This window comes from Pristiophorus japonicus, chromosome 1 (genome assembly GCF_044704955.1).
Source record: "Pristiophorus japonicus isolate sPriJap1 chromosome 1, sPriJap1.hap1, whole genome shotgun sequence".
Taxonomy (NCBI): Eukaryota; Metazoa; Chordata; class Chondrichthyes; family Pristiophoridae; genus Pristiophorus; species Pristiophorus japonicus.
The window spans coordinates 265,098,403-265,170,491 of record NC_091977.1 but is presented as its reverse complement, the minus strand read 5'-3'; positions in this window follow the sequence as shown (position 1 = coordinate 265,170,491).

Sequence of the window (72,089 nt, the reverse complement as noted above, 5' to 3'; positions counted from 1 at the left end):
GGCTAACATTTAAGGAACGAATGCATGAATTGCAACAGTTATACAATACTTTCTGGCGTAAAAACACAAAAGGAAAAGTGGCCCAACCATCGTATTAGTTCCAAAGAGGAGTCATACAAAGTTGCCAGAAAAAGTAGCAAGCCTGAGGATTGGGTGCAGTTTAGAATTCAGCACAAAAGGACCAAGAGTTTTATTAAGAGGGGAAAAATAGAGTATGAGACTAAACTTACAAGGAACATAAAAATCGATTGCAAAAGTTTCTAGAAGTATATAAAATGAAAAAGATTAGTGAAGACAAATGTAGGTCCTTTACAGGAGAATTTATAATCGCAGAACAATTAAATAAATACTTTAGTTCTGTCGTCACAGAAGAGGACACAAAAAACGTCCCAGAAATGCCAGGGAACCAAGGGTCTAGTGAGCAAGAGGAATTAAAGGAAATTATTATTAGTAAGAAAATAGTGTTGGAGAAACTAATGGGACTGAAAGCCGATAAATCCCCAAGGCCTGAAAATCTGCATCCTAGAGTACTAAAAGAGGTAGCCATGGAAATAATGATTGCATTGGTTGTCTTCTTCCAAAATTCTATAAATTATGGAACAGTTCCTGTAGATTGGATAGTGGCAAATGTAACCCCACTATTTAAAAAAGGAGGGAGAGAAAAAATGGGGAACTACAGACCGGTTAGCCTAACATCAGTAGTCGGGAAAATGCCAGAGTTTATTTGTATAGTATTAGGCAGTCCCTCGTATCGAGGATGACCTGCTTCCACACCAAAAAGGGATGAGTTTACAGATGTTTCAATGAGGGACCTGATATTCTAGGTCCCAAACTACATACTGAAGGGTGGAAGATGCCTGTGCATAGATTCTTTTAACGTGGGGTGACCCTTGCACACCAGCCACTACACGGGCTTGACAGAGCTAAGTCTTGATCCAGTGGCAAGGGTTAACCAAGACGACTGGAGACCAAGCTCTGCTGCACGGACCTAGTGCTCACGCATGCTCCTACTATCCATGGATCGCCATGTGGGCTGGACCATGCTGCCCCTGGGCCCTCGCCTCTCCTGGGCTCCTGCCTCTCCTGGGCCCCGATCACGATGCTCCTTGGCCCCGATCTCTCACTGCTCCTCCGCCCCGATCAAAAATGGAGCAGTCAGAAACAGGACATCAATTAGTCTCCTTTTATCTTGGCGACATCAAATATCAATATTGTTATGTGAAATATCAAAATATTAAACTCCAGCCTAGTTGAAGGGTTATTAACATCAACAGAAACAAACACCAACTAACAGAATGAATACAGTTCATTAGGATGTGAATATCAGCAGCAATAACAGCAGAATCCAAACCCTGCAGTCACTTGTGAAGTCGTTGGTGTGTCAGCAGGTTAGATGACTGAGTGAATCCCTTCCCACACTCCGAGCAGGTTGTAAAATCCTTACTCTACAGTATGAAACCACACGAGGCACATTCTGGGGACAAGGTCATTCTGTGACCTTAACTCTTTATTCACAGGTCTCCAAAGACGATGACCCTGCATGGGACCTCCCTTTTCATACCTGTGTGATTAGGTAAGGAGTGTCTCCCACAAGTTCACCTCTTGTGGTGAAGGTGTGCATCTAGGTTGAGTGTATACAGTAATACAGTGGTGTTACATTGTGGTTACATACATGACACAGGTGAACGGTCTCTCCCCAGTGTGAACTTGCTGGTGTGTCAGCAGGTCGGATGAACAAGTAATTCCTCCCCACACTTTGAGCAGGTGAACGGCCTCTCCCCAGTGTGGACTCGTTGGTGTACCAGCAGGTTGGATGAGGTACTGAATCGCTTCCCACACTCCAAGCAGGTGAACGACCGCTCCCCAATGTGAACTCACTGGTATCTCAGCAGGGTGGAGAAATGAGTGAATCCCTTTCCATACTCAGAGCAGATGAACGGTCTCTCCCCGGTGACTGTGCCGATGAACTACCAGATCAGACGGGCAATTGAATCTCTTCCCACAGTTCCCACATTTCCACGGTTTTTCTGTGGTGAGGGTGTCCTGATGTCTCTCCAGGTTGGACAATCAGTTGAAGCCTCATCCACACACAGAACATGTGAACGGTTTCTCCCCGCTGTGAATGGTGCGATGTTTTTTAAAGGATGTGATAATGGGACACTTAGATAATATCAACGGGATTAGACAAAGTCAACATGGATTTATGAAAGGAAAATCGTGTTTGCCAAACCTACTGGAGTTTTTTTGAGGATGTAACTGATAGAATAGATAAGGGAGAACCAGTGAATGTAGTGTATTTGGATTTTCTGAAGGCCTTTGATAAAGTCCCACATGAGAGGTTAGTGTGCAAAATTAATGTCTACGTGGATATTGTGTACAGTTTTGTTCTCCTAATATGAGGAAGGACATTCTTGATATTGAGGGAGTGCAGCGAAGGTTCAGCAGACTGATACCAAGTATGGCAGGACTGACATATGAAGAAATACTGGATCGACTGTACTTATATTCACTGGAATTTAGAAGAATAAGAGGGGATCTCATAGAAACATATAAAATTCTGATGAGATTGGACAGGTTAGATGCAGGAAGGATGTTCCCGATGTTGGGGAAGTCCAGAATCAGGGGTCACAGTCTTAGGATAAGGGGTAAGCCATTTAGGACCGAGATGAGGAGAAACTTCTTCACTCAGAGAATTGTGAACCTGTGGAATCCTCTACCAGTTTGTTAGATATATTCAAAAGGGAGTTAGATGTGGCCCTTATGGCTAAAGAAATCAAGGGGTATGGAGAGAAAGCAGGAATGGGGTACTGAAGTGCATGATCAGCCATGATCATATTGAATGGTGGTGCAGGCTCGAAGGGCCAAATGGCCTACTCCTGCACCTATTTTCAATTTTTCTATGTTAAAGCAGATAGGATTGGCCGTAATATACTGGCATGGATTGAAAATTGGTTAACTGACATGAAACAGAGATTAGGAATAAACGGGTCTTTTTCGGGGTGGCGGGCAGTGACTCGTGGGGTACCACAGGGATCAGTGCTTGGGCCCCAGTTATTCACAATATATATAAATGATTTGGATGAGGGAACCAAATATAATATTTCTAAGTTTGCTGACAACACAAAACTAGGTGAGATTGTGAGTTGTGAGGAGGATGCAAAGACGCTGCAAGACGATTTAGATAGGTTGAGTGAGTGGGCAAACACATGGCAGATGCAGTATAACGTGAATAAATGTGAAGTTATCCACTTTGGTAGGAAAAACATAAAGACAATGTATTATTTAAATGGTGATAGCTTGGGAAGTGTCGATGTACAGAGAGACCTGGGAGTCCTTGTACACCAGTCATTGAAAGCAAACATGCAGGTGCAGCAAGCAGTTAGGAAGACAAATGGTATGTTGGCTTTCATTGCAAGAGGATTTGAGTACAGGAGCAAGGATGTCTCACTACAGTTATACAGGGCCTTGGTGAGACCACACCTGGAGTATTGTGTGCAGTTTTGGTCTCCTTATCTAAGAAAGGTTATACTTGCCATAGAGGGAGTGCAGCGAAGGTTCACCAGACTGATTCCTGGGATGGCAGGACTGTCCTAAGAGGAGAGATTGGGTCGACTAAGCCTGTATTCACTAGAGTTTAGAAGAATGAGAGGGGATCTCATTGAAACGTATAAAATGCTGACAGGGTTGAACAGACTGGATGCATGGAAGATGTTTCCCCTGGCTGGGAAGTCAAGAACAAGGGGTCACAGTCTCAGGATACGGGATAGGAAATTTAGGGCTGAGATGAGGAGAAATTTCTTCACTCAGAGAGTGGTGAACCTGTGGAATTCTCTACCACAGAAGACTGTGGAGGCCAAGTCACTGAATATATTTAAGAAGGAGATAGATAGATTTCTAGACATGGGGGTATGGGGAGAAAGCGGGAAGATGGTGTTGAGATAGAGGATCAGCTATAATCATATTGAATGGAGGTGCAGGCTTGAAGGGCTGAATGGCCAACTACTGCTCCTATTTTCTATGTCAATGTCGAAATAGAATTTAACCCGGAGAAGTGTGAGGTAATGCATCTGGGGAGAGCTAACAAGGAAAGGGAATACACATTAAATGGTAGGACACTGAGAAGTGCAGAGGAACAAAGAGACCTTGGAGTACATGTCCACAGATCACTGAAGGTAGCAGGCCAGGTAGATAAGGTGGTTAAGAAGGCATACAGGATGCTTGCCTTTATGAGGTTATGCTTGAACTGTATAAAACATTGGTTAGGCCACAGCTGGAGTACTGCATGCAGTTCTGGTCACCACAATACAGGAAGGACGTGATTGCACTGGAGAGGGTACAGAGGAGATTTACGAAGTTGTCGCCGTGAGTGGAGAATCTTAGCTATGAGGACAGATTAGATAGGCTGGGTTTGTTTTCCTTGGAATTAGGAGGCTGTGGGGAGACCTCATTGAGGTGAATAAAATTATGAGGGGCCAAGATATAGTGGATAAAAAGGGCCTATTTCCCTTAGCAGAGGAGTCAAAAACCGGGGGCATAAATTTAAAGTAATTGGTAAAAGTTTTAGAGGAAATTTATGGGGAAATTTCTGCACGCCTGAAAGGGTGGTCGATGCAGAAACCCTCAACATATTCTAAAAGTACTTGGATGTGCACCTGAAGTGCCGTAACCTGCAGGGTTATGGACCTAGAGCTGGAAAGTGAGATTAGGCTGGATAGCCTCTTGTTGGCCGGCATGGACACGATGGGCCGAAATGGCCTCCTTCCGTGCTGTAAACTTCTATGACTCTATGATCTGAATGACATGATCAGTGAAGCTGGCCAGCTGCATAAGTGGCCGAGCATCACTGAGGGTGATACCTGTCATATACCTTACATTATTATATATAACTGTATCCTAACATGCTATACATGACTGTAATAAGATATGACCTGTAACCACCAGCATACCTTACCACCAGAGGTGCACTTGCAAGAGACAGGTATATAAGGCCAGGTCTCAGGCAAGTGCAGCATTCCAGAGCTGTGAAATAAAGGTGCAGGTCCAGAGTGACCTTGACTTCACTACATGCCTCGTGTGAATCTGTACTGAGAGGACAGGACTTTACAATACCCGCATTTATGCAATCAAATGATGATCCCAGATTAAAGCAACAGACCGCAGAATTAACCTAATCTTTGCTTCCGAGATCGATCTAATTAATTTACTTTCACTTTACTATGATGAATGGACCTTCCAATTGTCCTATAAAGGAATGCATATGGCTTGAATGGTAACATAAAAGGTATTAATTAACAAACCAAATTTATATATGCTAATGACCCTGATTAGGAACTTATAGTAATATATTTTCCCTTCCAGCATCATGAATGTGGCCACCACATTAATTAATTTAATTGGTTTCTGATTTTTCCTTTTTATCATTTGTCCATGCAAATTTGACTTATTAGCATAATTTAGCAATATATTTTTCTCATTTGCAGGAAAACTACAAACTCCAAGTTTCATACAGAAGAAACTTGCCTTTTTTGGAGCGTTTGTGTGCTAATATAAGAGTGTCAGCTGTGACTCAGTGGGTAGCATCTCACCTCTGAGTCAGAGGTTGTGGGTTCAATTCCCAATGCCAGAGACTTGAGCCCCCCAAAAATCTAGGCTGACACTCCAGTGTGTGCTCCGTGGTATTAACCATCACACTGTGGAAATCGAGAACGTTCGCACAACTTTGGACCAGATTGGACATGTAAGCTGGTGGGAGTCATTGTTCGGATGGAGCCCAACGGCAACAGGCGTGATGAACACAATGATACTCCCTATCCTTATGCTGGTGCTGTTTCAGCTGATCGTGCTGGTCATTTTGATTTGCTACGGATGTCGTGTTCGAAAACCAGGACTACAACTAGACAATGCTGTTGAATGAGCTCGAGCGACCATGCAAATGTTGTTACCCAGATAAGACCTGCAGAGAGGTGAGAAGAAGAAGTGGGGGAATGTGGGAGCAAGGTCCCGCATTTCAGAACTCTCTGCTTCAGCACGCGGTCTGAAATTTGGATTAAAAAAAATTGAAGTTTGGAACTAAATGATGTTAAGTATTTGAGTACCTTGTACGGTGGGAAGAATAGTAATTCATGACTAAACAATGTTAAGATTTGATGACATCTGTATGTTAATTATTTGTATGTATCATCGATACTATCTTTGCATACCGATCTCCTGGTTTGTGTACAGTAATTCACATCTCCTAATGTTAATTATCTGAGTGTACCATTTGTTACTATGCGAGGAAACGATCGTAATCATTAGCAGTTCAGAATAGTAATTCAGAAAGCAGTTAGCTGTGATTTCAGGACAATTCTACATCATCTGCATGTTAATTGTCTAAACATACTATGCAAAGAAATAAGAGTTCAAAGGCTTTTTCAGTATAAAGATGAGAGTTTGACATTAGACACCACACACTGGAATCTCGGAAGGTGTGTCATAAGCAGCCACGGAAATTGAAGCAAGCTGCCTTTGTGAAGTATCTCAGTAACTTTCATACTTGGTTTGTTCAGTATGAATGTTTAAATAAAAGACGCATTCCTGCCATTACTGCAACTGAGTGTGTGTGTAATTTGACGTTTAAAGCAACGAAGCGAAAAGAACAAGACAGCCGTTTACATCACAGTGCAGTGCTGAGGGAACATTGCTCTCTCAAGTGGACATAAAAGATCCCATGGCACTATTTCAAAGAAGAGCAGGGGAGTTATCCCTGGTGTCCTGGCCAATATTTATCCTTCGATCAACATAACCAAAAAATAGTTTATCTATTCATTTTCACATTGCTGTTTGTGGGAGCTTGTTGTGCACAAATTGGCTGCTGCATTTCCCACATTACAACAGTGACTGCACTTCAAAAATACTTCATTGACTGTAAAGCGCTTTGAGTCATCCAGTGGTTGTGAAAGGCGCTATATAAATCCAAGTCTTTCTTTTCTTTCTTTAATGTGAAAATATTTACGTTCACACCACTTTCTTTTCCCTTCCTAGGCATCTGTTGAGCTCTGATACAATAACAGGTAAAAGAAAACTCCTGTGGGCTTCCTCCAATGGCTCAGCGTTTATCCAGTTAGTAACAAACCAGAAGGTGCCGGGCTTGATGCTCAATCTGTGATGCGTTAACTCATGTCAGCCAGGGCAGCAGCAACAATTGGACTTTATGTCCTTGGATTGCAATCATAGAATGCTACAGCTTAGAAGGAGGCCGTTTGGCCCATCATGCCTGTGCCAGCTCTTTGGTAGAGCTATCCACTCCTCTGCTCTTTCCCCGAAGCCATAAGGGGCAGTGGGCCGGATAATTACTCTCGTATACTTACAGATCCCAAACTTGGTTTGCATTCCATGGGGAAGATTGACAGGCCGTGTACTTTTCAGACGGGATAGACAATAAGTCATCCCTGGCCATTCTCACATCAACCCAAGGGAAGCCCTGATGGAGGGGAGCAAGCAGTTTCCCAACCTGTAGTCCCAATAATTACTGGACTATTTTGATATAATTTTCACTCGTTCATTGAACTGAGAAGTGAAAATTAAATATGACACTCTAAAATTAATGAGATGTGCTTTGATGTTCTCTTGACTGAATTATACCTGCGGCCCACACTGCCTCAATGCATCATAGAATACTTTACCCAGAGAATAGTTGGAATACTGAAATTACGTGTGCGGTTTCTTTTTTTCAAATTCCACTTTTTACTATTCAGGGAAAGCACAGAGAGTCATTTTTACAGATGCTATGCCATAAAAATTAGCAAAAATTAATTATTAAGAAAAAAGAAAGAAAGACTTGCATTTCGATAGCACCTTTCACAACCGCCGGACGTCCCAAAGTATTTCTACAGCCAATGAAGTACTTTTTTGAAGTGTAGTCACTGTTGTACTAGTAAAGGCACAGCAAGCTCCCACAAACAGCAATGTGATAATGCCCAGATAATCTGTTTTTGTTATGTTGATTGAGAGATGAATATTGGCCAGGACACTGGGGATAACTCCCCTGCTCTTCTTCAAAATAGTGCCATGGGATCTTTTACGTCTACCTGAGGGAGCAGACAGTTTAATGGTTTAATGTCTCATCTGAAAGACAGTTCCTCTGATGTGATGCTATGAGGCATGATGTGCCTCTCAGCCATACAAAGCAGCAAGGTCTCAGGACTTATGTTTGTGAAAATCTCAGTCAAACAGGAGTTGTAGCTTCACAACTGGAAGTGGTAAAATCATCCATGATCACTACTCTCGATCAGTATACAATGATAGAGAGAACGTGGAGGTCAGGTGATGCTAGAATCAGACTCAGCTGCAATGCCTGTGAGAAAGCAGCCTACTGACTCTTGGGTCGGAATTCTCCTCCGCAATTACTCCTCAAATCGTGAGGAATCACAGGGGTGAATGAAGGAAAATATAGGCCATGAAGCCTACTGCAGCCGTACCCACCCAAACAGTCTCCGGCTAGATGTTCGGCACATCATCGCTCACTTATCGCCCATATAAGAGCTGAGATGCAGGCTATCGCCCATATTTGCTAAAAAGTGGAAACGAGTGCCCATTTATCGCCGGCCCAACTTTCGGCACACATGAATGTGCTGCATCGCCCAGCCTAAGTTTTTAAAAAAATGACATCATCTGCGTGCAAATGAATAGTGCTGAAAATGGAAACTTGCGCCCGATTATCGCCCAGATTATCGCCGACCGCAACTTTTGGCATTTCACCCACAAATGATCACTGGCTGAAACATTTGCTGAAAAAAAGCTGCAATCACCTGACCTTGAGTCGGCACTATTCGACACTACAAATGCCATTCTGAAACTCTGAGGATCTGTACTGAAAGGCTGCTTCATGTACTTGTGAGGAGAATCAATTTCTGAGTGATTTTAAGGGCCTTTTTGACTCTTGCCAATCATCTTAGAAAGAAGAAGAGTAAAAGTAGAGGGCAGAGAAACCCAAGGCAAAAAGCAAAAAGGGCCACATTACAGCAAAATTCTAAAGGGGCAAAGTGTGTTAGAAAGACAAGCCTGAAGGCTCTGTGCCTCAATGCGAGGAGTATTCGGAATAAGGTGGAAGAATTAACTGCGTAGATAGCAGTTAACGGGTATGATGTAATTGGCATCACGGAGACATGTCTCCAGGGTGACGAAGGCTGGGAATTCAACATCCAAGGGTATTCAACATTTAGGAAGGATAGACAAAAAGGAAAAGGAGACGGGGTGGCATTGCTGGTTAGAGAGGAAATTAATGTAATAGTAAGAAAGGACATTAGCTTAGATGATGTGCAATCAGTATGGGTGGAACTACTGAATACCAAGGGGCAGAAAACGCTAGTGGGTGTTGTGTACAGACCACCAAACAGTTGTAGTAAGGTTGGGGACAGCATCAAACAAGAATTTATGGATGCATGCAATAAAGGTACAGCAGTTATCATGGGTGACTTTAATTTACATATTGATTGGGCTAACCAAACTGGTAGCAATACGGTGGAGGAGCATTTCCTGGAGTGTATTAGGGATTGTTTTCTAGACCAATATGTCGAGGAACCAACTAGGGAGCTGGCCATCCTAGACTGGGTGATGTGTAATGAAAAAGGACTAATTAGCAATCTTGTTGTGCGCGGCCTCGTGGGGAAGAGTGACCATAATATGGTAGAATTCTTTATTAAGATGGAGAATGACACAGTTAATTCAGAAACTAGGGTCCTGAACTTAAGGAAAGGTAACTTCGATGGTTTGAGGCGTGAATTGGCTAGAATAGACTGGCAAAGGATACTTAAAGGGTTGGCAGTGGATAAACAATGGCAAACATTTAAAGATCACATGGATGAACTTCAGCAAATGTACATCGCTGTCTGCAGTAAAAATAAAATGGGGAAGATGGCTTAACCGAGGCTAACAAGGGAAATTAAGGATAGTGTTAAATCCAAGGAAGAGGCATATAAATTGGCCAGAAAAAGCAGCAAACCTGAGGACTGGGAGATATTTAGAATTCAACAGAGGAGGACAAAGGGTTTAATTAGGAAGGGAAAATAGAGTATGAGAGAAAGCTTGCAGGGAACTTAAAAACTGACTGCAAAAGCTTCTATAGATATGTGAAAAGAAAAAAATTAGTGAAGACAAACATAGGTCCCTTGCAGTCGGATTCAGGTGAATTTATAATGGGGAACAAAGAAATGGTAGACCAATTGAACAAGTACTTTAGTTCTGTCTTCACGAAGGAAGACACAAATAACCTTCCGGAAGTACTAGGGGACCGAGGGTCTAGTGAGAAGGAGGAACTGAAGGATATCCTCATTAGGCGGGAAATTGTGTTAGGGAAATTGATGGGATTGAAGGCCGATAAATCCCTGGGGTCTGATAGTCTGCATCCCAGTGTACCTAAGGAAGTGGCCCAAGAAATAGTGGATGCATTGGTGATCATTTTCCAACAGTCTATCGACTCTGGATCAGTTCCTATGGACTGGAGGGTAGCTAATGTAACACCACTTTTTAAAAAGGGAGGGAGAGAGAAAGCAGGTAATTATAGACCGGTTAGCCTGACATCAGTAGTGGGGAAAATGTTGGAATCAATTATTAAGGATGAAATAGCAGCGCATTTGGAAAGCAGTGACACGATCGGTCCAAGTCAGCATGGATTTATGAAGGGGAAATCATGCTTGACAAAACTTCTAGAATTTTTTCAGGATGTAACTAGCAAAGTGGAGAAGGGAGAACCAGTGGATGTGGTGTATTTGGACTTTGAAAAGGCTTTTGACAAGGTCCCACACAAGAGATTGGTGTGCAAAATCAAAGCACATGGCATTGGGGGTAATGTACTGACGTGGATAGAGAACTGGTTGGCAGACAGGAAGTCGGGATAAACAATCCTTTTCAGAATGGCAGGCAGTGACTAGTGGAGTGCCGCAGGGCTCAGTGCTGGGACCCCAGCTCTTTACAATATACAATGATTTAGGTGAAGGAATTGAATGTAATATCTCCAAGTTTTCAGATGACACTAAACTGGGTGGCGGTGTGAGCTGTGAGGGGGACGCTAAGAGGCTGCAGGGTGACTTGGACAGGTTAGGCGAGTGGGCAAATGCATGGCAGATGCAGTATAATGTGGATAAATGTGAGATTATCCATTTAGGGGGCAAAAACGCGAAGGCAGAATATTATCTGAATGGCGGCAGATTAGGAAAAGTGGAGGTGCAAGAGACCTGGGTGTCATGAATCATCAGTCATTGAAAGTTGGCATACAGGTACAGTAGGCAATGAAGAAGGCAAATGGTATGTTGGCCTTCATAGCTAGGGGATTTGCTATTGGAGCAGGGAGATCTTACTGCAGTTGTACAGGGCCTTGGTGAGACCTCACCTGGAATATTGTGTTCAATTTTGGTCTCCTAATCTGAGGAAGGACATTCTTGCTATTGAGCGAGTGCAGCGAAGGTTCACCAGACTGATTCTAGGGATGGCTGGACTGACATATGAGGAGAGACTGGATTAACTGGGCCTTTATACATTGGAGTTTAGAAGGATGAGAGGGGATCTCATAGAAACATATAAGATTCTGACAGGACGGGACAGGTTAGATGCGGGTAGAATGTTCCCGATGTTGGGGAAGTCCAGAACCAGGGGACACAGTCTTAGGATAAGGAGATGAGGAGAAACTTCTTCACTCAGAGAGTTGTTAACCTATGGAATTCCCTGCCGTGGAGAGTTGTTGATGCCAGTTCATTGGATGTATTCAAGAGGGAGTTAGATATGGCCCTTATGGCGAAGGGGATCAAGGAGTATGGAGAGAAAGCAAGAAAGGGGTACTGAGGTAATGATCAGCCATGATCTTATTGAATGGTGGTGCAGGCTCGACAGGCCGAATGGCCTACTCCTGCACCTATTTTCTATGTTTCTATTTTCTATGTTATCTAATCACATGTATATCGGTTGAGGATAAATTAAGGGCATTTATATCGATTTATAGTGATGGGGAGTCTGTAATTTTTAAACAGTATTGGTCACTAATCACATGCTGCAGAATAGAGATGGGGGAAGGTATATTGAAGAGCATTATGTGCTCAATCAAAGAGATGACAGATTGCTGCGGTGGAGGAGACGTTACACCCAACGCATTTACAGGGATAAGCGATCATACCTGAACTTGTCCGATAACACATGCATTATGAGGCTGCGCTTCTGAAAGGAGGTCATCAGTGAGTTATGTCAGCTAACTAAGGGAGATCTGCAGCCTAACAGCACCATCAGGACTGCACTGCCCATTGAGGTCAAGGTTACTGCAGCACTTTCCTTCTATGCATCGGGCTCCTTTCAGGCCTCAGCTGGTGACATTTGCGATATATGACAGCACGCCACACATTGCTCCATTGACTGAAGCCCTTTATGCATGCCGAATGGACTTTATAAGCTTCCCTTTGACCAGGGAGGCACAGACTGAGAAGGCTTTTGGTTTTTCATGAATAGCAAACTGCAGGGAGCAATAGACTATACGCACATCACCCTGCGAGCACTTTTACAGGATGCAGAGGTGTTTCGGAACCGAAAGGGATTCCACTCCCTGAATGTGCAACTCATTGTCAACCACTAGCAAATAATCATGGCAGTAAATGCCAATTTTCCAGGCAGCATCCATGATATGCACATCTTGCGTGAGAGCATTGTCTCTGACCTGTTTAACAGTCAGCCACAAGGTCACGGTTAGATGCTGGGGGATAAAGGATATGGCCTGGCCAGCTGGCTCATGACTCCCCTGCGTAATCCCCAGACGGAAGCCGAGAAGCGCTACAATGAAAGCCATATAGCTACACACAATGTCGTCGAAAAGACAATTGAAGTGCTTAAGCAGCGATTCAGATGCCTGGATCACTCAGGAGGCAACCTACATTACCACCCTGAGCAGGTCGCTGAGTTCATTGTGGTGTACTGCATGTTGCATAACCTAGCTATTAGGAGAGAACAATTGCCAGGTGGGGCCGCCGGTCCACCTCAGGAGAGAGGAGAGGTGGAAGAGGAGGACAAGGAGGAGGAAGACGAGGACCTCGGGGAGGACAATCAGCCTGGTGATGAACCCATGCCTCTACGCCCCCCGCCCCCCACCACAAGACTGGAAAGTCCCGTGGTGGTTACGCAGCTACAAAACTCTTGCGTCAGCACCCCTGCACCCCCGCCCCCCCCTTCCCTACCTGCAGCCATGCTTCCCTCCTGGACCTTGACACCCCCCCTTGTAGTCAGCCCCCGTTTAAATCCCCATGGACCAGGACGACTTGCAGCAGCGGAGGTCAAGGCCTGCTGCTATGGGGGGGAGGGGTGGGGGGGGCAGGAGATGACGTTGGCAGAATCCCCTCAGTGGCTGGAGGAGAAGAAGTTTCCGAAGAAACGTCTTCCAAGTCAGAAGGAAGCTCTTCCTCCTGCCTCGCATCTGTCCTGGTGCTTGGTGGGACAGCACCTTGGGGTGCAGTGCCATCTCCTGACACTATCGCGTGCCGCAAGGAATGGACAGCGTCAGTCGTTTGCCCCATTGCCATAACTATCCGATCCATGCCCTCCTTTATTCGTGCGGACATTGTGGCAATGTTTCCGGTCAACCCACCAATCACCAGGAGCTCTCAACCTATGTTGATGCTCTCCCTTGACATTGAGACCATGTCCTTGTTTGGATCTGCCCGTCGCAGCACATGCCTAACTCGCCGATTCAACCTCCGTGCCTTGGAGTCGCCTGCTGCAAGCCACTTGGCCCCGCTACTTCATCCGTCGATGAAGACTTGGCCACAGGTACAACAGCTGACAATTGGTCATCTTCCTCCGCCTCAGTTGTTTCCTCTGGGTCCGTGGTGATAACCACCTGAAACAGCAAAGGCGTTCGTAGAGGGGCCTCCCTTTGCACCTCGGGAATCTCGGTAGCTGCAAAACATAATTGAGGTTATTAGAAGAGAGGGTAGAAGTGAAAATGCTTGCGCTGCGCTAACATGTGTACGAGGAGTAACACTACTGCAATAAATGTGAATGAGAGATGTTACATATGATTAAATCATATGGTTGTACATCTATGGAATTCTCTGCCCCAGAGAGCTGTGGAGGCTGGGTCATTGAATATATTTAAGGCAGAGATAGACAGATGTTTGAGCGATAAGGGAGTAAAGGGTTATGGGGAGCGGGCAGGGAAGTGGAGCTGAGTCCATGATCAGATCAGCCATGATCTTATTAAATGGCGGAGCAGGCTCAAGGGGCCAAATGGCCTACTCATGCTCCTATTTCTTATGTTCGTATATTGTTAACCTGAGAGTAGTACAGAAGCTGCATGCATAACATTCATATATTATAATGAAATGCCGTTACATTACTTTGATTACCACTGGTTTACCACTGCTTTATACATTACTCACATGGCGCAACAATGGGATCTGCACCACCACAGGTGACAGAGAGACTGTGGCTGCCCACTAGTGCTGCAGCACATTCCTCTAAATCAGTCAGCAGCTGTATTTCAGCAGGGCCTCCTCCAGTGCGTCTCTGCTCCACCCGATTCTGAGATATCTTCCTCTGCAAACGTGAAAAGAGCATGGCATAAGCTAATTGATTGGGTACTATTACGGAAAGACAACAGATTCTAACGTTATATGCTAATATGGTTTGTATCCACAATGGATGCAAAGTTATAACATCAACGTTCAGAGAAAATATTTCATAACATCATGTTTCGGAACTAATGCTTGACACCAAACATCTCGCGAACAATCTCCAGGAAGGGCCCCATCCACAGGCCATTGAATTCAGCGCCTGAGGGGAGGTAGGCGAGTTATTTGGCTCGATGGAGGTCCCCTGGGCCGGGGGGTGGTGGAAATCAGGACCGCTGGTGAGTTCGGTAATGACAGGAGTGTGATGGGAGGGGGCACCATGTCCATGGGCTGTGGTCGGAGACTTCCGTGTGGCTAGAGCTAATGTCCCAAAGTGTCCCGGGGCAGACAGTGAGCCAGGGCAGCTCTCCCCCAGTCCAGGCTGGGTCACGGTGTGAGTGACAGCAGCCGGGGAGACTCACACAGTCTGGGTAAAGGTGACCGGACCATTCAGTGCTCAGTTGTGCCCCATCCACCAACGTAACCAAAAAGGAGACAGTGCCAAAATTAGACTTAAAGGGTGCAGGTTCTGGCCCCAGTCCAAATCTTAGCAGGGAAGCTACGTAAGAGTACCCAGTTTCATTACAATCTGGCAGATTTACATATTCAATGGATCATTACAATTTAAAATCTATTTAATACTTACTCTTGCGGAAGCAACCAGGCTGTTCCACTTCTTGCGGCATTGGTCGGACTCACACCTATCGTTGGACACAGACGACACAAATCGGCGATTTCGCCCCATAATTTTGATACATCCAGGGTGGAGGTTTCCCTCCCCAGGTTAATTAGCCCCAGGGAGTCTCGACCTCATTGACTACACCTCATTCACCTCATTCGAGAAGGCCTTTTCCCTCCTTCTCCCTGCAACCTTCTGCAGACTCTCTCCTGAGTCCTCATGGGACATCTCCATCATAATTTTTAACTTTATCACTTGGTTTACAACAATCTTTTAACTTTATTTTTCCTTCACAACAATAGCACTCCTTCAAAAATCTTAGCAATCCTTCACTCCTTCACAATCTCAAAAGCTCTTCTCTCTCTCCACTACAAACATTCTCTCTCCCTCACTTTGTCTTCTGAGCATGCGCAGATGACTCCTGACCTCCCGAATCACGGGAAAAGTTCTTTGCTCAAAAAAGAAAGTGCATGCGCAGAACAGCCATTGTTCTGGACGCCAGCCCTGCCCATCACTGAAGCCCATTTTACATCGCTAATGCTATCACCCAAAATAAAAAGCCGAAACTAGCGGTTTTTAAAATGGGCGATATTCCAGCGATCCTGAAAAATAAAAAATCACTAAAATATCACTCATTTGTGGGTGATAGCGATCATAGTGGAAAGTCGAGCCCAAATTTCTATTTTAATTTATTCATTCACAGGATGTGAACAAGGCCAGATTTATTACCCATCCCTAATTGCCTGTGAGAGAATGGTGGTGAGCTGCCATCTTGAACCGCTGCAGTCCGTGTGGTGAAGGTATTCCCATAGAGAGTTCCAGGATTTTGACCCAGCGACGATGAATGAATGGCGATATATTTCCAAGTCAGGATGCTGTGTGACTTGGAGGGGAACGTGGAGGTGGTGGTGTTCTCATGCGCCTGCTGCCCTTGGCCTTCTAGGTGGTAGAGGTCGTGGGTTTGGGAGGTGCTGTCGAAGAAGCCTTGGCAAGTTGCTGCAGTGCATCTTGTAGATGGTACACACTGCAGTCACAGTGCGCTGGTGGTGGAGGGAGTAAATGTTTTGGGTTGTGGATGGAGTGCCAATCAAGTGGGCTGCTTTGTCCTTAATAGTATTGAACTTCTTGTGTGTTGTTGGAGCAAGTGGAGAGTATTCCATCACACTCCTGACTTGTTCCTTGTTGATGGTGGAAAGGCTTTGGGGAGTCAGGAGGTGAGACACTCACTACAGAATACCCAGCCTCTGATCTTCCCACCACTGCCAGGACTGCCACTAACTTCTCCTTACTGGCCTACTCCCTCCAATGGCCGGGGCCATTGCAGGGAGCTGCGTGCAGCAGCCCGGCCCGGAAATCGGCGCAGTCCCGGCCTGCAAGACCATCAGCAGGCCGGGGCCATTGGAGGGAGCAGCGTGTGGTGGCATACCACTGCAGGGAGCAGCGCGTGCTGCTGCAGGAGGGCAATGACTGTGAAGCCAGGTCCCGGACTGCAGAGCGGGCAGGCACAGCAGGAGAGACGAAGGAGCGGCAAGAGTTTGTAGAGGGATGTGACCGGGGCACAGGAGAGGCGTGAATTTGGGGCTCAGAAGAGGCGAGGGCCCAGGGGCAGCACGGGCCAGCCCACACTGCGATATGTGTGCGCGCGAGGTCCGTGCAGCAGAGCTGGTCTCCAGTCGTCTTGGGTAATTCTTGCCACTGGACCAAGCCCTAGCTCCGTCAAGCCCGTGTGGTGGCTGGTGTGCAACGGCCACCACGCGTTAAAAAAGTCCACACACAGGCATCTTCCACCCTTCGGGATGTAGTTCGGGACCTGGAATATTAGGTCCTTCATTGAAACACCTCTGAACTCATCCCTTTTTGGTGTGGAAGCAAGTCATCCTCGCTTCGAGGGACTGCCTATGATGATGATGATGATGATGACCTGCCTACTGCATTCAAATGGCAGCAGGAGGCAGCAGTTGGATTACCTTCTCCTCCCCCATCCACCCACATTATCACCACTTCCCAGGGCCATCATGGAGAAGGTGGCAGTATAGGCCCCAGGCTACGCTGGTGAAGGTGCCGTGATCACTCTAGAGAGGGAGAGGGCTTTGTAGCAGCCTCTTCTCCCCATTCCGGTCTCCGTCAACCTCATTTTTCAGCCTCTGTCTCTGTCTACAAGGCAGCCAATCTTTGGATCACTTCTGCTCCTTTCACAGCCCAGCTGCCTGTTGCAGCACTGCCGGCGTTTTGTTGTGCGGCAATAGCGGGCTTCCTGCTGGTGGTAGGATTTCCACTGGGAAACTGGCATGCATATGTGAATTGTGCGCGTAAAAGTACTACCATGCACCACATTACTGGAAGGATGCAATTCCACTAGAGAGGGTACAGAGGAGATTTACGAGGATGTTGCCAGGACAACAGTCCTGCATTTTAGCTATGAGGAAAGATTGGATAGCCTGGGGTTATTTTCTTTGGAACAGAGGAAACGGAGGGGAGATTTAATTGAGGTGTGTAGAATTGTGTGGAGCCTAGATAGAGTGGATAGGAAGGACTTATTTCCCTTAGCAGTTAGGTCAATAACCAGGGGGAATAGATTTAAAGCAATTGGTAGAAGGATTAGAGGGAAGTTAAGGAGAAACTTTTCACCCAGAGGGTTGTGGGGGTTCACTGCCTGAAAGGGTGGTAGAGGCAGAAACCCTCATTGCATTTAAAATGTACTTATTTATGCACTTGAAGTGCTGTAACCTGCAAGGCTACGGACCGAGAGCTGGAAAGTGGGATTAGGCTGGGTAGGTCTTTGTTTGGCCAGTACAGACACAATGGGCAGAATGGCCTCCTTCTGTGCTGTAAACTTCGATTGATTCTATGATGTCAGAACACGAGCTCTGGGAGGATGATCTTCACCTCACGTGAAGAGTGATTGTTCAGGAGATTGCACGTGGTGTCAATGGAACTCTACCCCAGCATCAGTCAGTGTCTTCAAGTGACAGGGAGCAAAAGGGATTTGAAATAAAGTCGCAAACATTTTTACAGCTGTAGACTTTATTCAGCACTGAAAGGAATCCTCTTTAAAACCTGACATCTCAGCCGTTTCTAAGTGCACCTGAGAAAGGGGCCTCAATAGGCTCTGAAAGGTTCACTGGATGTATCTTAAATTAATATTGCTGGGGACCAAATTACTTCGGGGCTTTCAGAAACTGCACCTGCTCCATATCATTTTCCTCCCCAAATGGCCCTCAACACATTTGTGAAGCTGGAAGTTGTGAAGTAAAACTGTGGATACATGTGGAACATGCACAGTGTGCTCAGAATGACCTAAAGCCAAATATATTTTGCCTCACCAGTGTTTGTTAATTTGGTGTAACGGTGCTGTTAAATCAAAGGCCTTTTTCTTTTATAAGAGTCACTTAAGTAATTTGGGGATCACAAGAGAACTAAAATAAAACTATGCCTTAATGTGTTAGGATCAAGGGGTCTAGAAGAGCAAAGGAAATCAGTGACAGACTTTGTGAGCATTATATCATTTCAGCACTGCAATTCATGTTCAAGAACTGAAGATTTCAAACTTGTGCAACTTGTCAAAGTTGTGTCAAAAAGACACCAAATTTGTACAGGTATTTCAAATTTTATAATCCTAACCTATATTTAACCAAGATTGTTCATATTTATGGGGCACATGAACTACCTCTCTGCATATTATTTGCTATCACTGGGCTTTTCATCATAAGATTATAATTTGATCAGCTAGGCGAACGAGCACTAATTGCTAAAATTCTATGAGGATTTCCATAGTATTGCTGAAGGGCTCACATTTCAAACTGTCTACGAACAGTTGGGAAACAAGAAAGTTCTGTTCTGCAACATGGAAACTCAAGGCGATCAGTGCACATAACTTTAAAAAATTCCAGCATATTGGAGCTATTCTTCAGTCTTTAAATCAACCAGTGACACCAACAGATAATGCTCCCCCAAGACGAGGAGACGGAATTTCTGTGGATATTCTCCTGCTCAACTTGAACAGAAGAGCTGTGGAAACCCTAGTGACAGGGCATGAATGAAAATTCACCCCAGACACTCAGTAATGCCCAATAATGTATGGAGTTTAGAATTAAATCAAAGCTTTCAAAATTCCTTAAAAGATAAAAATGCAATACAGGTATTGCAAATAAATATTTCACAAAGGTTTCAGTCTTAAAAGGAAGCACTAGAATATATGGGCTGGATTTTCGGGTCATCTGCTCCCTGTTTTTAGCCCCGGAGCGGTGGTGAAGTGCTTTGACTGGGCGGTCAGCCTCCAGCACCCAGCAGCGATCCTCGGTTCCGGTTTAGCGGCGGCGCTGAGCAGCACTCCAAGAAGAGCTGCGCCTGGTGTGCAATGCCTCTGGCGCAAGTTTTGACTCCCATCCGACCTGCCCGCCGCAAAGCATGCCTCGCATTGACTGCCTGGGAAATCAGGCGGTCCAACGATCCCGACAGCGAAGGGGTAAGTAATGGACTCCTAAGGTAAGTATGATTTTGTTTTTTGCAGTTTGTGTTGTGGTGGCGTGGGCAATGTTTTGGGAATGTTTTTGTGGGTTTTTTTTTATTTTTCCCGCCCCACCCCCCATCCCCGCTACCAGGCATCTCTCTGACTGATCCAACCCGGCTCTTTAGCTCGGGAGTTTCCCATCCTAACGCCCAAAGAGAGGCGTACAACGCCTCCCGTAGCGCTGCGTCCTGACTCAGGGCCCAGCTGCGCAAGCTTACTTACTGAGGCACAAACATCATCCTAGACTGGGTGATGTGTAATGAGAAGGGACTAATTAGCAATCTTGTTGTGCGAGGCCCCTTGGGGAAGAGTGACCATAATATGGTAGAATTCATTAGAAAGATGGAGAGTGACACAGTTAATTCGGAAACTAGGGTCCTGAACTTAAGGAAAGGTAACTTCGACGGTATGAGGCGTGAATTGGCTAGAATAGACTGGCAAAGGGTACTTAAAGGGTTGACGGTGGATAAACAATGGCAAACATTTAAAGATCACATGGATGAACTTCAGCAATTGTACATCCCTGTCTGGAGTAAAAATAAAACGGGGAAGGTGGCTCAACCATGGCTAACAAGGGAAATTAAGAATAGTGTTAAAGCCAAGGAAGAGGCATATAAATTGGATAGAAAAATCAACAAAACTAAGGACTGGGAGAAATTTAGAATTCAACAGAGGAGGACTAAGGGTTTAATTAAGAGGGGGAAAATAGAGTACGAGAGGAAGCTTGCAGGGAACATAAAAACCGACTGCAAAAGCTTCCATAGATATGTGAAAAGAAAAAGATTAGTGAAGACAAACGTAGGTCCCTTGCAGTTGGATTCAGGTGAATTTATAATGGGGAACAATGAAATGGCAGACCAATTGAACCAATACTTGGGTTCTGTCTTCACGAAGGAAGATACAAATAACCTTCCGACTGTACTAGGGGACAGAGAAGGAGGAACTGAAGGATATCCTTATTAAGCAGGAAATTGTGTTAGGGAAATTGATGGAATTGAAGGCCGATAAATCCCCGGGGTCTGACAGTCTGCATCCCAGAGTACTTAAGGAAGTGACCCTAGAAATAGTGGATGCATTGGTGATCATTTGCCAACAGTCTAACGACTCTGGATCAGTCCCTATGGACTGGAGGGTAGCTAATGTAACACCACTTTTTAAAAAAGGAGGGAGCGAGAAAACGGGTAATTATAGACCGGTTAGCCTGACATCAGTAGAGGGGAAAATGTTGGAATCAATTATTAAGGATGAAATAGCAGCGCATTTGGAAAGCAGTGACAGGATCGGTCCAAGTCAGCATGGATTTATGAAAGGGAAATCATGCTTGACATAACTTCTGGAATTTTTTGAGGATGTAACTAGTAGAGTGGACAAGGGAGAACCAGTGGATGTGGTGTATTTGGACTTTCAAAAGGCTTTTGACAAGGTCCTGCACAAGAGATTGGTGTGCAAAATCAAAGCTGGTTGGAAGACAGGAAGCAGAGAGTCGGGATAAGCGGGTCCTTTTCAGAATGGCAGGCAGTGACGAGTGGAATGCCGCAGGGCTCAGTGCAGGGACCCCAGCTCTTTACAGTATATATAAACGATTTAGATGAAGGATTTGAGTGTAATATCTCCAAGTTGACGGATGACACTAAACTGGGTGGCGGTGTGAGCTGTGAGGAGGACGCTGAGAGGTTGCAGGGTGACTTGGACAGGTTCGATGAGTGGGCAAATGCATGGCAGATGCAGTATAATGTGGATAAATGTGAGGTTATCCATTTTGGGGGAAAAAACACGAAGGCAGAATATTATCTGAATGGCGGCAGATTAGGAAAAGGGGAGCTGCAACAAGATCTGGGTATCATGGTTCATCAGTCACTTAAAGTGGGTATGCAGGTACAGCAGGCGGTAACGAAGACAAATGGTAGGTTGGCCTTCATAGCTAGGGGATTTGAGTATAGGAGCAGGGAGGTCTTGCTGCAGTTATACAGGGTCTTAGTGAGGCCTCACCTGGAATATTGTGTTCAGTTTTGGTCTCCTAATCTGAGGAAGGACGTTCTTGCTATTGAGCGAGTGCAGCGAAGGTTCACCAGACTGATTCCAGGGATGGCTGGACTGTCATACGAGGAGAGACTGGATCAACTGGGCCTTTATTCACTGGAGTTTAGAAGGATGAGAGGGGATCTCATAGAAATGTATAAGATTCTGACGGGACTGGACAGGTTAGATGCGGGAAGAATGTTCTCGATGTTGGGGAAGTCCAGAACCAGGGGACATAGTCTTAGGATGAGGGGTAGGCCATTTAGGACTGAGTTGAGGAGAAACTTCTTCACTCAGAGAGTTGTTAACCTATGGAATTCCCTGCCGTGGAGAGTTGTTGATGTCAGTTCATTGGATATATTCAAGAGGGAGTTAGATATGGCCCTTACGGCTAAGGGGATCAAGGGGAATGGAGAGAAAGCAGGAAAGGGGTACTGAGGGAATGATCAGCCATGATCTTATTGAATGGCGGTGCAGGCTCGAAGGGTCGAATGGCCTACTTTTACACCTATTTTCTGTGTTTCTATGTTTCCCGGGAGCTAACTTTCCTGCCCCGAAAACATCAAAGCCAAAAATCCAGCCTCTTAGATTATGAAGTTAAAAAAAAATCAGTAAATGCTGTCAATTTGAAATGAAAATGGAAAGTGCAGATAATACAGGTGACTGATTGTTCTCCTTCACATGGTGATTGATCTGCAATTAATTTTCTGTTTTGTTTGCTATTTATTTTTACCGAAAATCATGTTTGAGCCCAACATTGTTCATTTGTGCTTTTTTGTAGCCCAGCCGTGTAAAGTACTTGTGACATTACAAGTGTTAGATTGACAATATTCGTTTGCTGCAACAGAAAGCTACAGATATTAGTTAAAGGCTTTCTGATGTGATAATCAGCATGATACAGCAAAGGCCCCAACAACATCCCAGCTGTCATGCTGAAGACTTATGGCCCGGAACTCGTCGCGCTTCTAGCCAAGCTGTTCCAGTGCAGCTACAACACTGCCTTCTACCCAACAAAACGGCCCTGTCCACAAAAATCAGGAAAAATCCAGTTCAGCCAATTACCGCCCCATCAGTCTACTCTCAATCATCAGCAAAGTGATGGAAGATGTCATAAGCGGCACTTACTCACCAATAACCTGCTCACCGATGCTCAATTTGGGTTCCGCCAGGACCACTCAGCTCTAGTCCTTATTACAGCATTGATCCAAACATGGACAAAAGAGCTGAATTCCAGAGGCGAGGTGAGAGTGACTGCCCTTGACATCAAGGCAGCATTTGACCAAGGATGACATCAAGGAGCCCTAATAAAATTGAAGTCAATAGGAATCAGGGAAAAACTCTCCACTCATATCAAGCATGAAGGAAGATGATTTTGGTGGAGTTCTTTGAGGATTAATGAACAGGGTGGATAAAGGGGAACCCAGTGGATGTGGTGTATTTGGACTTCCAGAAAGCATTTGACAAGGTGCCACATAAAAGGTTACTGCACAAGATAAAAGTTCACGGGGTTGGGGGTAATATATTAGCATGGATAGAGGATTGGCTAACCAACAGAAAACAGAGGGTCGGGATAAATGATTCATTCTCTGGTTGGCAACCAATAACTGGTGGGGTGCCGCAGGGATCAGTGCTGGGACCCCAACTATTTACAATCTATATTAATGACTTGGAAGAAGGGACTGAGTATAATGTAGCCAAGTTTGCTGACGATGGGAATAAAAGCAATGTGTGAGGAGGACACAAAAAATCTGCAAAAGAACATAGACAGGCTAAGTGAGTGGGCAAAAATTTGGCAGATGGAGTATAATGTTGGAAAGTGTGAGGTCATGCACTTTGGCAGAAAAAAATCAAAGAGCAAGTTATTATTTAAATGGAGAAAGATTGCAAAGTGCCGCAGTACAGCGGGACCTGGGAGTACTTATGCATGGAACACAGAAGGATAATATACAGGTACAGCAAGTGATCAGGAAGGCCAATGGTATCTTGGCCTTTATTGCAAAGAGGATGGAGTATAAAAGCAGGGAAATCTTGCTGCAGCTATATAAGGTATTGGTGAGGCCACACCTGGAATACTGCGTGCAGTTTTGATTTCCATATTTACGAAAGGAGATACTTCTTTTTGAGGCCATTCAGAGAAGGTTCACTCGGTTGATTCTGGGGATGAGGGGGTTGACTTATGAGGAAAGGGTGAGTAGGTTGGGCCTCTACTCATTGGAATTCAGAAGAATAAGAGGTGATCTTATCGAGAGGTATAAGATTATGATGGGGCTTTACAGGGTGGATGCAAAGAGGATGTTTCCACTGATGGGGGAGAGTCGAACTAGAGGGCACGATCTTAGAATAAGGGGCCGTCCATTTAAAACAGAGATGAGAAATTTCTGCTCTCAGAGGGTTGTGAATCTGTGGAATTCGCTGCTTCAGAGAGCTGTGGAAGCTGGCACATTGAATAAATTTAAGACAAAAATAGACGGTTTCTTACTCGAAAAGGGGATAAGGGGTTATGGGGAGCGGGCAGGGAAGTGGAGCGGAGTCCATAATCAGATCAGCCATGATCTTATTGAATGGCGGAGCAGGCTCGAGGGGCCGTATGGCTTACTCCTGTTCCTATTTCTTATGTTCTTATGCTCTTATGGTTGTTGGAGGTCAATCATCCCAGCTCCAGGACATCGCTGCAGGAGTTCTTCAGGGCAGTGTCCTAGGCCCAACCATCTTCAGCTGCTTGATCAATGACATGTCCTCCATCATAAGGTCAGAAGTGGGGATGTTCGCTGTTCATTGTAGTGTTCAGTTCCATTCGCAACTCCTCAGATAATGAAACAGTCCAGACCTGGGCAACATTCAGGCTTGGGCTGATAAGTTGCAAGTAATATTTGTGCCACACAAGTGACGGGCAATGACCATCTCCAACAAAAGAGAGTCATACCACTGCCCCTTGACATTCAACGGCATTACCATACGGCAAATCCCCCAACATCAAAATCCTGGGTCACTATTGACCAGAAACTTAATTGGACCAGCCACATAAACGCTGTGGCTACAAGAGCAGGTCAAAGGCTGGATATTCTGCAGCAAGTAACTCACCTCCTGACTCCCCAAAGCCTTTCCACCACCTATAAGGCACATGTTTGGAGTGTGATGGAATACTCTCCACTTGCAGCTCCAACAACACTCAAGAAGCTGAACACCATCAAGGACAAAGCAGCTCATCCACCATCTCTAGACTTGACGATTCCAACACACTCCTGGCTGGCCTCCCACATTCTATCCTACGTAAACACGAGATGATCCAAAACTCAGCTGCCCATGTCCTAACTCGCACCAAGTCCTGCTCACCCATTACCCCTGTGCTCGCCGACCTACATTGCTTTCCAGTTAAGCAGCACCTCGATTTCAAAATTCTCATCCTTATTTTCAAATCCCTCCATGGTCTCACTCTGTAATCTCCTCCAGCCCCACAACCCCTCAAGATGTCTGCGCTTCTCTCCTTCTGCCCTCTTGAGCAGCCCTGATTATAATTGCTCAACCATTGGTGGTCGTGCCTTCTATTGCCTAGGCCCCAAGTTCTGGAACTCCCTGCCTAAACCTCTCCGCCTCTCTACCTATCTTTCCTCCTTCAAGACGCTACTTAAAACCTACCTCTTTGACCAAGCTTTTGGACAGCTGCGCTAATTTCTATTTATGCAGCTCGGTGTCAAAGAAGGTAACCAATTAACGAACCAGACACTAATCATATTCCTACCGAAAAGAATGTCAATGCTTGGCAGTAATAAAGCAATGCTAATGCCTGGCCAACATGTATTTAAATATCTGTTACTAACACTGCGATATGTGTGCGCACTAGGTCCGTGCAGCAGAGCTAGTCTCCAGTTGTCTTGGTTAATCCTTGCCACTGGACCAAGACCTAGTTCTGTCAAGCCCGTGCGGTGGCTGGATGCAACGGCCACCACGCGTTAAAAAAATCCACGCACAGGCATCTTTCACCCTTCAAGATTTAGTTTGGGATCCGGAATATCATTGAAGCATCTGTGAACTCATCCATTTTCGGCGTGGAAGCAAGTCATCCTCGTTTCGAGGGACTGCCTATGATGACTAACAAAATAAACAGTCCCTCAAGAGTTGTTCAAAATGAACATATTTTTAAGAGAAAAAACATTTCAAGCCGTCTATAGTTATGACAGTAAATTGTTGTTGTTAAACATTCACTCCCTCCACCACCAGATGCACTGCAGCAACTCGCCAAGGCTTCTTCAACAGCACCTCCCAAACCTGCGACCTCATCATCTAGAAGGACAAGGGCTGTAGGCGCATGAGAACACCGTCACCTGCAGGTTTCCCTACAAGTCACTCACCATCCAGACTTGGAAATATAATCACCATTCCTTCATCGTCGCTGGGTCAAAATCCTGAAACTCCCTCCCTAACAGCACTGATGGAGTACATAAGGCGGCTCACCACCACCTTCTCAAGGACAATTCGGGACGGGCTTTAAATGCTGGCCCACATTCCACGAACGTATAACATAAAAACGATATTGGTTTTCATCGTGCAGCAATCATTTCCTTGGTGAGATTTTCCTATTGCTCCAGCAGCTTTTAAGTGTTCTTATGTACTGAACTGAATTATGCACCATGGTGCTTCTGAACCATTCCTGACTCCATTAATATGGACAATTGCAACCAAATGCTTTTAAATGATAGCTGCGCTTTAGTTGTAATTTCAGAGTCTATTGATTTCCCTCTGTTCCCTTCATTATGACTTGAATTGATTACCGTGGCAACCGCAACAACAGTGATTGCACTTGACATTGTCTGAGGCTTTTAGAACAGTATTCGAATAGAAATGTTATAATTTCTTAAAGAAATGACGAGTAGAACCTGCCATTAAGACTATCATTAGCAATAATTTACATTTATTGAGAAAGCCGTCAAGAAAGCTGTTGTCACACAGTTTCTTGTAAAGCAGTTCTGGAGTGTTGTAAATGCAGTGGACTATTGGCAATAAACAACACAATTCATAAAAGCATTGTTTACGAGAATAACAAAACTATCAAAAGCAACGAGAATGATTTTTTTTCCATTTGTCCAATGTTTGCCCTGAGGAGTAAATTGAGACGTTCGTAACCTTAATGTAGAAACACATATGTTACAATTGATATGATTCTGTGTCAAGAAAATTTGATTGAAGTAAATTATATTGTTCTGAAAAAGAAGTCTTGCAAAGAAGGTAACCAATTAACGAACCAGACACTAATCATATTCCTACAAAAAATAATGTCAACGCATGGCGGCAATATCACAATGCTAATGCCTGGCCAACATATCTGTTACTATGCTCTTTCTAACAAAATAAACAGTCCTTCAAGAGTTGGTCAAAACAAATATATTTTTAAGAGAAAAAACATTTTGAGCCATCTATAGTTATGACAGTGAGTTGAAAGAAAGCAGATATATTAAAACATAGTCTGGTGGTGCAGTAGTGGCACAATGCATTGCTGGTCTAATTTGCTCTCCCTTGGAGTGGTAAGCTGAAGGTTCCTTACAAGTTGAATTCCTGCTCTGGACTGCTGCAAAGTGAGCCACAAAGCAAAAATATGCCGCGTTGATTGTTGGCAAGAAATGGGGTTTGGTGCGGGGGTGGGCGGGGTTTAATAAAATGGTGTGTGTTTGGGAGGGGTTGCTAGTTTCTTGACATGGATTGTGTAATATATTACTGTATGAACAACTATTACAATTGTTGATTGCGAATTAATATCAGGCAAAAAATTAGAAGCTTCCTGAAGGCTTTTTGTACATAAAATGTAATTGGCTGGAGGGTTTGTGGAAATATTGTCAGACATTGGTCAAAGCAAGCTCGGAGCTTGAACAAACCTTAGCAGAGAATGATTTAAGAGACCAAAGATTCTGCAATGCTGCGCAGTGTTTCCGTTTCAAAAGTCACCAGAGTTTATTCACTTGTGCGTTCATGTAGTTTAGGATTTATTTAATTGTTTTTTGTGTTGTAGTGTTTCTGGAACTCAATTTTGAGAAGAATACTGCCGTCAGTAAACCCATGAATCTTACAAGGTACTTTGCCTAAAAAAAATAAACAAATCATTAACCCATTCATCTTAACTCATTACCCAAGAAGGTTAATTATTATGGATCAGTTAATCGAAGATGAATCAAGAGAGACAGTTTTAAGCACCTGATTATTCCTAGATGTGAATGGTTAATTCACAAACAGTTCAATGAACTGTTTGAGAATTAACAATTCACATCTAGTGATAATCAGGTGCTTAAAACTGTCTCTCTTGATTCATCTTAGATTCTTCATAGGCGGTCCCTCGAACGAGGATGACTTGCTTCCACATGAGTTCACAGATGTTTCAATGCAGGACCAGATGTTCCAGTCCTGAACTCCAATTGAGGGGTTGGAAGATGCCTGTGCGTGGATTTATTTAACGTGTGGTAACCATTGCACATCAGCTATCTCATGGGCTTGACAGAGCTCGGCCTTTATCCAGAGGCAAGAGTTAACCAGGATGATTGGAGACCTGCTCTGCTGCGCGGACCTAGTGCGCACACATATCTCAGTGTGGGCAGGCCCGTGCTGCCCCTGGGCCCTCGGCTCTTCTGGGCCCTGTACCCTCATTCTCCGCACCTCCGCCACGATCTCTCGCCGCTCCTCTACCACAAAAACACTCGCCCCACTTCCGCCACGATCACCTGCCGCATCTCCGCACCAAACATTCGTCGAACCTCCGCCACGATCACTCACCAAATCTCAGCCACAATCCCTCATCGCTCCTCCGCCCCAATCACTCGTCGCAAGTTCACCACGACCTTCCCTAACCGATCCATAATATTAACCTTCGCACAACCAATCATGCTTCAGAAGACCAACACAATGCTGAGTAAATGAGTTAACCTCTTCTTGCTAAAGTAATCAGAGGCAGTCCGGCAATGAAAACATAAATAAAGATTTCTTTAACACTTATGATTACACAATTAGCAGCATTTTAATACTAAACATTAAAGGTACTTAAACAGATGTGTAATGTATGCACCTGTGAGTATGCTCACAGGTTTGTAGAGCTGTTGAAGTCTCGTTCAATAAGTTTTTAAGGCAGTTCACGGACTCCCAAGCCGCCTGCAATTTCTGCGGTCTGGAGAAGTCCATGTTCCATGTTTATGTACATTGTGCGAGGTTGCAGCTCCTCTTCCATTATTTGAAGGGGCTGCTCCTCAAATTCTGGTTGACATTCAGTCCCACGCTCCTGATCTTTGGGCACCCTGTACTGAGGGGAGCGGGCAGGTCAGAGGCCCTCTCGTAGGACCGCTCCTGGGCATGGCCAAGGTGGCCATCAACCGGTCCATTCAGCAGGCGGTCAATACAGTCGTTCAGCTCTACTGCCTGCCTCTCTTCCGCGGTTCCATCCAAGCCAGGGTATCCCTGGAGATGGAGCCCGAGGCATCCACCGGTACGCTCACGCCTTCCGTGATGGGAGGGCACCGGAGGGATTGGAGTGCATCATCACCAGGCACACAAATTTTAATTTAACCGTTTAAAGTTTAAAGTTTAATTTGATTAAATTGTCGGTTTTAGTGCCCCTTAAATAGGGGGGCATTTGATTTACATTTGATTTACAGATGCAACGAAAATAGTTGTAGAGCTGTTTAGCTGGGAGTGGCTGAGCCAGTCACGTGATGTTCACAAGACTCAATAAAACCCCAGCCAGTTGGGTTCGGGGGTTCCACGATGAGGCAGTGGTTGTGAGCCTGGTGGATGAACTGGTAATGTGTAGTGTGATTGTTAAACCTTCTGCTCATAAACCAATTAGTTCTTAATAACAATGTGTTGTTGCTATGAATTCTTAAGCAAAGAACCATGAAGCAAATACATTAGAAGATGTTATTAGCTGATGGATTTAATATATCTATCTACAAAGGCAGTTCAAGACGGTTACCATACTTCAGCATGTCGGGCTCTATTTAGTACAAATAAACATTATGCTCAATGTCCAAAATATATGACTAAGTTATTTTATATTTAGACTCCATATATAATTGACAAGTTAACAGCTTTGAATAAAACATTTGTCAGATACATTAAGGGCGAGAAATTCGGTTGCGCCTCTTTTGGAGAGATAACCTTTCAAGTCTCCGAAAAGTATTACCAGACGATAATAATTTTTTGCTCCCGGGAAATTCAGCTCTAGCACTCCAAGTGGGAAGTGGAGCCTTAAATCAAGCACTAACCAGTTCTCTTAGGGCGCTAAAGTGTGTGAGCGGATCGGTAGCGATAGAGAGAAGGGCCAGTGATGGCTCACAACATTCTTCTATTCAGTTTTGCGTAGCCAGGAAACCTCTGCGACTGCCACTACAGCTATACTCACTCTCAGAGCGCGGAGGGCTTGGACAGCGCGCAGCAATTAAGCATCAAAAACTTTGAGCAGGCACCAGACTGCTGCAAAGAATAAAGTTTGGCCTACCTGATCACCACTGCCTTGAGTTAGTGCTCCTCAAGCAGCCAGTCAAGGTGACAATGCCTCCTCTTCCTGCCGTTGTTGACGCCTGGTGATGCAGTAGGGGACGGGAGCCAATTTCACATCTGGGTCACTGTGCACTGGATAACGTCACGATTTACAGGCCGCTAGAGACCAAGGCAGTAAGTGTTAGCGCCGGCACAAAACCAGCAGGGAAGTTCATGGGTGTCGCTGAATTCGCCGCGCCCGGCAACCCCTTAGTGCCCGTTACCACCCTTCCCAGGCGCTAACGGGAAGAGCAAAGCAGCCAAATTTCTCCTCCTAAAAGTCTAATTGGTTCAGCTTATTGCTGATGAGCTCGCATGATATATTTTTAATGCTTCTTGGATATTATGCAACCTCGTCCTTCTGAATTGGCATAGCCGAATTAGTTATCTCGCCTCCCTCTGGGATGTTCATATTGGTCTCCTGGGATATTAGTTCAGTCAATTTCAATCCATAGATGGTATCCATTCCCACTTGGGTTGTTTGTCTCTCCTGGATAAATCCATCTTACACTTCAGTCACCATATTTGGACGACAGCTCATTCAAATCTCAATTCCCTTCTCACAGAAACTTCTCTTACGTACAAGTGACACACTTGAACAATTTCCTATATCCTACTATCTATGCTTCTCTGACCTCTACCCTATTTTTCTCAGAGATTTTCTGATAATCTGAAAGTCTTTGGAACCACCTATATAGACTTTGGGTCACTGTAAACACCATCTTTTATACATTTAAGTCTCCAGGTGAAACCATTTTCTGTCAGTTGGCCAGCGGATTTGCCTGGCAACAAACTCACCGCCACTTCTCCCTCAGGCCCCCGAGTTCCGTTTTTAGGTGTCAATGACCTTCAACAGACACCTATCAGGAATGTCGAATGAACCAATTGAAACAACAAGATAAAAAAACAGGCACGTTGGTGTCATGTATCTCTCACTACTGTACATAACTGTATCTTACCATGCTATACATGACTGTAACTAGATATGACCTGTAACCACAAGCATACTTTACCACCAGGGGTGCACTTGCAGGAGACACTGCATACCTGTTCCACACAGGTATGTAAAGGCAGGTCTCAGGCAAGTGCGGCACTTGAGAGCTGTGAAATAAAGATGCAGGTCCTGAGTGACCTTGACTTCAGCATGTGCCTCGTGTAAGTCTGTACTGCAAGGTCAGGACTTTACAGTGGCGACGAGTTACGGGATCACAGAATCCACAGAATGGCTACCAACGGCTCAGATGAGAAATACAATGCTGAAGATAATTGGGAGGTCTTTATAGAAAGACTCCAGCAAAGCTTTGTAACCAAAGACTGGTTGGGCGACGATAAGGCAGACAAGAAGAAGAGCCCATCTCTTGACCAGCTGTGGCTCGAAAACATAAGCCTTAATGAAGGACCTGCTGGCACCTGAGAAACCAGCAAGCAAGTCGTTTGAAGAGTTGAGCACACTGGTGAGAGACCACCTGAAGCCAGCGAGCAGCCTACGCGCTTAGCAGGCTACCCTTGGCGACCACAGAAGGGTCCGACGAACAGGACTGTGAGATGGTCATGGCCAGACACAGGTTCTACAACTGCAGACGCTGTGTGGGCCAGAGCATACCCGACTTTGTGGCGGAACTTCGGAGGCTGGCTAGTTTTTGTGAGTTCTCCGATGAGCTAAGGAGAGAAGTACTGAGAGACTTTTTTATTGACGGAATAGGCCACGCAGGCATATTCCGAAAGCTTATAGAGACCAAGAACTGGACTCTAGAGGCAGCAGCACTGGTCGCACAGCCATCCTTGGCAGGAGAAGAAGAAACGAGGTTGATCTATACTGCGGGTAGGACAACTAACGGAACATCGGAACAATGGGTTCATAGCGTGAAACAAGCCGCTACCCCCACACACAGACAAAGGCAGGAGAGCAGGCCTTCAACAGCAGGCAGTGGTGCCAGAAGCCATCAAGGGCCACATGAACAGCCATTCACACCTCATCAACCCACAATGCGAGCAATCAACTACAGACTGAGTCAAGCTCAAGAGAGGTCAGCCAGATGCAGCTCATCCTTCGGAAACAATGGAAATGGTCTGTGCTGGAGATGTGGGGGAAGGCACTCATCAAGGAGGTGTCAATTTCAGCATGCTGTTTGCAGAAACTGAAACTATACAGGGCATCTGGCTCGCATGTGCAGAAAAACAGCAGCTTGGCTGGTATACGAACCGGAAGGGTCGGAAAGCGGACCAGAAGACGGTGGAGACAGTGCCCAGGACGCCGAGGTACAGCGGGTCAACACGATCAATATCCACTGTTCTTACAACAAAACGCCTCCAATAATGATGAGGGTCCTACTCAACGGGATACCCGTCAACATGGAACTGGACACGGGAGCTAGTCAATCTCTCATGAGCGTCCAACAATTTGAACAGCTGTGCCGCACAAAAGCAACAGACCAAAACTCACAAGGATCAACACCAAACTAAGGACCTATACCAAAGAAATCGTCCCAGTCCTTGGCAGCGCCATGCTCTCAGTCACACACAAAGGGATGGTGAGCCAACTTTCCCTGTGGATTGTCCCCGGAGATCTCCCAGCACTGTTGGGGAGAAGCTGGCTGGCAAAACTAAATTGAAATGGGATGATGTTCACGCCATGTCGTCAGAGGAATGGACTGCCTGCTCAACAGTTCTAAGTCGTTTTGAACATCTCTTTCAGCCAGGTGTGGGCACCTTCAAAGGGGCTAAAGTTAAAATCTACATCACAAGGCTAGAGCTGTGCCTTATGTGATGAGGGAAAAGATTGAACACAAACTGGACCGGCTTCTGCGGGAAGGCATTATCTCACCCGTGGAATTTAGCGACTGGGCAAGTCCCATCGTCCCGTCATGAAGCCTGATGGATCGGTACGAATCTGTGGGGATTACAAGTCTACCATAAACAGAGTCTCCCTACAGGACCAATACCCGCTGTCCAGAGCGGAGGACCTATTTGCCACATTGGCTGAAGAAAAACTTTTCTCGAAACTTGATCTCACATCTGCGTATATGACGCAAGAACTGACCGAAGAGTCTAAGCTACTAACCACCATCAACACACATCGAGGCCTTTTTATGTACAATCGATGCCCATTCGGCATCAGGTCGGCAGCTGCTATATTCCAGGGCAACATGGAGAGTCTGCTCAAGTCCATCCCGGGTCGGTTGTGTTTCAAGATGACATACTCATCACGAGCAGGGACACCGACTCTCATCTCCGCAATTTGGAGGAAGTAATAAGTCGATTGGATCGGGTAAGCCGAAGAGTTAAGAAATCCAAATGCCTGTTTTTGGGCAGAAGGATTGCCGCTGATGGAATCCACCCAACAGAATCCAAAACCGAAGCAATTCGTCTGGCACCCAGGCCCCGGAATGTCTCAGAACTGCGTGCCTTTCTCGGGCTACTCAATTACTTTGGGAACTTTATGCAGAACTTGAGCACGCTGCTGGAGCCTCTCCACGTGCTACTCAGGAAGGGGTGCGATTGGTTTTGGGGGCACGCCCAATTACGCGCCTTCAATAAGGCACGCAGCCTTCTATGTTCCAACAGTGTTTTAGCCTTTTTTGACCCAGGTACAAAGCTAGTTCTTACATGTGATGCGTCAGCGTACGGGGTCGGGTGTGTTTTACAGCATGTCAATGATGCGGGTAAATTACAACCCATTGCTTATGCCTCCCAGGTCACTTTCGCGGGCGGAGCGCGGGTACAGTATGGTTGAGAAGGAGGCGCTCGCGTGCGTGTATGGTATCAAAAAGATGCACCAATACCTTTTCGGGGCCAAGCTCGCGTTATAAACTGACCACAAACCCCTCACGTCCCTGCTATCCGAGAGCAAGGCAATAAACGCCAACGCCTCGGCGCGCATTCAACGGTGGGCACTCATGCTGGCGTCTTATGACTATACCATAAGGCACAGACCAGGCACAGACAACTGTGCCGATGTGCTTAGTAGGCTATCCCTGGTGACCATAGAAGGGTCTGATGAACAGGACTGTGAGATGGTCATGGCAATCAATGTCTTTGAATCCACAGGTTCGCCCATGACGGCTCGCCAAATCAGAGCCTGGACGACCAGCAACCCCACGTTATCTTTAGTCAAAAGATATGTTTTAACTGTTGACTGGGCAGAGGCTCGCGATGCCTGCCCCGAGGAGGTCAAACCTTTCCATAGGCGCATGCATGGACTATCACTACAGGCAGATTGCCTGATGTGGGGCAGCCGAGTAGTTATGCCCTTGCGAGGAAGAGAGGCGTTTGTCTGGGAGCTCCACCGTGAACACCCGGGGATCGTCCTTATGAAGGCCATAGCCAGATCCCACACAGCATTGACGCAGACTTGGAGCTCTGCGTCCGGTGGTGCACCATTTGTGCCCAACTCAGTAATGCCCCCAGGAGGCCCCCCTGAGCCCCTGGCCCACCAAACTGTGGTTGCGGGTGTATGTAGACTATACGGGCCCATTCATGGGCAAAATGTTCCTCGTAGTCGTCGATGCATTTTCAAAGTGGATCGAGTGCGCCATTTTAAACTCGAGCACCACCTCCACCACTGTGGAGAGCCTTAAAACCATGTTTGCAAAGCACGGAATTCCTCACATATTGGTCAGTGATAATGGTCCGTGCTTCACCAGGGCATAATTTCAAGATTTTATAGTTGACCACGGCATAAATCACGTTAAGACGGCACCGTTCAAGCCAGCCTCCAATGGCCAGGCGGAGCGAGCAGTGCAAATCGTTAAACAAGGCATGCTAAAAATCCAAGGTCCCACGCTGCAAAGCCGCCTGTCGCGACTGCTACTGGCATACAGATCTCATCCGCATTCATTGACTGGGGTTCCCCCCGCGCAACTATTGATGAAACGGACCTTAAAGGCTAGGCTCTCGTTAATCCTCCCAGACATGCATGACATTGTTGAGGCAATGCGCCGGAAGCTAACTGAGTACCATGACCGAAATTCGAAGGGGAGGTGGAATGAGATAGGGGACAAAGTGTTTGTGCTAAACTATGGCAGGGGTCCCAAATGGCTTGCAGGGACAGTAACAGGCAAGGAAGGAAACAGGCTACTGGTTGTACAAATGGACAATGGCCAAACCTGCCTGAGGCATGTAGACCAAGTAAAAAGTAGATTCACCAACAACACTGCAGAACCAGAGGCAGACTACAATGTGGAACTCACACCACACCTGGTGGACAGACAGAGGGAACAACCTGAGGAAAGGGCAGTCTCAACAGACAGCCCAGGTGAGATACCAGCAATCATACTGAACGAAACAGACAGCCCAGGCGAGATACCAGCAATCACACCGAAAGGAAAACAGGCACCAAGGCAAACAACTGAACCACAACTAAGACGCTCCACGCAAGAGCGTAGACCACCTGAGAGACTGAATCTATAAAGACAATAAGACCTTGGGGGAGGGTGATGTCATGTATCTCACACTACTGTACATAACTGTATCTTACCATGCTATACATGACTGTAACTAGATATGACCTGTAACCACAAGCATACTTTACCACTAAGGGTACACTTGCCGGAGACACTGCATACCTGTCCCACACAGGTATATAAAGGCAGGTCTCAGGCAAGTGTGGCACTCGAGAGCTGTGTAATAAAGGTGCAGGCCCTGAGTGACCTTGACTTCAGCATGTGCCTCGTGTCAGTCTGTACTGCAGGGTCAGGACTTTACAGTTGGGAGCTATTTTTGGTTCGAGCGTGTATCAGGCGGCTTGTGAATGGGCCATGTGCTGCGTCAGCCTGGAGGAGTTGGAATGGGGCCTCATTTATATTAACACGGCGAGCTGCCAGTATGATACACACTCCCTGTCGGCAGATCTCTGATCTGGGGGCGTGAAATCCAGCAGAGTGACTGATTTTGATGGGGCTTTCAACAGAGCCTTTTCTGGGAGTTCAGCAGGATTGCTGAAAACTCAGTTTTTTGCGCACATGATATATCGAGCTCAGCACTCTGGGCACATCAGGATCTTTTATCTAAAGTCTCCATTTTAAATCTCAGTAACAGGTTAATTTGTTACTGTTTATTTTAGTGCTGGAGTGTGAGTTGTTTCAATGGGTTACTGAGAGTCAGTGCAAATCACCTGGGTCAAAGCTTTACACAACAAGCTAAATTCCCAGCTTTACAATTAACGGACTGAAAATCATGTACCTGCAAATTGGGAAGGTGCACAAATTCCTGATGTACTGTTAGCGCCTCACGTTGATTGCTGGAAATAGAAACATAGAAACATAGAAAATAGGTGCAGGAGGAGGCCATTCGGCCCTTCGAACTTGCACCATCATTCAATAAAATCATGGCTGATCATTCCCTCAGTACCCCATTCCTGCTTTCTCACCATACCCCTTGATCTCCCGAGTAGTAAGGACTTCATCTAACTCCTTTTTGAATATATTTAGTGAATTGGCCTCAACAACTTTCTGTGGTAGAGAATTCCACAGATTCACCACTCTCTGGGTGAAGAAGTTTCTCCTCATCTCGGTCCTAAATGGCTTACCCATTATCCTCAGACTGTGTCCCCTGGTTCTGGACTTCCCCAACATTGGGAACATTCTTCCTGCATCTAACCTGTCTAAACCCATCAGAATTTTAAACATTTCTATGAGGTCCCCTCTCATTCTTCTGAACTCCAGTGAATACAAGCCCACTTGATCCAATCTTTCTTGATAGGTCAGTCCTGCCATCCCGGGAATCAGTCTGGTGAACCTTCGCTGCACTCCCTCAATATCAAGAATGTCCTTCCTCAGGTTAGGAGACCAAAACTGTACACAATACTCCAGGTGTGGCCTCACCAAGGCCCTGTACAACTGTAGCAACACCTCCCTGCCCCTGTACTCAAATCTCCTCGCTATGAAGGCCAACATGCCATTTGCTTTCTTAACCGCCTGCTGTACCTGCATGCTAACCTTCAATAACTGATGTACCATGACACCCAGGTCTCGTTGCACCTCCCCTTTTCCAAATCTGTCACCATTCAGATATTAGTCTGTCTCTCTGTTTTTACCACCAAAGTGGATAACCTCACATTTATCCACATTATACTTCATTGCCATGCATTTGCCCACTCAACTAACCTATCCAAGTCGCTCTGCAGCCTTATAGCATCCTCCTCTCAGCTCACACTGCCACCCAACTTAGTGTCATCCGCAAATTTGGAGATACTACATTTAATCCCCTCGTCTAAATAATTAATGTACAGTGTAAACAGCTGGGGCCCCAGCACAGAACCTTGCGGTACCCCACTAGTCACTGCCTGCCATTCTGAAAAGTCCCCATTTACTCCTACTCTTTGCTTCCTGTCTGACAACCAGTTCTCAATCCATGTCAGCACACTACCCCCAATCCCATGTGCTTTAACTTTGCACATTAATCTCTTGTGTGGGACCTTGTCGAAAGCCTTCTGAAAGTCCAATTATACCACATCAACTGGTTCTCCCTTGTCCACTCTACTGGAAACATCCTCAAAAAATTCCAGAAGATTTGTCAAGCATGATTTCCCCTTCACAAATCCATGCTGACTTGGACCTATCATGTCACCTCTTTCCAAATGCACTGCTATGACATCCTTAATAATTGATTCCATCATTTTACCCACTACCGATGTCAGGCTGACCGGTCTATAATTCCCTGTTTTCTCTCTCCCTCCTTTTTTAAAAAGTGGGGTTACATTGGCTACCCTCCACTCCATAGGAACTGATCCAGAGTCAATGGAATGTTGGAAAATGACTGTCAATGCATCCGCTATTTCCAAGGCCACCTCCTTAAGTACTCTGGGATGCAGTCCATCAGGCCCTGGGGATTTATCGGCCTTCAATCCCATCAATTTCGCCAACACAATTTCCCGACTAATAAGGATTTCCCTCAGTTCCTCCTCCTTACTAGACCCTCTGACCCCTTTTATATCCGGAAGGTCGTTTGTGTCCTCCATAGTGAATACCGAACCAAAGTACTTGTTCAATTGGTCCGCCATTTCTTTGTTCCCAGTTATGACTTCCCCTGATTCTGACTGCAGGGGACCTACGTTTGTCTTTACTAACCTTTTTCTCTTTACATATCTATAGAAACTTTTGCAATCCGTCTTAATGTTCCCTGCAAGCTTCCTCTCGTATTCTATTTTCCCTGCCCTAATCAAACCCTTTGTCCTCCTCTGCTGAGTTCTAAATTTCTCCCAGTCCCCGGGTTCGCTGCTATTTCTGGCCAATTTGTATGCCACTTCCTTGGCTTTAATACTATCCCTGATTTCCCTTGATAGCCACGGTTGAGCCACCTTCCCTTTTTTATTTTTACGCCAGACAGGAATGTACAATTGTTGTAGTTCATCCATGCGGTCTCTAAATGTCTGCCATTGCCCATCCACAGTCAACCCCTTAAGTATCATTCGCCAATCTATCCTAGCCAATTCATGCCTCATCCCTTCAAAATTAGCCTTCTTTAAGTTCTGGACCATGGTCTCTGAATTAACTGTTTCATTCTCCATCCTAATGTAGAATTCCACCATATTATGGTCACTCTTCCCCAAGGGGCCTCGCACAACGAGATTGCTAATTAATCCTCTTTCATTACACAACACCCAGTCTAAGATGGCCTCACCCCTAGTTGGTTCCCCGACATATTGGTCAAGAAAACCATCCCTTATGCACTCCAGGAAATCCTCCTCCACCGTATTGCTTCCAGTTTGGTTAGCCCAATCTATGTGCATATTAAAGTCACCCATTATAACTGATGCACCTTTATTGCATGCACCCCTAATTTCCTGTTTGATGCCCTCCCCAACATCACAACTACTGTTTGGAGGTCTGTACACAACTCCCACTAACGTTTTTTGCCCTTTGGTGTTCTGCAGCTCTACCCATATAGATTCCACATCATCCAAGCTAATGTCCTTCCTAACTATTGCATTAATCTCCTTCTTAACCAGCAATGCTACCCCACCTCCTTTTCCTTTTCTTCTATCCTTCTTGAATGTTGAATACCCTGGATGTTGAGTTCCTAGCCCTGATCATCCTGGAGCCACATCTCTGTAATCCCAATCACATCATATTTGTTAACATCTATTTGCACAGTTAATTCATCCACCTTATTACGGATACTCCTTGCATTAAGACACAAAGCCTTCAGGCTTGTTTTTTTAACACCCTTTGTCCTTTTAGAATTTTGCTGTACAGTGGCTCTTTTTGTTCTTTGCCTTGGGTTTCTCTGCCCTCCACTTTTCCTCATCTCCTTTCTGTCTTTTGCTTTTGTCTCCTTTTTGTTTCCCTCTATCTCCCTGCAGTGGTTCCCATCCCCCTGCCATATTAATTTAACTCCTCCCCAACAGCACTTGCAAACACTCCCCCTAGGACATTGGTTCCGGTCCTGCCCAGGGGCAGACCGTCCGGTTTGTACTGGTCCCACCTCCCCCAGAACCAGTTCCAATGCTCCAGGAATTTGAATCCCTCCCTGCTGCACCACTGCTCAAGCCACGTATTCATCTGCGCTATCCTGCGATTCTTACTCTGACTAGCATGTGGCACTGGTAGCAATCCCGAGATTCCTACTTTTTAATTTAGCTCCTAGCTCCTTAAATTCGTTTCGTAGGACCTCATCCCTTTTTTTTAACCTATGTCGTTGGTACCAATGTGCACCACAACAACTGGCTGTTCTCCCTCCCTTTTTAGAATGTCCTGCTATTTCATCCTTAATAATTGATTCCAACATTTTCCCCACTACTGATGTCAGGCTAACCGGTCTTTAATTACCCGCTTTCTCTCTCCCTCCCTTTTTAAAAAGTGGTGTTACATTAGCTACCCTCAAGTACATAGGAACTGATCTAGAGTTGATAGACTGTTTCAAAATAATCACCAATGCATCCACTATTTCTAGGGCCACTTCCTTAAGTACTCTGGGATGCAGACTATCAGGCCCTGGGGATTTATCGGCCTTCAATCCCATCAATTTCCCTAACACAATTTCCCGCCTAATAAGGATACCCTTCAGTTCCTCCTACTCACTGGACCCTCGGTCCCCTCGTACTTCCGGAAGGTTATTTGTGTCTAGTCAGTGACATTGTAAACATGGTGGGAAAATGTCACGTGCTTGCTAAATTTCTAGCAATTAATGGAAATTGCAATCAGAAAATGTACTCACTATGCCAGCGATGTTAGTAACACATAGCAACCAGAGGAAATCTTCCCTGCTGTACTCTTTACAAAATTAAATCGATGAATAAGATGTTGCTCTTCACTGACTTTGCTCAGTGTGTATTTTATCGACTGTTAGATAACATAAACTAGATTGTGTGGGGGCAGTTGTGATCAAAGAAATGAAATTACCTTTCTATATATAGCCATAATAAGGAGTTTTTTTCATATCAGATTCACGCAAATTGACCAGAATATGGAAAAATGTTAATGTAATTATTTTAAAGGTTACAGCATCATTTCCACTTAATTTCGAAAAAATTACCTCAGACTCCAAATGAGGTACTCCATACGTCTGTAGTTTGTGTCTTTTTACACTATTTACACAAAGTCTTTGACCCCGATTTTAACTCCCGGACAGTTTTTGGCACGCCAGAGGGTGAGCAGTAGTGTGTTCCTCAAATGAGGCCTGGAGTACTTTAACTCCCGAGCGAGCCTGATTTAAATTCTACCAGGTGGGTAGTTGGCAGGATGTAGCAGAATACCGCACGCTGCCCTCTGATACTAAACAATTGACGAAATTGGCTGCTGGCCCATCGCGCATGGATCACCTGATTGGGGAGGAGGGGGTGGGGAGCTGGGGGGAGGGAGACAAGCATTCTTGCTACTCCTGGCCCAACAAGAAAAATTGAAACACTCTAGAGGGCTGGATTTTCGGCTGTCTAATGCCTCAGTTAGCGGCCAGAGGGGCGTTACTGGGAGCGTAAGAGGTTACCGACTGGGAGCGCAGCATTTAGTGTCCCGACCAAAAATTCATTAGAGGCTCACCAGGGGCGCAAACCAGTAGCGCCTGGCTGCTGACAAACACTCCGATCATTACGTTTTCCTGGTGCAACGCCCACGCTTGCATCCCAGTTGGAAAATTAGGTGCGGCTGCCGAGAACAAGGTCTGGAGAAACAGCCAGTACAGGCTTGCAGAGTCCTTAACTGGTGGCTACTTAAAGGGATGAGGAAATGCATCCATCAGTGCAACGTTTACACACATCACGATGGTGAGCCTCTGAGTTTGCAGCGGCAGACAGAAATAGGAGTTCAGCTTGAGAAAAAGTGATTTTGGAAACTTTAATGGGTGCATTACTTTGCCGCGCCTTTAAGACTCAGCTTTTCCCGGGATCTGAATCGGTGTTCGACGCATGCGCAATGACTCGGTTAAATTTAACGGCAGGATTTTCGTTAGTGTCCCCTCAGCTCTGGTGTGCAAAGCTGATTTAGTGCCCCCGTCAGCTCTTCAGCCAATTCTGACGAATTTCTGGGCGGAGGTTGCAAACTTTTTCAAGGCGCTAAAATTACACCCCAAATGAGGCGCGACCGAATTTCTGCTCTTACTTTTTAAGGTATCTTCTCACCCCGATCCTTTACACCCCTGGATTGGCCTGGCGGAAAACTCACCTCCGCTTCTCGCTTCCGACTTAAAATTACAATCGGGTCCTGATGACACCATCAGAACTCGACATTCATATATATGTTGAAAAAGGACCCCACCAACTTTGGTGAAAATCAAACCTTGTTAGCTGCCTGCATCTCTTTATTTTAACTGCCCACCTGATTGCTTTCTGCTGGGCGGATAGGGTTAAAAATAGGCCACATTGTTTGGAGTTTTCATCGATTACTCCAATGTTTGATACAGTCTGGCAGAGCACAGAGTTCTTTTGCTTTAATTTTTTAGGTGAATTATTCTGCTCATCAAGATAAGAGATTCAGCACCGGACAATGGATTTGAGCATCCAGTGTCAGTATCTAACACTCCCAGGCCCAAAACAGCACCTTTAGATGTGGAGTAAAGCACTCTCTGCTTTGTCCCAACAATGTGCCTTTCCCTAACCTCCAAAGAGCACTTCAAAGGTGATTGGTAACACTCAGGCCAAGTATCAGGGCACTCCAGAACACGAGCACATAATCTACACTGAGGCTCCTTGAACTGTTCAGCAAGTGCTGCATTGGCTATTCTTCAGAACAGCTGTTAAATTGAAGTCCTATCTGCCTGCCCCAGAGGTTTAGGTGGAACACTGAAGATCTCAAGGCACTACACAACAGGGGAGGAGGGAGTTCACCAGTGTCCTAGACAACATTCTTCCTGCAGCCAACCCAACTAAGACAGATTAGCTCGACATTTAACCAAATCATTAATGGGATCTCGCTGTGTGCTTAAGCCCTGCTACATAACAGCAGTCATTCCACATCACAGTAGCTCACTGTATGTGAAGCGCTTTAAAATATTTCTGAGAAATAGGTTAGGCGCTATATAAATGCAAGTCGCTCCTTTGCAGCAGGGTAAAATGTTTATGTTTCTCATACTATCCGTGAGCCGCCTTGATGGTTTTCTGGAGAGCATGCCAAATTTTGGGCAGTTTTGTGCTTATCAGTAGTAGAAACTGGGCTGAGACCGCCTGAGCTCATGTTTAGTGGCTGACCCGAGAGGAGACTTTCATGGTCTGTGTTGTAGGGGGTTTTTGCTCTGCCCAATTACGAGGGTCTTTGGTGGCTGTTGGTGTATTGGGCCTCTCTGTCCCTTCCAGGGGACGGTCCAGCAGCTTATGGCTCGCTGACCACTAAACTGGCAGTTGCGAAGTGCCCTAGCACCCCTATCTGGTTCTAAGCTCAGAATTTTGGTGGATTATGAGCTTCCACATGGGAAAATAAAACACTCAGAGACAAGTGGTACTTGAAACAAAACAAAAACAGGTAAGTCCAATTTATTAACCACGGTAAGTTTCCAACAAGGTCAAACTTCATCAAAACAGATATCTGACACACACTTATAAACTATGAAAATCTATGGGAAGAAACGGACACAACAAAAACCTTACACAATTTTATCTTTACAAGACAGTTCCAACACCACCCCCACCCTCCTTTTTACCTGACTGACCTAGGCTGACAGTTGGGAAAAGAAAACCCCAGGATAATACTAACGATCCCTTTTGACAGTTATCTTTTTAGCCTTAGGATGGTTGGTTTACGGGGTAGCTGGAGTGAATGTTGCCTCTCCCAGTTACTTCAGTCTCTGGTTCTTCAGCTGGTCAAGTCGGGCCTGAAGCAGGGAAATCCTCAACCAATGGGCACTACCCAGCCCAGTTTGAATATAGTAGAAAAAGCAGCTGGTGGAGTAGGACCTAGAGAACCACAGACAACAACATAGAGGAAGCAACATACCATCGTACGGGCCCTGGACTCGACTTGTGTGCAGAATATACAACCCAACAACTGAAAGGCCCAAAATCGTCTCAAGAGGCCGAGCTGCACACCGAACAACGCTCTGAGGCCAACCAGCTGAAGAACCAGAGACTGAGACCCCTGATTGGCCTGCCAGAATGCACTTTTCCCCTATTGGCCAGTGCCTCTGTCTCACTTTTGAGTCAGACTCCACAATGTAATCAGAGGATGTCACAGGTAAGTGTGAGGACCAGGGTATTGTTTAAGTGCACATTGGTGCCTCAACATCTGTTGGTCCATTGTAACGTCCCGGGAGTCAATTACCACAGTGATCTCCGGGCTATTGTCCATTGTCCATATTAATTAGGTAGATAATGGTCCACATTCATAATTTGATTATGGGTGAGTCATATTTCCAAACTGGACCGGGTAGTCCCATTGGTTCAGGATTTACCCGCTTCAGGCCCGACTCAACCCCTGATTGGCCTGCCAGAATGCACTTTTCCCCCATTGGCCAGTGCCTCTGTCTTGCTTGTGAGCCAATCTCCACAATGTCTGTATCCGCCCACACATTTCCCAGCCTGCCTGGTTTGAGGGTTTGGCTTGGCCAAAAATGTTCATTTAAAATACATAGAGTTAAAACAACAGTGCACTACCAGGCCAAAAATGTTCATTTTAAAATGTATAGGACGATCCCTTTTAGTTTTCTTGTCCTTAGGGTGTTCCAATAAAATGCAGCCGTGGATTTTCGAACCTTACAGTGTCTGGGCTGGATTCAAATCGAGATCCCAGAAGTGAGAAGACAGCATTCGAGCCTACCACACCACCCTGTTCCTCAAAGGGGTAACTTATTCATTATTTAACTGTGCAATTTGTCTATATTTGATAACGAATTCTGAAAACTAAATAGTTGCATTGTGCCAGGAAACCTTCGGCAATAATCAGTCGGTTAAGTTTGGGGCAAGAATTATTTGGATAGTTTCCCTACTTGTAATCGCAAATCGCAGTGCATTCTGTACTGATGAATACATGGGTTTCCCACCATGTTTTCTCATCACCACTGATGGGGCAAGGAGGACAACATAACTTAGTCAAATTCATTTGCAGATGAACTAATATAAAAAAGAAAAAGATGTAGCAAGGTTCTGAAATGGCACAAGGATCAGGCATACACAAAGGAAACCATCTAAAAACAAAAAAACAGGCAGTCCAATAACTGTACAATTCTGTTCAGTAAGCTCCTGAAAACACAGTCTTGATTTGGTTGGTGGGCAGAGGAAAAATGGTCGTAGACCCTTTACATTGGGTTTGTACTGGTTCTGTCAGAGTGTAGTGTAAGCCGAGTGATAACTCTGATTCTCCAGCTAGCTTCAAAATTACACCAAGAAATATGGCTAAAGGTCAGAGCTTCAGAATCCAAATCCTTTAATAAATGCATAAGCTGTTAGCAAAGCATAAAGACAGATCTAGAATTCTTGTAATACAACAGGAATGATTGAATAAAGCAGCAATAAAGAGAAGTTACTTATCTCTTACTGTACATCAAAGATAAAATACAATAATTCCAGATCGATTGGATAAGGAGAAGTTACTTACATTCTAGGGAGTTCCCCAAACACAGAAGTTCCGTTTCTGATTAACAAAAGTTAAATATAGTTCTAGCTAAAATGGAGGCAGGTCCATGCAGCTTGCTGGCTGTGCTTCTCTCCCTCCCTCTCTTTCTGGCTCTCTGTGCCTAAGCAGAAAGTACCACCCAGTGTCGGGAAAACAGTAAGACAGCTATGGTGGCTCCAATCTGTCAAGAAGCACCACAGTCCATCACAGGGTCAGCACACTAATAGTGTATGACTTGTTTTTCCACCTAGGTCGCTAGAGGCGGGAGAAACATTGGCCCAGATTTTGCTGTGCAATAATGGCGAAACTTCTGGCATCCGCACAGGTGCCACAGATTACCTGTAGAGAACGCTGCATTGGAGTAGATGCCCGAAAACTAGATATATCTTTGCTGATAATCCCATGGAAAGTCTCCAGGCAACAGTACGCGAGGTGAATGGCGAAAGGCACTCCTTCTGCTGATAGCAAAATCCGAGCCATTAGTCAGGTGGCATCATATAGATTACACTGAAATGACTGAAAAGTGACATCAAAACATCTTTCTTGTCATTCGCTTCATTTTATGACAGGCAAGTGAACCAGTTAATTAGCTGTTCAGATAAAGAGGGCAGTAGAGTTTACCTGGCTGTGCATAAAATCTGAAAATGCTTAAAAGAATGGCAAGCAGCAGTGACTTTCAGTGATTTTAGATGCATAGGAACAGGAGAGTGTAAATCCAACTGTTGGCCTTCACAATGTGGCAACAAGAGATTCCAAGGATTGTTTTGGAGGCATATTTGTCATCTACCATCATGAGGGTATGATATCATAGTGGTTATGTTTCTGCACCAGTAATCCAGAGATCTGGGGGCTATTGATCTGGGGAGACATGAGTTTAAATCCCACCACGGCAGTTAAATACAGTTAATTAAAAAAAACATTAAATGTGGAATTTAAAGCTAGTACAAGTATCAGTAATGGTGACCATGAAACTACTGGGTTGTCGTTAAAAACCCATCTGGTTTACTAATGTCCTATAGGGAAAGAAATCTGTTGCCCTTACCTGGCCTATATGTGACTCCAAACCCACAGCAATGTGGTTGACTCGTAACTGCCCCTCTGAAATGGCCTAGCAAGCCATCAGTTGTATAAGGTGATTCACCACCACCTTCTCAAGGGCAATTAGGGATGGGCAATAAATGCCGGCCTTGCCAGCGATGCCCATATCCATGAATAAATGTTTAAAATATATTTTTTCCCTTGCACAATAATAGTCCCTGTTGGAATCCCACTATTTTTGTGATACTTAGAGGAGGACGAGGAGGAAGACAAGGGTAAGGAGGAACTGCAGGAGGCCAAGGATGCCCAGCATCAACGGAGAAGGAGAGCAGCTAACTGCAGGACCTGCCTAACTGAACATATTGTATCCGACAGAAGTATCTGGACTTTACAAAGGAGCAGGCTCCGATTCAACATGGAGGCCACAAATGAGTGGTGTCACTTAATGCAGGAGGGCCTGCAGCTGAAGTCCAGGAGTCAGGAGTCAGGCACCTTAACCCTTTTGCTTCAGGCTCTTTCCAGAAGCCAGAGGGCAGCTCAGTAACATCAGTCAGTCCGCGGCGCAGTGATGCATAAAGCAGGTGCCTGGTGCATTATTTGCTCGAGCAAGCAATTTCACTTACTTTCCCCATGGACTTCAGTCTGAAGGTACTACAATTCTAAACTTATATATATATATATATATATATTATATGTATATATAATATTGTGTGGCGTGACTCAGTAACTCAGACCCCATTGCCTCTGCTGGATTGGGTTTGAGGCCTTGGTTCTGATTGACCTGGCCCCATAATCCAGGCGCCATTTTTGAGCTGAATTCTCTGAATGTGTCTTTATAATGGTTCACAGAGTGCTCAGGGAGAGATCTGTAAACTGCCTTGCTTCTGCCCTCTGGTTCCGCACATCCTACATATATATATATATAATGCACATATATATGTATATACCTGTACATATAGATATATATATGTGTGTGTGTGTGTGTGTATTTGTATATGTAAAATATATGTGTATTTGTAAATATATATATATATATATAGTCACTCTCAGGATGGAAACAGGGTAAACAAGATGTCTGCTTTATATTGCAACTAAAGAAACACTGCTGGAGATTTACTCTGGCGTCCCTGAATTAAACAGGGTGGTAGTGCCCCTGAAATGGCAGGGAAAAGCCTGCTGCTCTGTTCCCGCTATATATCCAGCCATCTTTGGAAGAGCATACCGCTGGGCAGCCAGAGGACCCACCTAATTCAGTGGTGGGCCCTTTTACTATGCAAATTGCAATGCTATGATGCACACAGGACTTTGATTGGCAGCTTGGGGCACAACTGGAGAAGAACATTGATCGTAGATGCTCTAACCTTCTTGTTCACTTGGTGGTCTATCCAAAGGTGAGCCAAAGGGTAATTTTTCATTATTTTTCTGGGGGCATTTCATCCCTTCCACGAAAGGCCACCACCCCATATTGCTGCAGGTCAGCTTGCCCTTTGGGCCATTCGATATTGGGTTGGAGTTGGTGTGCTGCACCACAACACCCTTTTGGCGCCTGCAACCCCCAGGCCATATGGTAATGAGGCTTGGTCCTACAAATGCGCTGTCGGCACATTAGCCATGGCTCAGTTGGTAGCACTGTCAACTCTGAGTTGGAAGAACGTGGGTTCCAGTCCCACTCCAGAGACTTGAGCACAGATTCCAGGCTGACAGTGCAGTGCTGAGGGAGTCTTTCGAATGAGATATAAAACCAAGGTGGGCAAAATAGATCCCATGGCACTATTTTAAAGAGGAGCGAGGATTTTCTCCCTGCTGTCCTGGCCAATATTTATCCCTTACCCCACATCATTAAAACAGATTATCTGGTCATTATCACATTGCTGTTTGTGACAGATTGCTGCGCATAATTTAGCTGCCGCATTTCCTACATTACAACAGTGACTACACTCCAAAAGTGCTTAATTGGCTGTAAAGCATTTTGAAACGTCCGGTGATCATGAAAGGTGCTATATAAATGCAAATCTTTTTTCTATCGGGCTGCCAGCTAGATAGTTCAAATCTACCCCACATTCCTCATCATAGGAAGAAGAGCTGGAACAGCTGTGCTTTAGTTTCATAAAGGCATCACATGCAGATGGGCTCAGTGGCATTTTTGTCACACAACAGTGCAGTTGATGCAATTTGTATCATCACATTTTACAAAACAGTGATGATTTGTCAAGCCTTTTTGGCAAAGAATGTGCACTTTCAAACTAATGTTCACTTAATAGGTGTGTACTGAGACCAATTTCGAATAATATAAGCCAAATAGGTGCGAGCCTGATTCAATTTGTAGTGCTCTATTCTCTGAGGTGGAAGGTTGTGAGTTTAAACCTCACTACAGCATGCAGTCTGTGCTGATAATTCAGTGTATTACTGAGGAAGGGCTGCTTTGACACAGGTGCTAACTTTCAAATGAGATGTTAAACCAAGGCATGTTTTCCTGCTCAATTAGAAAAAAAGAGCTTTCATTTATGTAGAGCCTTTCATAACCTCGGGATGTCCCAAAGCATTTTACTGCCAATGAAGTACAGTGACTGTTGTAATGTAGGGAAACATGGCAGCCAACTTGTGCCTCCAATGCTAGGTGGGAAAGTAAGCTGTCACGAGGACGTAAGGAGGCTGCAAAGAGATATAGTTAGGTTAAGTGATTGGGCAAGAAGGTGGCAGATGAAGTATAATGTGGGGAAGTGTCAAATTATCCACTTTAGTAGGAAGAATGGAAAAGCAGATTATCTTTTTAAAGTTGAGAGATGAGTAAAACTTGGGATTCAGAGGGATTTGGGTGGCCTGATACACGAATCACAGAACATTAACATGCAGTTATTGTGTTCCGAACACAGATGAGACGGCACACAGGGAGGTACAAGTAACAGTGACCTCAGTCTTTATTAAGACACTCCAGAGTGAGGAACAGGCCTTAGGGGCCGGCTTATATACACTGCTCCCAAGGGATGCTGGGATCCCTTGGGACTTCGGGGGATGTGCTCTCTGCTGGCAGAACATGGGAGTGCATGCTTTACAGATACACATCATCACTCCCTCCCAAAGTCAAAGTGAAAACTATTTACAAGGTGAGGTGGTCGGGAGCCTTTCTTTCCCTGGTGGACCGCCTCGGTACAAATGTCTGTTCTGATGTGTTGGCTGTGCCCTCGCTGGCCTGGCGTGTTGTTGGCCCTGCAGAGCTGCTGGATGAGCCTGGCCTTGCTGGGCTGTTGGGCGAGATAGGTTCCATTTCCTGGTTCAGGGTGGTGTCGTTGATCCTTTGGGTGTGTGTTGTGGGCACGACAAAGGTGGTGTCTGCTGTGAGTTGTTCAGGGCAGTCTGTGAACCGCAGCCTCGTTTGGTCCAGGTGCTTTCTGCAAATTTGTCCATTGTCTAGTTTGACTACAAACACCCTACTCCCTTCTTTAGCCATCACCGTGCCCGCGATCCACTTGGGACCATGTCCATAGTTTAGCACATACATAGGGTCATTCAGATCAATTTCCCGTGACACAGTGGCGCGACCATCGTTTACATTTTGTTGCTGCCACCTGATCTGTACCTGATCATGCAGGTTGGGGTGAACCAGCGAGAGTCTGGTTTTAAAGTGTCCTTTTCATGAGTAACTCAGCCGGGGGCACCCCTGTGAGCGAGTGGGGTCTCGTGCAGTAGCTGAGCAGTACTCGGGACAGGCGGGTTTGGAGTGAGCCTTCTGTGACTCGTTTAAGACTATGTTTGATTGTTTGTACTGCCTGCTCTGCCTGCCTGTTGGAGGTTGGTTTAAACGGGGCCGAGGTGACATGTTTGATCCCATTGCGGGTCATGAATTCTTTAAATTCGGCACTGGTGAAACATGGCCCATTGTCACTGACCAGTATGTCAGGCAGGCAGTGGGTGGCAAACATGGCCCTCAGGCTTTCAATGGTGGCGGTGACGGTGCTTCCCGACATTATTTCACGTTCAATCCATTTTGAAAAAGCATCCTCCACCACCAGGAACATTTTACCGAGAAACAGGCCCGCATAGTCTACATTCATCCTCGACCATGGTCTGGAGGGCCAGGACCACAAACTTAGTGGTGCCTCTCTGGGCGCGTTGCTCAACTGAGCACACACGCGGCATTGCAGTACATAGGACTCTAAGTGAGAGTCAATACCGGGCCACCACACGTGGGATCTGGCTATCGCTTTCATCATTACCATACCTGGGTGTATGCTGTGGAGATCCGAGATGAATGTCTCCCTGCCCTTTTTGGGTAGCACTACATGGTTACCGCACAACAGACAGTCTGCTTGAATGGACAGCTCGTCCTTTCGTCGCTGGAATGGCTTGATTAGCTCTTGCATTTCAACGGGGATGCTGGCCCAGCTCCCATGCAGTACACAGTTTTTTACTAGGGACATCAGAGGATCTTGGCTGGCCAAGTCCTTAATTGACAGGCCGTGACAGGTAATTTATCATTTTCAAACGCTTCCATGACCATCAACAAGTCTGCGGGCTGCACCACCATCAACAAGTTTGCAGGCTGCGCCATTTCCACCCCTATGGTGGGCAATGGTAGCTCACTGAGAGCATCCGCACAGTTCTCGGTGCCTGGCCTGTGGCGGATGGTATAGTTATATGCTGATAGCGCGCATGCCCACCTTTGTATGCGGGCTGAGGCATTAGTATTTATCCCCTTGTTTTCAGCGAACATATGAGGGGCTCGTGATCGGTTTCCAGCTCAAATTTGATGCCAAACAGGGACTGAAGCATTTTCTTTATCCCGAACACACACGCTAATGCCTCTTTCTGTAGGCCCTCTTGGCCTTAGACAAGCTCCTGGAGACATAGGCGACAGATTGCAACTTCCCCGCAACATTAGCTTGCTGTAATACACACCCGACTCCGTCCGACGACGCGTCACATGCTAGCACAAGTCTTTTACACGGGCTATACAATACAAGCAGCTTGTTGGAGCATAAAATGTTTCTGGCTTTCTCAAAAGCAATTACTTGTGTTTTTCCCCATACCCAGTTCTCACCTTTACACATTAACACATGTAGGGGCTCTAAGAGGGTGCTTAAGTTACCAGGGAAGTTACCAAAATAGTTGAGGAGTCCCAGGAACGACCGCAGTTCCGTGACGTTCTGTGGCCTGGCCGTATTCCTGATAGCCTCTGTCTTGGCGTCTGTGGGCCGAATGCCGTCCGCCGTGATCTTTCTCCCCAAAAACTCCACTTCTGTTGCCATGAAGACACATTTTGACCTCTTCAACCGCAGCCCTATGCGATACAGTCATTGGAGGACCTCCTCCAGGTTTTGGAGGTGCTCGACGGTGTCCCAACCCATGACCAATATGTCGTCCTGAAAAACCACCGAGCGTGGTACCGACTTGAGCAGGCTCTCCATGTTTCTCTGGAAGATTGCTGCAGCCGACGGAATTCCAAATGGGCATCTGTTGTCGATGAACAGTTTCTTGTGCGTGTTGATGCAGGTGAGGCCCTTCGAAGACTCCTCCAGCTCCTGCGTTGTGTAGGCCGAAGTCAAGTCGAACTTTGTCAATGTCTTGCCTCCTGCCAGCGTCGCAAATAGGTCATCTGCCTTAGGTAGCAGGTATAGGTCCTGTAGCGAGAAACGATTAATAGTTACTTTATAATCGCTGCAAATCCTGACCGTGCCATCACTTTTGAGTACTGGAACAATCGGGCTGGCCCACTCGTTGAATTCCACTGAGGAGATGATACCCTCGCGTTGCAGCCTGTTCAGCTCGATTTCCACTCTCTCCCTCATCATGTGAGGTACCGCTCGCGCCTTGTGGTGAATGGGTCGTGCCTCTGGGACCAAGTGGATCCGCACCTTCGCCCCGGAAAAGTTTCCAATGCCTGGCTCAAAAAGGGAAGGAAATTTGTTTAGAACCTGGGTACATAAGGCCTAATCAACATGTGATAGCGCTCGGATGTCATCCCAGTTTCTGCAGATTTTGCCCAGCCAGCTCCTTCCATGCAGTGTGGGGCCATCGCCCGGGACAATCTAGAGTGGCAGTTCATGCACTATGCCCTCGTAGGTGACCTTGACCATAGCGCTGCCCAAGACAGTGATAAGCTCTTTGGTGTACGTTCTCAGTTTCGTGTGGATGGGGCTCAGGGCTGGTCTGAATGCCTTCTTGCACCACAGTCTCTCAAACATCTTTTTACTCATGATGGATTGGCTAGCGGCAGTGTCCAGTTCCATGGCTACGGTTAAGCCATTCAATTTTACGATTAGCAATATATGTGGACATTTTGTCGAAAATATGTGTACCCGGTGTACTTCAGCATCTGCCTCCTCTCTCTGAGGCTCAAAATTGCTTTGATCCACCATGGACTGATCTTCCTCTGCCATGTGGTGTTTAGCCGATTTTGCAGAGCTTGCAGCTCGTCTGCAAGCTCGTTGGAGGTGCCCCATTGTTCCACAGCTCTTGCAAACATACCCTTTGAAGCAGCATGAATAGCTGAATATAAGCCTCCACAACGCCAACAAGGTGTGAATTGCCTTGCATTCATCCTTTGTTGTGGAATCTGAGTCACCTGGGTCACCTGAGGCCTGCTGGCAGTTGCAGACTCGTGGTTTCTGCCCTTGCCTTTCTGCTCGCAAACACAGTTCCAGTTAATTTATGAACATTGCTAGCACTTGTGTGCTGAGAGATTTGTTTGGTGTTATCACTGGTGGACATAAACGCCTGTGCTATCGTAATGGCCTTACTGAGGGTCGGTGTCTCTACAGTCAAAAGTTTTCGTCGGATGGTCTCGTGGCCAATGCCCAGTACAAAAAGTCTCTGAGCATTTGCTCCAGGTAGCCATCAAACTTGCATTGTCCTGCAAGCCGCCTTAGACCGGCGACGTAGCTCGCCACTTCCTGACCTTCAGATCACTGGCACGTGTAGAATCGATACCTCGCCATCAGCACGCTCTCCCACCGGTTAAGATGCTCCCGAACCAGTGTACACAGCTCCTCATACGACTTATCTGTGGGTTTTACTGGAGCCAGAAGATTTTTCATGAGGCTGTAGGTCGGTGCCCCGCAGACCGTGAGGAGGACCGCTCTCCTTTTTGCAGCACTTCCTTCTCCGTCCAGCTCGTTGGCTACAAAGTACTGGTCTAGCAGTTCAACATAGGCTTCCCAGTCCTCACCCTCTGAGAACTTCTCCAGGATTCACACAGCTTGCTGCATCTTTGCGTTGGATTCGTATTCTCGTCGCCAGTTGTTGTGTTCCTAACACAGATGAGACTGCACATAGGGAGGTTAAAGTAACAGTGACCTCAGTCTTTATTAAGACACTCCAGAGTGAGGAACAGGCCTTAGGGGCCGGCTTAAATACAGTGCTCCCAAGGGATGCTGGAATCCCTTGGGACTTCAGGTGATATGCTCCCTGGTGGTGGAACATGGGAGTGCATGCTTTACAGATACACAACAGCAGGTATGTTGACATTAACAGAAAGCATTTGACAAGGTGCCACAAGGTTACTGCACAAGTATGAGACGTGAATTGGCTTGGATAGACTGGCGAATGATACTGAAAGGGTTGACGGCGGATAGGCAATGGCAGACATTTAAAGATCACATGGATGAACTTCAACAATTGTACATCACTCTCTGGCATAAAAATAAAATGGGGAAGGTGGCTCAACCGTGGCTTACAAGGGAAATTAGGTATAGTGTTAAATCCAAGGAAGAGCCATTTAAATTGGCCAAAAAAAGCAGCAAGCCTGAGGACTGGGAAAAATTTAGAATTCAGCAGAGGAGGACAAAGGGTTTAATTAGGAGGGGGAAAATAGAATATGAGAGTAAGCTTGCAGGGAACATAAAATCTAACTGCAAAAGCTTCGGGGGAACAAAGAAATGGCAGACCAATTGAACAAATACTTTGCTGCTGTCTTCACTAAGGAAGACAAAAATAACCTTCCAGAAATACTAGGGGACAGAGGGTCTACCAAGAAGGAGGAACTAAAGGAAATGCTCATTAGTCAGCAAATTGTGTTAGGAAAATTGATGGGATTGAAGGCCGATAAATCTGCAGGGCCTGATAGTCTGCATCCCAGAGTATTAAGGAAGTGGCCCTTGAAATAGTGGCTGCATTGGTGGTCATTTTCCAACAATCTATCGATTCTGGATCAGTTCCTATGGACTTGAGGATAGCTAATGTAACCCCACTTTTAAAAAAAGAGGGAGAGAGAAAACAGGGAATTATAGACCAGTCAGCCTGACATCGGTGGTGGGGAAAATGTTGGAATCAATTATTAAAGATGTAATAGCAGCGCATTTGGAAAGCAGTGACAGGATCGGTCCAAGTCAGCATGGATTTATGAAAGGGAAATCATGCTTGACAAATCTTCGAGAATTTTTTGAAGATGTAATGAGCAGAGTGGACAAGCGGGAGCCAGTGTATGTGGTGTGTCGAGACTTTCAAAAGGCTGTTGACAGGGTCCCACACAAGAGATTAGTGTGCAAAATTAAAGCACATGGCATTAGGGGTAATGTACTGACATGGATAGAGAACTGGTTGACAGACAGGAAGCAAAGAGTAGGAATAAACAGGTCCTTTTCAGAATGGCAGGCAGTGATGAGTAGGGTACTGCAAGGTTCAGTGCTGGGACCCCAGCTATTTACAATATACATTAATGAAGGAATTGAATGTAATATCTCCAACTTTGCAGATGACACTAAGCTGGATGGCAGTGTGAGCTGTGAGGAGGATGCTAAGAGACTGCAGGATGACTTAGACAGGTTAGGCGAGTGCGCAAATACATGGCAGATGCAGTATAATGTAAATAAATGTGAGGTTATCCACTTTGGTGCTAAAAACAGGAAGGCAGATTATTATCTGAATGGTGAAAGATTAGGAAAATGGGAGGTGCAACGAGACCTGGGTGTCATGGTACATCAGTCATTGAAAGTTGGCATACAGGTATAGCAGGCGGTGAAGAAGGCAAATGGCATGTTGGCCTTCATAGCGAGATGTTTCGAGTCTCGAAGCAGGGAGGTCTTACTACAGTTGTACAGGGCCTTGGTGAGGCCACACCTTGAATATTGTGTTCAGTTTTGGTCTCCTAATCTGAGGAAGGACATTCTTGCTACTGAGGGAGTGCAGTGAAGGTTCACCAGACTGATTCCAGGGATGGCAGGACTGAAATATGAAGAAAGACTGGATCGACTAGGCTTATACTCACTGGAATTTAGAAGATTGAGAGGGAATCTCATAGGGACATATAAAATTCTGACGGGATTGGACAGATTAGATGCAGAAAGAATGTTCCCGATGTTGGGGAAGTTCAGAACCAGGGGTCACAGTCTAAGGATAAGGGGTAAGCCATTTAGGATCGAGATGAGGAGAAACTTCTTCACTCAGAGAATTGTGAACCTGTGGAATTCTCTACCACAGAAAGTTGTTGAGGCTAGTTCATTAGATATATTCAAAAGGGAGTTAGATGTGGTACTTACGGCTAAAGGGATCAAGGGGCATGGAGAGAAAGCAGGAATGGGGTACTGAAGTTGCTTGATCAGCCATGAACATATTGAATGGTGGTGCAGGCTCGAAGGTCCGAATGACCTATTCCTGCACCTATTTTCTATGTTTATATGTTTCTATTTTTTCATCCATTGGTTTCCCTTTATCCATCCTGTTCGTTACATCCTCAAAGAACTCCAGCAAATTTGTCAAACATGACTTCCCCTTTATAAATCCATGCTGACTGCCTGACCAAATTTTGATTTTCCAAATGTCCTGCTACTGCTTCTTTAATAATGGACTCCAACATTTTCCCAACCACAGAAGTTAGGCTAACTGGTCTATAGTTTCCTGCTTTTTGTCTGCCTCCTTTTTTAAATAGGGCCGTTACATTTGCAGTTTTCCAGTCTGCTGGGAGCTCCTCAGAATCATGGGAATTTTATTAAATTACAACCAATGCATCCACAATCCCTGCTGTTACTTCTCTTAAGACTCTAGCATGCAAGCTATCAGGTTCAGTGGATTTATCTGCCTTTATAATCATACACCTAAACATAACTGGGTCACATTTGATTGCTCTACCAATCTCTACAGCTGTGACTGGCAGTTCATCAATGTATGAAAAATAGAACACCTCTTCCCTATCGGGTGTAACTTGTGATGGGGAAGGCAATCTAGACATAGCATCAGCATTACTGTGATCAGCTGATCACCTGTATTCAATATCATATGTATATGCTGACAAAATCAAAGCCCATCTCTGCATTTGGGCTGCAGCTAATGTTGGAACTGGGGATTTTGGATGGAGGATTGCTGTCAGGGGCTTATGGTCCGTAACGAGAGTAAACTTACAACCATACAAGTATTTGTGGAACGTCTTGACTCCAAAAATTAATACCAAATCTTCCCTTTCGATTTGTGCATAATTACGCTCACTGGCACTGAGAGTGTGTGAAGCAAAAGCAATTGGTCTCTCCTCCCCACTATATAATACATGAGAGATTACTGCCCCAACTCCATACGGAGAGGCATCACATGCTAACTTGATCTTCTGAGATACGTCATAGTGAACTAACATGGTGTTCTTCACCAAGTTGCTTTTACACTCCTTGAATGCTGTGTCGCATTCTTTTGACCACTTCCAATGGACCTGTTTTTTTCAATAGGTCATTCAGTGGATGTAATTCTGTAGCCAAATTTGGTAGCAACTTCCCATACAAGTTCAAAATATCCAAAAATAGAAACATAGAAACATAGAAAATAGGTGCATGAGTAGGCCATTCGGCCCTTCTAGCCTGCACCGCCATTCAATGAGTTCATGGCTGAACATGCAACTTCAGTACCCCATTCCTGCTTTCTCGCCATACCCCTTGATTCCCCTAGTAGTAAGGACTTCATCTAACTCCTTTTTGAATATATTTAGTGAACTGGCCTCAACTACTTTCTGTGGTAGAGAATTCCACAGGTTCACCACTCTCTGGGTGAAGAAGTTTCTCCTCATCTCGGTCCTAAATGGCTTACCCCTTATCCTTAGACTGTGACCCCTGGTTCTGGACTTCCCCAACATTGGGAACATTCTTCCTGCATCTAACCTGTCTAAACCCATCAGAATTTGAAACGTTTCTATGAGATCCTCTCTCATTCTTCTGAACTCCAGTGTATATAAGCCCAGTTGATCCAGTCTTTCTTGATAGGTCAGTCCCGCCATCCCGGAAATCAGTCTGGTGAACCTTCGCTGCACTCCCTCAATAGCAAGAATGTCCTTCCTCAGGTTAGGAGACCAAAACTGTACACAATACTCCAGGTGTGGCCTCACCAAGGCCCTGTACAACTGTAGCAACACCTCCCTGCCCCTGTACTCAAATCCCCGCGCTATGAAGGCCAACATGCCATTTGCTTTCTTAACCGCCCGCTGTACCTGCATGCCAACCTTCAATGACTGATGTACCATGACACCCAGGTCTCGTTGCACCTCCCCTTTTCCTAATCTGTCACCATTCAGATAATAGTCTGTATCTCTGTTATTACTACCAAAGTGGATAACCTCACATTTATCCACATTATACTTCATCTGCCATGCATTTGCCCACTCACCTAACCTATCCAAGTCGCTCTGCAACCTCATAGCATCCTCCTTGCAGTTCACACTGCCACCCAACTTAGTGTCATCCGCAAATTTGGAGATACTCCATTTAATCCCCTCGTCTAAATCATGAATGATCCCCTCGTCGAAATCATTAATGATCCCCTCGTCTAAATCATTAATGATCCCCTCATCTAAATCATTAATGATCGAAGTTCAGTGACATTCTTGGGAGTGGATGCATTTCTGATTGCATACAGTGTTTACTTGGTTGGAAGTAAACCACCTTTGTCTACTCTGTACCCTAAATACTCAACTGAGTTTTGAAATAACTCACACTTGCGAGCAGACACTCATACTCTATGCTTTTCTAGCCGTTTGAGGACTTCATTCAATATGTTATTGTGAATTTGCCTATTTGGTGCTGAAATTAGTATGTCATCTAAATAACATACTACCACTTCAATACTTTGCAAAATCTGGTTCATTACCCCTTGGAATATGGCAGGGCAGAAGACAATCCAAATGGTAGCCTATTAAATTGATATAGGCCGAGTTGAATATTTATAGTCAAGCATGACTTGGACTCCTCGTCTAGTTCAAGCTGTAAGTGTGCATTGTAAGATCCAACTTTGAGAAAATCTGACCCCCTGTCAGTGTTGTGAACAAATCTTCTTTATTTGGCAATATACTGGGGACATTACCCTCTAGAACCTGGTTTACGGTTACTTTATAATCACCACACAATCTTACCTTACCATCGGAGTTAGGTACAGCAACAATGGGTGTAGCCCAATTACATAGATCTATCTTACAAATAATGTTCTCAGTCTCTCGTTTTTTGAGTTCTTGCTCAACTTTCTCCTTGAGTACATATGGTACGGAACGTGGCTTGCAGTAAACCGATCTAGTGTCCTTCTGTACCCTGATACTCGCCTTGAAGCCTTGGATCAGACTGCCTGTTTTGCAGAACACCTTCGGATAATTCTTGATGACATCACTCTTTGACGCAAATCTCGTTTCAATATGAAAAATCTCACTCCAATCCAGCTTCAGTGATCCCAACCAATTTCTTCCTAATAAGGCAGGCTTGTCTCCTGCCACGATTATTACAGGCAAGCTCTGAACCTGATCCTTGTATTTCACCGGTATGGTGATACAACCCAGCACCAGAATGTTCTCTCCCAAGTATCTTTCTCCAATGGGAAATCCAGCAAGTTGTCAAGGTATAGCGACTCGGGTACTACACTCACGGATGCACCAGTGTCGTTTTCCATGGGTATCTTGAATCCCGCAACATCTACGTGGATTATGATACTTTTCGAATCGTTATCCGTTGACCTTGTGCTCCTGATGATGTGAAGCTCTAATATCTCTTCGTCCTTTTGTTGTTCTTCCATGCTATGTAGTCTCTGGGGATTTCTACTCATAGCTTTGAAAGCTGGTTTTCCTTTCGGTCGGCATGCCTTCGCAAGGTGCCCAGTTTTCCTGCAGACGAAACACTCCGCCTTCACATATGGACAACTTTGAGCAATGTGTTGTCCCAGGCACCAATAGCAAGACGTCAATGCTCTGTTCCCATTTCCAGTTTCTGAGACTTTGGGGCCCCATCACCTTTTACTTTGAACCTGCAAGCGATTTACCTCAGTCGTCTAATGACTGAAATTGGTATGAAATTCTTGGGAATATTGGTCGGCCATGCTCATTGACCTAGCTGTCTGACAAGCTAAATCAAAAGTCAAGTTAGGCGTCGTCAATAACTTTCTTCTGATCGCATCATTTTTCATCCCACAAACAAAGCGGTCTCGCAATGCTCGGCTCTGAAAGGCTCCGAAATTACAGTGAATAGATAGCTTTTTTAATGCTGCAATGTACTCACTAATATTTTCTTCGGCCTTCTGATTTCGTATTCCGAAACGATAACATTCAGCAATTTTTAACGGAACGGGCTGTAATGTTAGAACCTGTTTCAGCATTGTATACTTTGGCTTATCAGGCACAGGCAAATTTATCAGCATTTCATACAACTCGGGCCCGGCCTCAGTTAAGAATTAGCTCTTTTTCGTTCCAACACCACCCGGTCATTTTCTTCATTCCCGGGGACTTCAATGATATTATTTGCAGTGAAAACATTTCTAGCCAATCCACATACGCTCTGAAACTTTCACGGTCACATTGAAATGCCCCAAATGCCCTATAACTTCCATAGGGGCAATCATTTTGACGATGGCAGTTTAACCAAGTGTGCTCATAATTTACCTCGGATTTGTAGCTGTTTCCAAAAACAGAGAAGCTCTCAAAGTCTCTCTGTCGGCTGGCTGAATCCTTCACCAATAAAAATTTCAGCTTTGTATTATCCGATTATATCCCATTCTCACCGCCAAATATGATCTCTTCAGCGAGCACACTAACACACAACCCGTAAGATGGCTGCAGGTTCCGAAAACTTCCCTGCTGGTCAGGTGACCTGCTCTTTATTAAACAGCACTAGCTGCAGTAACCCAGGCATCCACAGTGTGGAGCTACAGACATTATTTAAGACAGAAATAGACAGCTTCTCAAACGATAAAGGAATAAGGAGTTATGGAGAGCGGGCAGGGAAGTGATTGGATCAGCCATGATTGTAATAAATGGTGGAGCAGGCTCGAGGGGCCGTATGGCCTTCTTCTGCTCCTATTTCTTATGTTCTTATGTTATAAGAAATAGGAACGGGGTAGGACATATGGCCCCGTGAGCCTGCTCTGCCATTCAATAAGATCATGGCTGATCTGATCATGGACTCAGGTCCACTTCCCTGCCCGCTCTCCATAACCCCTTATCCCCTTATCGTTTAAGAAACTGTCTATTTCGTCTTAAATTTTTTCAATGTCCCAGCTTCCACAGCTCTCTGAGGCAGCGAATTCCACAGATTGACAACCCTCTGAGAGAAGAAATTTGTCCTCATTTCTGTTTTAAATGGGTGTTCTTATAGGTACAGCAAGCAATTAGGAAGACAAATGGTATGTTAGCCTTTATCGCAAGGGGCTTTGAGAGTAAGGAAGTCTTGCTGCCATTATATCATCATAGACAGTCCCTCGAAGCGAGGATAACTTGCTTCCACGCCAAAAAGGGATGAGTTCATAGGTGTTTCAATGAAGGAGCTAATATTCCAGATCCCGAACTACATCTTGGAGGGTGGAAGATGCCTGTGCATGGATTTGTTTAACATGTGGTGGCCGTTGCACACCAGCCACCACATGGGTTTGACAGAACTAGGTCTTGGTCCTGTGGCAATGATTAATCAAGATAACTAGAGACCAGCTCTGCTGCACAGTCCTCATCATCAGTCCCTCGGAATCGAGCAAGACTTGCACCCACTCTTAGCTTGAGTTCTTATGTGGCTGTACAGTCCAATACGAGAACCACAGTCTCTGTCACAGGTGGGACAGACAGTGGTTGAAGGAAAGGGTGGTGGGGAGTGTGGTTTGCCGCATGCTCCTTCCGCTGCCTGCGCTGGATTTCTGCATGCTCTCGGCGACGAGACTCAGGAACTCAGCGTCCTCCCGGATGCACTTCCTCCATTTAGGGCGGTCTTTGGCCAGGGACTCTCAGGTGTCAGTGGGGATGTCGCCCTTTATCAGGGAGGCTTTGAGGGTGTCCTTGTAACGTTTCCGCTGCCCTCCTTTGGCTTGTTTGCCGTGGACGAGTTCTGAGTAGAGCGCTTGTTTTGGGAGTCTCTTGTCAGGCATGCAAACTATGTGGCCTGCCCAGCGGAGCTGATCAAGTGTGGTCAGTGCTTCAACGCTGGGAATGTTGGCCTGGACGAGGACGCTAACGTTGGTGCGTCTGTCCTTCCAGGGGATTTGTAAGATCTTGCGGAGACATCGTTGGTGGTATTTCTCCAGCGACTTGAGGTGTCTACTGTACATGGTATGGACTCTGAGCCATACATGAAGCCCTGTAGACCATGAGCTTGGTGACAGTTTTGAGGGTATGGTCTTCAAACATTCTTTTCCTCAGGCGGCCAACGGCTGCAGTGGCACACTGGAGGCGGTGTTGGATCTCGTCGTCAACGCCTGCCCTTGTTGATAGGAGGCTCCCGAGATAAAAGAATTGCTCCACGTTGTCCAGGTCCCCACCGTGGATCTTGATGACTGGGGGGGCAGTGCTGTGAGGTGAGGACAGGCTGGTGGAGGACCTTTGTCTTACTGATGTTTAGCGTAAGGCCCACGCTTTCATACGCCTCAGTAAATACGTCGACTATGGTCCTGCAGTTCAGTTTCTGTGTGTGCACAGACGCAGGTGTTGTCCGTGACAGAGGTTGGGGTGGTCTTGGACCTGACGTGGAGATGGCGAAGTACTGCCCCTGGGCCCTCGCCTCTTCTGGGCCCTGGTAACTTCCTTCTCAAACTCTTGCCGCTCCTTCGCCCTCTTGCTGTGCTGTCCGCACTGCAATCAGCGACCTGACTTCGCAGCCATCGCCCTCCTGCAGCAGCACATGCTGCTCCCTGCAGTGGGATGCCGCTGCATGCTGCTCCCTCCAATGGCCCCGGCCTGTTCATGGTCTTGCAGGCCGGGATCGTGATGATTTCTGGGTCGGGAAGGGGAACAAAGGCCACAGCCTCCCCTGGCCCTGAACAAGGGAATTATATAATTATATACAATTATATAGCACTTTAGTGAGACTGCATCTGGTGTACTGTGTACAATTTTGGTCTCCTTACGTAAGGAAGGATATAGTTGCTCAGAGCGGGTGCAGCAAAGGTTCACTAGATTGATTCCTGGGCCGTCCTACGAGGCGAGATTGAGTAGAATGGGTCTATATTCTCCAGAGTTTAAGGCGGAGAGTGAGGAAAATACAGACAGATTGTATGTAAAAATCGCTTATAAATGATAGAAAATGGCCGTTTAACATGAAAACTTTAAACTTTTGAGGGAATCCGTAGAACAGGCTAGAAAGGCCAGAGCAAGGTCAAACCTGTAGTGATAACACATTCCAAGAAGCTGAGAGTGGTTCCATATGGTATGGAGGGTGAAAGAGATCACAGGCCACTTAACAGACAATCTGATAAGGGTTAACAATGCTTTGATTGAATTCCCTTCTTTGTATCTATTCTCCCATTTGTGTTATCTGTGGCAGTTAGATCACTTTTCTGTTGCCACTGACAGTGTTTTCTATCACTGTCATTTCAAGCATTAGTTGGAGGCCAGCCTACTCGAAATCTGCATAATAATATGTGAATCTTTGGGTTTTTGGAAGTTCCTGTCTTGGGTGGCTGAGACTGAGAGCTTCCCCGGCATATGTTGGAATAAAGATCATTTTGAACCAATCTCTGGAGTCTGTCATCAATCGGGCATCGATCCTCTATTTCAGTGGGTCCGCTCAGGAGAGAGGAAGATTTCTCCACAACATTTGGCGTAGTCTTGGCAGGATCATGCAGCACCCGAGTGTGGCCAGCAAAGGCGAACTAAAAGGGGTGAGTATTTTAAGTTACCACCTAATCGTTAGGGTTCAACCCAATGCTGGTCACCCGGTCAGACCAAGGCATCCGAACAAATTTGAGACAGACCCAGGGGAAGGTGCAATCGGGTTGGAATGTACTTATAAAGCTGCGTAACTATAGAGTGAACCACAGAGTCAGATCTATTAAAGAGCAGAAAAGCAAGTCGCGCATGAACCACCCGAAATCAGTGTTTGGGAGAAACCCGCTAGGCTTAAGATTTTAAAGGGATGGCTGAAACAACCATGGATCGGGGACCCGGGGGTTCGATTACTAAGTTCTTAGCCAAGAGAAAAAAAAGAGAAAGATGTGAAAGTGTGTGCGTGTGTGTGGAAGTTTTCCTGACTGTAGAATGTTTGGGGTGGGAGTTAATGAATTTTTCATTTGTCTAAAAGTCTGTCTTATAAAAAGAAAGTAGAATCTTTGTTTGTTTTTGCTCCCCCACTTTTCGATGTGGAGCTAAAAGCTTTTTTAACCCTTTGTAATGTTATACTGGAAATGGGAAAGTATGAATGAATGTTCATTGTGTACCTAGAATTGAACTAGATTTTAAGTTAGAAACGCAGGTGCGAATTTATGATTTTTGCTAGGAAAAGTAAAAGCTACAGTTTGGTTGTTTGGAAAATGTTATTTTAAATTACGAGAAAGTTTCTAGTTTTGTAAAATAAATTTAAATTTCGGGTTTGGAAACATTTTTAAAAGGATGATACTGGACAATTTGGAAATAACACGAGAAAGTTTAAAGGCAATTTAAAATGCCATATTTTCTGTTAGAGAGTGGTGTTCGAGGTGGGGAGACCGAGATGAATTGCGAGCACTTGTCTCTCATATCAGGGAAGGTTTTAAAAATAATTACATGAAGTCACATAATGACGTCATGCTTGAACTGTAGAAAACTCTAGTTGGGTTATGGCTGGAGTGCTGTGTGCGGTTCTGTTCATCACAATGCAGGAAAGATGTGATTGCACTGGAAAGGGTGCAGAGGAGATTTACTAGAGTGTTGCCTGGACTGGAGAATGTTGGCAGTGTGGAAAGATTAGAGATGCTGGGTCTCTTTTCTTTGGAACAGAGGAGACCTGAGGGGAGAATTTATTGAGGTGTATAAAATTAGGTGGGGCCTGGATAGAGTGATAGTAAAGTCCTGTTTCCCTTGGTGGAGAGGTCAACAACCAGAGGGCATAGGTTTAAAATAATTGAGGGAAGGTTTAGATAAGATATGATAGGAAATTTCTTCACCCAGAGGGTGGTGGAGTCTGGAACTCACTACCTGAAAGGATAGTAGAGTCAGAAAGCCTCACCACATTTAAAAAATAGTTCGATGTGCACTTAGAGTGCTGTAACCTATAGGGATCAAAATTGAAAATTGATTTAAGGAATAATGGATAAATAGTTATCACCGAATCAAAAGGAGAAAAGGGAAGAGCATGTTTCTTTCTTACTGTTCTAGTGTTTTTCTTCGATGTTTCAGTAAAGTTTTAGGAAAGCATGTGCAACTATTCCTTTTTGTGGCTGTGGCTCCTCGTGGCATTTTCCAAGTGGCATTGGTTAGTTTAAGATTGGAGTTATTGAGGTGAATTAACCTATTACAAACCAAACTTTTAAAATTCTGCTTGGTGTAATTGTGTGGAGAGCCTTTAGTTCTGGACATAAGGCATTTCACATCAATAATTGGTATTTTTTTTAAATTCTGAACAATGTGTAACTGGGAAGAAAAGTGTGAAATGCTGTTGTGAGCGAAATTGTTTTTCTGAATGTTTATTTTGAGAATAAAAACACAGAGACTTTACAAAAGTAAGATTTTTAACTGGAGGGTTTAAACTGAAAAGGCTGTAGGCTGAAGTCGACATTGATTGATGGTGTCTGTCTTTGTCAGCTTTCGAAACAAAGGAAGTTAACTCTTTCACAGGCAGCTGTGAAATCTGTTTTAACTCAGTGGGTGATACCTTTTAAATATTGTAAATCTTCTTAATTTGAATAGAATCAGCAGAGATTCTCCGTTTCTTTTGTTTTAAGTAGGCGACCATTGGGAAGAAGCGATGTTGTTTAAAGGGGTTGGTGGATTGTGCCTGAGGGATCAGAGGGCACATCGCCATAACCGACTACATCTGAGTCTAAATCTCAGAAGTGGGATTCGTCCTCTCCAGGGGGATGAGGAAGAAGGGGTGCCTAATGGGATACCGCCACCTAATCACGTACAGAATGATCCAAAGGGAAGTGGACAGGACACGAGAGCTGGAAGAATCTCCTCGGGTCCCAGATTTGGAACTACCTCCTGTCCACAGACATGCCTCGCAAACCCCGCCAATCTCACAAAGTAGTAAGAGACATATCGTGAATGGTAGAAGTAGGGACGGCCGAGAGTATAGGATTGGGGTATATTTACAGTGGAACGGTAATCATACCACTGTAATTGTCCATTATATCAAGGGGTGCAAGGATGGGAATACGGTTGTACAAGCAGTAGAGTTTTTTTTTTTAAAAGACATCCAAAGGCTCCTTCTCCAACTAATAAACAGATTTGTGGGAAAAGCGAATTATTTGTCATAAACGCATCCCAGAGGCAACAAATGGGCTAATGGTAATCTCAACTCAGGTGATATTGTACCATGATGTGCATCACAAAGAGGTACCTGTAATATTGAATCTGACCAAAGTGGGACTACCTGGGTGGTGCAAGCCTAAAACAGCGCCGTTACATGGGAGAATGACCAAGGGATTTTGACAGAGGGCCAGTACAACCTGCATTGAATTCAGGGAGAGTAATGGGCTTGATTGTACTTTGATAAGAATGGTATCGAGACTATTAGGAGAATCATAACAGAAGCCGGTGAGGCCTGATTAATATGTTGCAACTGGTTTAATACTAAAAAGGGGGTAAACCAGATTATACAAGGGGAACAAATTGTTTTTAACTAAACGGCTTGAAGTAATGTATGGATCTTGGTTAGTGGAACAAGCCCAAGGAAACCTGCAGCATGTTGCAGAGGGAAAGCTCTCTTACAGGGTAATTGGTCAAGACCTAGGGCAATGTCCACTTATCAACTTACTAAGACTCTGTGCCAAGTCAGAAGATTGGTATAAGTGTACCCGGTGGCACGAGTGTCATTTACAGGAACAGAATAACATCACCCTGTTAGCGATAGTAGGGTATTACTCAAGCATGCCTGAGAAAATTTAGTAGGATACACTGAACACCAGAAATGTAACCGGGTGGATGGGATAACATGGAACTGTACGATCTATATAAAGAGGGAAGGGTGAATATTGTGTCAGCACCATACACCGGGAATACCAGTACGACAAACCTGACTTGTCCCATTGCGACAGGAACTTTTTGTATTACCCCAGTCCAAACTGTGAGACTTGGGGCGTGGGTTTCATTAAGTATTTATTTGCGTAGGGAAGTAAATATCACTGTGAGAAAGGAGTTAAAAGTGTAATTGCCAAAGGGAAAATATAATGAATTTGGATAGTTAATTGGGCCAATTGAAGACCAAGTACAATGGGCATTAAGCGAAATGGGGAACAGAGGGTCACAACAGCTGGACGCTGCGGTGATACTTACGGTACATATGATCGAGATAGTACGACACTGAACCACGAGACTATGTATGGTTTTCATGTTATCTATTGTCGAACAACAACCACGTCACAGGCAGCTGAACTAGATTCACCGTCAGTGCCCGATAGGCAGGTTCAGTGCTCAGAACACACACCTGGGCCACAAAATGGATTAGTGTTTGTAAAACATGAAGAAATATTATATGATAATGTACACCATGAGTTGGTACACATTGTGTTAAATTTGACTAATCTGGAACTCCCTGAATGGTGTTCTAAAAGAACGCAGACCTGGGTAGTAGAACAGACAAGGGAAAATTTGGCAATGATCCACCGAGGTAAGGTTCCCCTATGGATCAGCAATGACCAAGTGGTCAATTTGACCATGCATTCGAAGGAAATACAAGGATGCCAACTCAGGGGAATGATACACGTATATTCCACACAAGTGGAATGTAATAATGATAAAGGGAGACTAATAGCCAGTCCAGTAATTATGGAAGGAGATAACCCAAAGGAAGTGTATGAAGTACAAAATATAGGGATTATTAGAGAAGGTGTGTATATAGCTTATCACACGAAGCTACCATATGCTGTAACTTATGGAGACAGTTTGATCGGAACAAAATTGGAAGGATGTGTTACTCATCAGGGCACTACGATATGCCTCATAAAATTAGTTATGATCCTGAGGCAGCTTGCGGATTTAATATTACTAGTATGCAGGTAAATTGTACCATGGAAACCGTGGGGCGCACAATGGGGAAAGACACACGTGGCGTATGTAAGCAACGGAGAATACTGTGTAACGACTAATCAGAAATCCTTTAAGTACAATCAGCAGGAATGTCAGATCCCCAATACTATATTCTGCTTTGTTCCAGAAATACCTGTGAGAATCAGAAAGGAGGAATTGGTAGACACACATCGACGAGAGTCAACATCGATACAGGTGTCAGGAGACATAAAGGAGGAATTCGCCAAGTACGTGAACATGTTTGGGAATGAGGTGCCCCTGTTACTAGAACACCTCGTCAAACTGCGAGAAACAGTCGCCAAGAGTCAGAGGGTTTACTATACTCTCAGGCAGAACAATCAGGATGTTCAGAAGGATAGCGAGGACATTAAGATCACCATATGGTGGGATGACCTATGGAACTGGGGACTGAACATTCAAATTCATCCTTGGATAATATCTAATGTACTTATTATGATTCAATTACTGATTGTGCTATTTGTTGTGTTTGCAATGTGCTGCAGCAAGAAAACGGAAGGCCGATGATTAGTAAGGGCAATTAAGGCTAGGTCAACCTCGGGGCAGGAAAATCTTTATGAGCAGAAGATGGACAAGGGGCGCACTGTTTGAGGTTTGGAGAGACACGTGATGGTACTCCAGGCTAGATGGCCACTGGTCAAGGAGAACCGGAGGGTGTTCTTCAACAAATCTCAACGGTATGGCCTACTTGTGTATAGCCAAGGGCCATAAGTGGGGTTGTAAGAGAGTGAGGAAAATACAGACAGATTGTATGTAAAAATCGCTTATAAATGATAGAAAATAGCCATATAACATGGAAACTTTAAATTTTGAGGGAATACATAGAACAGGCTGGAAAGGCCAGAGTAAGGTCAAATCTGTAGAGATAACACATTCCAAGAAGCTGAGAGTGGTTCCATATGCTATGGAGGGTGAAGAGATCACAGGCCATTTAGCAGGCAATCTGATAAGGGTTAACAATGCTTTGACTGAATTCCCTTCTTTATATCTATTCTCCTATTTGTGTTATCTGTGGCAGTTAGATCACTTTTCTGTTGCCACTGACAGTGTTTTCTATCACTGTCATTTCAAGGATTAGTTGGAGGCCAGCCTACTCAAAATCTGTATAATAACGTGTGAATCCTTTGGGTTTTTGGAAGTTCCTGTCTTGGGTGGCTGAGACTGAGAGCTTCCCCGGCATATGTTGGAATAAAGATCGTTTCGAACCAATCTCTGGAGTCTGTCATCGATCGGGCATCGATCCTCTATTTCAGTGGGTCCACTCAGGAGAGAGGAAGATTTCTCCATAACAGTTTAGAAGAATGAGAGATGATCTCCTTGAAATGTATAACATTTTTAGAGGGCTTGACAGGGTAGATGCTGATTTCCCCTGGCTGGAAGGTCTATAACTAGGGATCATAGTCTCAGGATATGGGGTCAGGGATTTAGGACTGAGATGAGGAGAAATTTCTTCACTCAGAGGGTTGTGAGTCTTTGGAATTCCCTACCCAAGAGGGCTGTGAAGGCTCAGTCATTGAGTATATTTAAGACTGAGATCGATAGATTTTTGGACACTAAGGAAAACAAGGGATATGGGGATAGGGTGGGAAAGTGGAGTTGAAGTACAAGTTCATCCATGACCTCATTGAATGGCGGAACAGGCTCGAGGGGCCATATGGCCTACTCCTGCTCCTATTTCTTATGTTCATATGTTCCTAAAAAACAATGAGATAATGACCAGATAATCTTTTTCTTAAATTGATGCTGGCTGAGGAATAAGTATTGAACAGGACACTTAGGAGAACTTTCCTGACCTTCTTCAAAATATTGTAATTGGATCTTTTACATCCACTGAGGAGGCAGGTTTCATGTCTTATTTGAAAGGCAGAACCTTTGATAGTGCAGCTGTCCCTCAGTGCTGCATTGGAGTGTCAGAGGCAACAGAGCCAAGGCTGATACTCGTTAGATGTAAAAGATCCCATGGCACTATTCAAAGAAGAACAGAGAGTTCTCTTCTGGTACTGCCAACATTCCTCCCTCAAATAACAGCAACAAAAACATATTATCTGGTCACTCATTTTCTTGTTGTTTGTGTGACCTTGCAGTGCGCAAACTGCCTGCCAAACTTATCTGCATAATACCAATGACTGCACTTCAAAAAGAATCCAATGGCACTTTGAGACACTTTGACAATGTGAAAGGTACATATAAATACGTGTGTTCTCTATTTACTTATTTCTTATAAAAAGAGTCCAAGGAAGGAATTTTTAGACTATCAGGGTACTTCCAACTTTTTCCAGCATCCAGTTTTTCTAATCTCTTTAATTTCAACACATTATCAATAGAAATGTATTCAGCTAATGAAACAGAAGCTACCATTCTCAATATTTTCCACATTTACTCCTGTATACGAGCCACTTGACCTGTGCAAAGGACAAGACTTACTACACTGGTAGCAGTAAATGCATAAAATAGCTCATGAGAAACAGCATATGCAATCATCTTTTAGTGAAGTTGAACATTTTATGCCAGTAATGGAACCCTGATAAATGAAAAAATGCATTTTTTGGAACACAAGGAACTTTAAACCACAGGAATGAATCGCAGCTTGGGCTTGTATCACTCAAAGCTAACACATTCTAAAGTATGCAGAAATGCAGTGATGCATAAGAAAGATCAGCAAAATGCAAATTGGAACACAACAGAAAGTGGAAAACAATTCTAGCTGAATACAAAATGTCACCTAGAAAACTTTTGACAAAGCATGTATCATAGCTCCCTCCTGTAAGACTGTAGTGTGATATTGACACCATCTCCTCACCTGAGGCTATTGAGGAATCTATCCAGTTATACAATTTCATGTACTCTTTTCTATCACAATTGCATAATATTGTGAAGCTCATAAACCCTATAGTTATATGCCATCTATGATAGAAGAATTGCTTTGGTTACTGTGTGTATTGCAAGTCCGATCGTGAAGGGTTCCTCTGGTCAATATTTCTCGTAAAACCATGAATGGGGTAGGGTTTCAGCTTTGGGCGCAATCGGCATTCAGGGCACAAATGCACCAGAAAATGCGTTAGGTTCCACTCAAATTCATTTGCATATGACTAAGGAAAAGAGTGGCTAAAGTAAATATTGGTCCCTTAGAGGTCGAGACCGGGGAATTAGTAATGGGGATCATGGAGATTGCAGAAACTCTGAACAAATATTTTGAATCAGTTTTTACAGTCGAGGACACTAACAATATTCCGACAGTGGATAATCAAGGATCTATAGGGGTGGAGGAACTTAACACAATCACAATCACTAAGGAGGTGGTACTCAGTAAGATAATGGGACTAAAGGCAGATAAATCCCCTGGACCTGATGGCTTGCATCCTAGAGTCTTAAGAGAAGTAATGGCAGGGATTGTGGATGCATTGGTTGCAATTTACCAAAATTCCCTGGATTCTGGGGAGGTCGCAGCAGATTGGAAAACTGCAAATGTAACGCCCCTATTTAAAAAATGAGGCAGACAAAAAGCAGGAAACTATAAACCAGTTAGCCTAACATCTGTGGTTGGGAAAATGCTGGAGTCTATTATTAAAGAAGCAGTAGCAGGACATTTGGAAAAGCAAAATTCGGTCAGGCAGAGTCAGCATGAATTTATGAAGGGGAAGTCATGTTTGACAAATTTGCTGGAGTTCTTTGAGGATGTAACGAACAGGGTGGATTAAGGGGAACCAGTGGATGTGGTGTATTTGGACTTCCAGAAAGCATTTGATAAGGTGCCACATAAAAGGTTACTGCACAAGATAAAAGTTCATGGGGTTGGGGGTAATATATTAGCATGGATAGAGGATTGGCTAACTAACAGAGAACAGAAAGTTGGGATAAATGGTTAATTCTCTTGTTGGCTAGTGGTAACTAGTGGTGTGTCACAGGGATCAGTGCTGGGATCCCAACTATTTACAATCTATATTAACGACTTGGAAGAAGGGACTGAGTGTAACGTAGCCAAGTTTGCTGATGATACAAAGATGGGAGGAAAAGCAATGTGTGAGGAGGACACAAAAAATCTGCAAAAGGACATAGACAGGCTAAGTGAGTGGGCAAAAATTTGGCAGATGAAGTTTAATGTTGGAAAGTGTGAGGTCATGCACTTCGCCAGAAAAAAATCAAAGAGCAAGTTATTATTTAAATGGAGAAAGATTGCAAAGTGCCGTAGTACAGCAGGACCTGGGGGTACTTGTGCATGAAACACAAAAGGATAGTATACAGGTACAGCAAGTGAGCAGGAAGGCCAATAGTCTCTTGGCCTTTATTGCAAAGGGGATGGAGTATAAAAGCAGGGAAGTCTTGCTCCAGCTATATAAGGTATTGGTGAGGCCACACC